The sequence below is a fragment of the Somniosus microcephalus genome, unplaced genomic scaffold, assembly GCF_052327205.1.
Source record: "Somniosus microcephalus isolate GS21.2 unplaced genomic scaffold, FLI_Smic_1.0 unresolved_chr1, whole genome shotgun sequence".
NCBI lineage: Eukaryota > Metazoa > Chordata > Chondrichthyes > Squaliformes > Somniosidae > Somniosus > Somniosus microcephalus.
Genome location: NW_028225179.1, coordinates 58229753 through 58301841, shown reverse-complemented (window position 1 = coordinate 58301841; position 72089 = coordinate 58229753). Strand labels below are relative to the sequence as shown.

General features: G+C 46.4%; 1 non-coding gene and 2 pseudogenes across 1 annotated transcript; 1 reads left to right on the top strand and 2 right to left on the bottom strand.

Moving 5' to 3' along the window:
* Positions 1-11397: 11397 nt before the first annotated feature.
* trnat-agu (transfer RNA threonine (anticodon AGU)) lies at positions 11398-11471 on the bottom strand. Its single transcript has one exon. It is a non-coding gene; the product is annotated as a tRNA-Thr (tRNA).
* A 29628-nt stretch (positions 11472-41099) lies between these two features.
* Positions 41100-71447, bottom strand: LOC147095344 (uncharacterized; annotated as a pseudogene).
* Positions 43759-44707, top strand: LOC147095345 (uncharacterized; annotated as a pseudogene).
* Positions 71448-72089: the final 642 nt, after the last annotated feature.

The following is a 72089-nucleotide window of genomic DNA, read 5'->3' as shown; positions in this document are numbered from 1 at the left end:
GTTTATCACCGCCAAGGTGCTCTCCCTGCACCTCGGTGTGGATTTCCTGTATGCCCACGGCCTGTTGGTCGACATGCCTCGGCGCCACCTCGTGGACATGACCACTGTGTCACCTATCCCGGGCACCATGGCCGCCCCCCCAACCCGCCGAAATGGTGTGGCAGTGCCGCGCCCGCTCAACAGACGACTACTCAGCACTCCTGGCTAAGTGCCCAGCCCTCACCAACCCGACCTTCTCCGCGAAGGTTGCTAAGCACGGGGTAGAACACTTCATCCCCAGCACAGGCGCACCAGTGTATGCCCACGCCCACAGGCTGGACCCGGCCAAGCTGGAAATCGCACGGGCCGAGTTCACCACAATGGAACAGCTCGGCATCATCCGCCGCTCCAACAGCCCCTGGGCCTCCCCACTCCACATGGTCACCAAACCCGACGGGGGATGGCGCCACTGCGGGGAATACCGGCGCCTGAACGATGCCACCACACCAGATCAGTACCACATACCGCACATTCAAGACTTCTCGGCTAGACTGGCCGGCCACTCAGTCTTCTCCAAAGTCGACCTGGTGCGCAGTTATCATCAGGTGCCAGTCCACCCCACGGACGTTCCCAAGACGGCCATAATCACCCCTTTTGGGCTATTCGAGTTCCTCCGAATGCCCTTCGGCCTCAAAAACGTGGCCCAGGCCTTCCAGCGGCTCATGGACTCGGTCCTCCGGGACCTGAAGTTCCTCTTTGTCTACCTGGATGACGTCCTGGTAGCTAATTCCTCCAAGCAGGAACACATCGAGCACCTCCGCACCCTGTTCCAGCAGCTCAGTGAGCATGGGCTCATCATCAGCCCAGCCAAGTGTCAATTCGACCTCAGTAGGATCGAATTCCTCGGCCACCACAAAGGCCTCCAGGAGTTCTTGGGGATGATCAACTTTTCCAACCGCTTCATTCCCAGAGCGGCCTCCCTCATGTGGCCCCTATATGAAGCCCTCCGGTGTAAGAAAGACAGAATGGCGATCGAGTGGTCGGCGGACATGTTGACCGCTTTCGACTCGACCAAAAAGGTGCTCGCCGACGCCACCATGCTCGCTCACCCACAGCCCAACGCCAGGGTGGCCCTCACCACGAACGCTGCCGACCACATGGTCGGCGCCATGTACGAACAGTGGGTCGACGGGGCCTGGCAACCGCTGGCCTTTTTCAGCCGCCAACTGCGCCCCCCAGAGGCAAAATACAGCACCTTTGACCGCGAGCACCTCGCACTGTACCTGGCAGTCCACCATTTTAGATTTCTTCTGGAAGGCCGCCCCTTCACCACGTTTGTCGACCACAAACCACTGACATTCGCGATGGCGAAATCTGCGGACCTGTGGTCAGCCAGGTAACAGCGCCAGCTCGCCGCAGTGTCCGAGTTCACCACGGACATCCGGCACATCTCTGGTCGAGACAACGTGGTGGCCGACTGCCTATCCTGCCCCACCATCCACGGCGCCCACCTGGCAGTGGACTATGCTCAACTGGCAGCGGAGCAACGCACCGACCCCGATCTGCTCTCCGCGCCCACAACCCTCCCAGGGCTGTGACTGACCGATGTTGCCTGCGGCCCATCCGCCATCACAGTCAAATGCGACACCTCCTTGGTGCAACCCCGCCCCATAGTCCCGGCATCCTGGCGACAACGGGTGTTTGACATCATCCACGGCCTTTCACACCCCAGCACCCGCGCGTCCATTAGACTGGTGGCCAACCAATTTGTCTGGCGCGGCCTGCGCAAAGATGTGCGCGTCTGGTCCAGATCCTGCATAGCTTGCCAGCATGCCAATATCCACCAGCACGTCAAAGCCCCACTCGAGGAGTTCACCGTGCCAGAAAGAAGGTTTGACCACGTCCACATCGACCTCGTCAGCCCCCTGCCACCATCACAAGGTCACACGCACCTGCTGACAATCGTGGACCGCACCACCCGCTGGCCCAATGCCATTCCACTGAGGTCCACCACCACCGCCGACATCGCGAGGGCATTCATCGGTAACTGGGTCGCTCGGTTCAGCGTCCCCTCTGACATAACGTCGAATAGAGGCCCGCAGTTCACCTCTGATCTGTGGGCCGCCAGTGCCCGAAACGTCGAGGTGGCCATTCACCGCACCACGGCTTACCACCCCCAAGCCAATGGACTGTGCGAGCAATTCCACAGGTCCATGAAGGCATCCCTCCGTGCCAGCCTCAAGGACGAGGCTTGGATCGACCGCCTCCCGTGGGTGCTACTCGGCCTATGCTCCGCGGTCAAGGAAGACCTGCAGGCCTTGGCAGCGGAACTCATGTACGGCCAGCCTCTGTGCGTACCTGGAGAGTTCCTGCCCACCACCACGACCCCCTGGTCGGCTGACCAGCAACGCCGTGCTTTCGCCAACCGAGCACAAAAGTTCACTCTGGTACCCACCGGCTGGCATGGCGAACCAGCAACCCGCGTACCACCTAGCATGCACATGGCCAAATTTGTTTTCGTGCGCCATGACGCCCACTGAGGACCTCTACGGCCCCCATACAACGGACCCTACAAGGTACTCCAGATGGGGAACAAGTTCTTCCTCCTTGAAGTGGGCGGCAGAATTGACAAGGCGTCGGTCGACCGGCTCAAGCTGGCGCACCTAGAGCCCGATGAACCCGTTCAATTGGGCCAACCCCCACCGCGGGGCAGACCGCCTAAGAGCCCGACGCGTCTGACCACCCCGCTCCCGACACCAACCGCCAAGAGCCGTTCTGGCCATGCCATCAAGCCACCACGCTGATTCGTACACTCCCTACTAGCAGATTCTGGGGGGAGCTGTGTGGCATACCAATCACAGAAAGGACACAATCCGCTTTCCGGTCCGTAGACTATAAATCAGGGGTCATGCCTTTAAGAAGGATCACACCTTTAAGAAACTCGATCTGTAACATATTTAAGCCCAGAGCGGGGGAGGAGCAGTCAAAGCTGTGCACTGATGAAAGGCAGTCGTACTTTGTGTAGTCTCTGACTCCATTTTGTGTTCAGCATGCAGCCTCAACAAGTAAGCCTTTTCTGTTGAACCTCTCCGAGTTCAGTATGTTTTTGCTAGCAGTACATAGACTCCTACAATATCACTGAAGCAGTGGAGTGCAGAGATTTGCATCGGTAGCGTGTAGGTGAGGATGGTCGAGGTTGATATCATTCGTCTCATTGTTGTTGGAACCGCTGAAATTGAATATTTCTCCTGTAGCAGATGTTATAGGTTTACATATGAAAAATGCCCTCGAGGTGCAATCGAAAAATTTGGAGATGCGGTGTATTGGGACAAGTTAAAGGATCAGCACAGTTAATGCCAAGAAAAAAATTAAACAGTAGCTCAAGCTGATGAACCTCGAACTGGTGAAAATTCTGGATGGAGATTTAGAGGAAGCGACAGTGGGAAGGGCTGTACTGTGATTCTAACACTTCTCCAAGCATATTCCAGGCAAGTCATCAACCGTAAAAATAGGAATTGGAACAGGAATTGAACCGCGGGCACACGTGACAGAGCATTGTTATTGGGAATGTAAAACTGATGTCTGCAATACTCTGCTTACCTGAATCAGTCAAAATGCAATGGGCAATACATGACAAATCCATTTTATTTTATTTTTGATAACCAGTTGATTGGGCCTGCATTCTAGACAGAATGACTCTTACGTCTAGAGCTATGACTCTCGCCTTGGGGATTGCAGATTGAAATTTGCGAACGGTCCCACGTGAGCCCCTTTTTAACATCGACTTGTAATATAGGACTTGTGCTCAAAACTTGTGCCAATCGGCCTAACAAATAATCGACTGGGACCCAAATCATTCTCCAACAATCTCCACTGGCTTTGGGGGAAGGTCAATGCAAACTGCCATGTAAATATCATGGCTTTAAAGACAAAAAATTAAAGTATTTTTTTGGCAATCAATCACCTGTGAATATTGTAAGCATATTTGGGTCTGTCCATGTTGGAAAAAAATGTACTTGTGAGTTCCTATTTTGTTAGAAGTAAGTGCTTTTGCCACTCTGTTAGTTATAAATATAATTATAATTATTTGTATTGTTTATTAATGTATTGGGTGGGGGAATCTGTGACAGTTATAAATGTATTTCTGAGCGCTGCCAAATGTCCAGTCCGACCCCATTCTACCTTCTCATTTTCCCCACGTGGCATTTAGCATAACATCTGTTACATCCGGATACAACTTTTGCTTTTATTGATATTTAGCAGATGTGAGGTTTAGAAAGTAATAACTCTGCATCCATCAGCCTCTCTGATACATCCTCAGCACCCCTTACCCTGTCTGCTACATCCGGTGAATCACTTACCCTGCCTGGTATATCTGGAGCATCCCGTACCCTGTCTGCTAAATCCAGAGGGCCCATACGCTGTCTGGTGTATCTGAAGCGTCCCTTACCCTGTCTGGTATATTCGGAGCGTCCCTTACCCTATCTGGTAACTCCAGAGCTTCCCTTACCCTTCTGATGTATCCAAAGCATTCCTTACCATGTCTGGTACATCCAGAGTGTCCCTTACCCTGTATGATGCATCCGGAGCGTCGCCTATCCTGTCTGGTATACCCGGACCATCCATTACCCTGTCTGGTATATCCAGAAAGTCCCTTACCCTGTTTGTTAGTTCCTGAGCGCCCCTTATCCTGCCTGTTCCATCCCGAGCGTCCCTTACCTTGTCTGATACATGCAGAACGTCCCTTACCCTGACTAGTACATCCCTAGCGTCCCTTACCCTGTCTGGAACATCCGGATCGACCCTTACCCTATCTTGTACTTCCGGAGCGTCCCTTTCCCTGTCTGGAACACCCGGAGTGTCCCTTACCATGTCTGCTAGATCCGGAGTGTCGGTTACCCTGTCTGCTACATCCGGAGCGTCCCTTACCCTGTCTCATCCATCCGGAGCGTCCCTTACCCTGTCTGCTACATCCGGAGCGTCCCTTACCCTGTCTGCTACCACCGGATCGTCCCTTACCCTGTCTGCTATATCCGGAGCGTCCCTTACCCTGTCTGATCCACCCAGAACGTCCCTTACCCTGTCTGATCCTCCCAGAACGTCCCTTACCCTGTCTGATCCATCCAGAGTATCCCTTACCCTGTCTGATCCATCCAGAGCGTCCCTTCCCCTGTCTGCCAGATCCGGAGCGTCCCTTAAACTGTCAGATCCATCCGGAGCGTCCCTTACTCTGTCTGCTTCATCCGGAGCGTCCCTTACCCTGTCAGATCCATGCGGAGGGTCACTTACTCTCTTTGTTCTCTCCTGAGAGTCCATTATCCTGTTTGACGTCCAGTTTGCCAAAATTCCATATTTCTCCCCTCATTTGCAGCTATGAACCGCTTCCTGTCATTCACACCCACCAACTGCTTAGGGAAAAGCGCCAACTACCAGGTAAACAAAACTCAGTTCTTCAGTTAGCCTCCCCAGTTCGCTTGATTTCCCAAGGAAATTTCGTGTAAAGTCGAGCTGCTTTGGTTCCAAACGTCGGCCCTACTTTCGCAGCGCTTGTCTGTCGAGCGCTCTCGCAGGTCTCAATGTATCGACTAGTTTCAAAGCACCAATTCAATTTGGTGCGAATGGGACATGTAACAGGTTTTTGGCTCCAACATCCCTTTTGTCTCTTAATCCCTCCTGCCTTCAATCCTATCACAGACCTTCCCTTATGTTCTTTCCTCTCCTCCCACCTTTCCCTGCCCCTACACTTGCTTAATAACCTGTTACATCTCCAGTTTTTTCCAGTTCTGACGAAGGGTAATCGACCTGAAACATTAACTCTGTTTCTCTCTCCACAGCTGCTCCCTGAACTGCAAAGTATATCGCGTTGCACTTCTAGTTATGGGTTGAAAACGTCATTCAAAGTTTTTGGGTTCCATTCCCACCAGAGTCGCTGTTCAGTCCGATTTCGGTGATGAACATTTGCAGCAAAACCACAACTCGTTCATTTACGTCCTTCAAGGAATGGGGAATCGCCAGCGAGTTTGCTTGAATTGTGAATAATTAAAACGTCAGTTTCAATCTGCTCACCTCCTTGAAATATGTGCTTTATTCCACGTGTGTTGTGTCGAAAACGCTGTGCATTATGTCCTCTGGCGCTCAAATATTCTCTGGAGAAAAGCCAAACGTGCCTTTTGTAAATAAATCATTTGAACCGGGGAACCTCTTCCATATCAATCAATGAAATCCTCTAACTGCAGAGCCTGTGTCCAGGAGAACAAGGGGTTGACCATTTAGGACTGAGATGAGGAGAAATGTCTTCACTCAGAGGGTGGTGAATCTTTGGAATTCTCTGCCCCAGAGGGCTGTGGAGGCTCAGTCTTTGAGTCTGTTCAAGACAGAGATCAATTGATCTTGGGATTGTGCAGGAAAGTGGAGATGAGGTAGAAGATCAGCCATGATCTTATTGAATTACGGAGCAGGCTCACGGGGCCAAATGGCCTACTCCTGCTCCTATTTCTGATCTTCTTATGTACTTAAGTGAGAATCAAAATCCCAAGACCAACGAGCCGCTGGAAACGAAGCCATAAGATTTTGCCACCACTCACAGCCGATCAGTCATCCTATCAGACCGCTTCTGTCCATCCAATCCCGCTTTCTAATACAATGTTCAACAATATCAAGAGATACACGAAATATTTCAAGTCAATAATATTAGCCTCACTTCACCAGGGTCATCTTGAAAGTCCATATTTTACTGTACTGAATTACTTTCCCTGCCGTCTCAGTCATTATTTCTTTCTTTACCCTTTTCTGCTGGTGTTGCAGGTTAGATCAGCCTCGGCCGTTCAAGGAAGCCTGAGAAATCCATCAGGGTGAAACACAGAGCGTCTAAGAGACCGAGATAGGGAGAGAGATGGTATCTACGGGTACGATTCTCGTGCAAAAATTTCGCTGCTTTAAATGCGATGGGCGAAGTTTCAAATCCCGAATGAGCTCCTCGCTTTTAATTAAAAATCAACAATTCCCTCGGCTTGGTGATATTGCAGAAAACTTAAAATACAAACGGCCACAAATACTGTGCAGAGCCTGTGTCCAGTGTATATCAAGAAACCTGCGATTTTATTATTAAAAGCGGGAATTCAGTCCCAAATGTGCCGAAACTATGAGGTAAATATATAAAACCATTTATTTCCAGAAGCCTGCTCCACATTGTCAATCTGGGAGTGCGGGCAGGATTTCTCTTCAAGCCTGCCGCTCACCCACAAAGCAGCACAAACTCACGGATTCAGAAATCACCTTATTTTAGTCTCTTTACCAAAAATCCACCGTTTCTAAGCAGTGCCGTGTGTGACTTTACTGTGGTCAAGTCAGTATTGCAGCAGCTAATATGTGTCGCCGTGATCGTATAGTGGTTAGTACTCTCCGTTGTGGCCGCAGCAACCTCGGCTCTGAATTCAAATCATAGCACAGCTTGATTTATATCTCTTGTTCTCTGTGGCACCTGCTGATGGAACACTATCCCTTAATCAGAACGTTAACTTATACTAAATGGAGAAAATATTTACTGATAGGGTTACGCACAACACGTGGGATGTGGGACAGAATAAACAGCACAAGCACGGCCGACCAAATGGTTTCGTTATGTACTGTAAGTTTCTACGTAGTTTTTGATGAGGTAACAGAGAAGGTTGATGAGGGCAATGAGGTTAACGTGTGTACATGGACTTCCAAAAGGCGTTTGACAAAGTGCCACATAATAGGCTTGCCAGCAAAGTTAAAGACAATGGAATAAAAGGGTCAGTGGCTGCATGGATACGGAATTGGCTAAGTGACAGTGAAACAGGGAGTAATGGTGAATGGCTGTTTTGCAGACTGGAGGAAGGTATAGAGTTGTGTTCGCCAGTGGTCGGGACTAGGACCACTGATTTTCTTGATATATAGTAGTGACTTGGACTTGGGTGTACAGGGCACAATTTCAAAATTTGCAAATTACCTTCCCTTAGGGAATTCGACTGACTGAAATGCGAGAGATCCCGGACGAGCTTCTTGCTTTTTGGTCAAACATCACCAATTCCTTCAGCTTGGTGACATTGGAGGAGACTTGAAATAATAACTGCCCCAAAATACTGTGCAGAGCCTGTGTCTAGACTATAGCAAGAAACCCGCGATTTTATTATTAAAAGCGGGAATTCAGTCCCGGATGTGCCAAAACTGTGAGGTAAATATGTAAATCCGATTGTTTCCAGAAACCTGCTCCAAATTTTCCACATTGTCAATCTGGGAGAGCGAGCAGGACATCTCTTCAAGTCTGCCGCTCACCCACAAAGCAGAACAACCTCATGGATTCAGAAACAATGCATAGATAGAGAATCAAAGATAAGTGAGACCAGAGGGACTGGCAATTCCTGTAATCCTGGGGAAATGCTTTCGCTCCGTGGGTTAGTTGGTTAAAGTGCCTGTTTAGTAATCAGACGTTTCTGGCGTGGACTCCCAGCTTTGTTGTATAATTTGTGATATTAAGCAACAAAATAATACTGTTTCTGGAAACCACACGCACCAGAGCATGGACATATCAATTTTAATAAAATTACCATCATTTTATTGAAATGATTGGTGTAAATCTTCGAACTGAGGAGAGCTCATCGACCTGAAACGTTAACCCAGTGTTTCCCTCTCCAATGATGATCCCGGACCTGCGGAGTGTTTGCAGCATTTTCTGAATAATTTCATTTCCAGACACTGTAGTATTTTGCATTGTCTTTTATCCTTTCATTAACAGAAACAAGAATGTGACTGGACAATTGAAGCTTCACATCTGGTAAGAGTTGGTGGTTCAGGGGCAAATTTCGCGCCTATATCGCAGGAAGCATGGGTTCGATACCCGGCTAATGCAAGGGTGAGCGTCTTGCTGAAATACAAAAGCAAAATACTGCGGATGCAAGAATTCATAATAAAGTTTTTAAGTTAAAGAAGTTTCATGAAACGCAGCATAAAAAAGACATTTAATCAAACTTTCCATCATTCTGCTTTCAAGGAATTAAGCAATAATTTGAGTTAAGGAAGGTAATTCCATTCCATCACATCTGTGGGACAAATGTCAGGAAACAGCCCAGAGCTTCCACAAGGAGGGAGGCGCTGAGACCCGAGCGAGAAAGGAGAAGGATTGGGAGGAAGGATTTGGTTAAAGGCGGTTAGAGCCATAAGCTGCAGTAATATTTTGAGATTTGAGGTCGGTTTGCATGGTTATTTGAATTCGGCACCCGTGGGACCATTTCAAAAGCCAGCTTCTCACATCCATTCAGCGCTAGCCAAAGCAGCACTGTCTAATATAGAGGGCAGAGGGTGTTTCAAGAAGATTGACGCTGAATGTAAGTGTATCCCAATTCAGGCAAGCTCATGGGTGCAGCAAGCAAAATGTAATGGTCCTGCATTGGCCAGAATTGAGCACGGGTGTAAGACATCCAGTGAAACACAGAGCCGGACCCTTTAACTTTACTCAGTTGGTTGGTTTTCAGTTGCTCCTGTGAAGCTCTGGGATTTAGAAAGATAGGGTAAAAACGACGCGAAATCACATGTTTTTAATGGAAAATATTTATGTTTTCTACAATGTCGATTGGCTGTAAGAAGCTGAGCTTTGGCTAAAATCTAGTGGGGTTCGAACAGAATTAGAAGCTAGGATCTATCGCAATTCAGCTGTGAAATACCTAGAGTGATAATTATATCCTTAGACCAACGAGCCGCCAACATATAAGGGCGAAACTCATTAAGTATTGGAATCTCAGATTATGACAGTACTGAAGTAAGCTGTCTCTGAGAGTGCTATCTAATTAGTCCCACTCTCCATAGACCTACAAGTGTTTTCCCTTTAAAGTATATATTGGTAACTTGAGATATGACATAAGCTAAATTAAGCAGGATTGGGAGCAAAAGGTGAATTTGGAGATGACGTTACAGGCGAATGTCAAAAGAACCGAAGGTGTTAAACATTTAAGACAAACGACAAAGATGGGATTCGAATGGGATGCGTGCAGAGACACAATAGATTAGCAGGCCATCGCCTTAACCGTTCGACCACCTCATCTCCCGTCAACTCTTCCGTTTACTGTTTTTTGTATCCAATCTGAACTACTCTGCAAGAAAGTCATCTTCACCATTTGTCCTGCCCGTGCACCCAGATTGACAATGTTGAAAATGTACAATCAGCACTGTAAGCAAAAGTCCTTCCGTTATTTCAGGTGAGGGCCTGTCAAAAATGGTCGATTTGATGTCAAATTCAGAACAGAAAAGAAAAAGTTTGCCGTCGTCAAGAAGTTGTTGGGAGGATTGTGAGCAAATCCAGCGCAACACCACATATAAAGGAGTGGATTTAGGAAAAGTTAGATATATTTCGAATTAAGCGAGCTGGGTTCGCAGCTGCGCAGGGAAACCCGATGAAACTTCGAACACAACACCTTAACAACTCGGTCATTGCAGCTGAAATTGCATTCATTTAAAAAAGACTAACACACAGAATGATCCGGGACTGTGAGCTCACCCATTTTAAATAGGCACAGAATGATCCGTGATTGACGACAATCCCGATTACGATTAGCAGTGACGTCAGACGCTTTGTCCATTAGGCCAAGGAAATTCCGTGAGCAATCCGGCTATTTTGCTTCTGAAAGCCGGCCCTGCTTTAGCAATGCTTGTCTGTTGAGCGGTCCCGCAGGTCTGAATGTATTGACTGGTTTCAAAGCACCAATTGAGATTGATGCGATTGGGACACGTTCCCCCAGGAACAACGATGGTTGCAGAGCAAACTTAAGTTTGATAATGTTAAGCAGTTGAAAGTGAATGTTAGATTAAGGTAATACCTCAGGAAAGTGGTAAAGAAATGGAAGGAGGAAAGAAAAGGAGGGCTATTGCTTGTGGACAGAAGAAAAAGCTGGGAGAAGAGGTGGTTTGAAATATCGAGCATCAAGCTCAGGCATGTGCGAGCTCGGGTTTTTGAAGGAGTAAATAGGTTTTCACCGCCAACAAATAATATTTGCTTCATGTGGTCATGATTAATTTCTTGTTGTGTTCTATCAGCAGGTGCCACAGAGAACAAAATATATAAAGCGAGTTATACCCTGACTGGGATTCCAACCGAGATTACTGCAGGCACAACGCAGAGTACTGACCACTATCCGATCATGGTGCCACACACTAGCTGCTGTTCTTCTCCTCTGTCTACAGCAAAGTAACGCACAGCACCGCTTACAAAAGATGGATTTTTGGAGAAGGCCAAAATTAGCACCGCCAGAAATCATGACAGCGGTGGAAATCGACCCATGTCCCACAGCGACTGGAGCCTTAATCCAGAATGGGAACTAATGCAGCCGCAGTCACATTTAAGAGGATTGTAGTCCTTTCACACGAGAAGAAACTCACCCCTGGAGAGTCATAAAGTAGAAAAAAAAACCCCGCTGGGAGTCGAACCCAGGATCTCCTGTTTACTAGACAGGCGCTTTGACCAGTTAAGCCACGGAGCCAAATTAAGCCTCCGCTGCTCGCTTCTACTCACTGATATCTATCAGCTACCGGTCACTGACTGCTGGAGTCTGAGACCGTTTTGTATTTATCCCTCTCTCTTGTCCACCTTGTGTCCCGATGCTGTCTGTATCTCTCACTGCGTTTATGTCAATGTCAATCTGTGAGTTGATTCTTAATGAATACCTGTGTTTGCGTCTTACATTAAATAAATGAGGGGTTCAGACAATTCTTCCTCTGACACTGGGCAACTAATGAGCTAACATTCATAATAAAATATTGTATATTGTGATGCAGCAAATACAATATTCCATCTTGAATGATTTAGGTTCAATTCTGTGCAAAAATAAACTTTGACCCCAACATGTTTCCAATGGGCCGCCTTTTAATTTGACGTCACAAAAGCCACCATTGCGCCTCAAGGTGATTCATAACTAATAAACAGAGAAGTCAAGCAGTGAAAGGGTATTTGTAGAAAGGGTTGTGAGACTGTGGAATGCACTGGCCCAGAGCAGCAGATTTAAAACAATGTATAAAAACCTGCAGCTTATGGGAGGAAGGCGAGAGAGGCAAGAGAACCACAGGTCACGTTGGAAGTCATTGGCCCCGAATCTGCATTAAATCCCCCCACTATAGTTAAACACATTTAATGTCATATTCATACATTGATGCCTTTGAGCAATATATAATTTGTAACGAGGTCGCTGGTCTAAAATAAATGCTTTATATATTTGGAGCCAGCCGCTGTATTTAGGCTCTACCCTGAATACTTATCTCCAAACTAGAATCTGCTTATAATCTAGAAACAAGGACTCAGCAGCCAGCGGGCAGGGAGCAGAGGTTGAGGCTGATCTTAGTCATGTGGGAGCAGAAAACAATATTCCTGCTGTTTATTTTCATTATCCTGCACAATATTCGATACTGTTCTCAACATCTTACACTCCTCTTAAATATTGGAGGGTTTTGTAATGTATGTACCTTTAAGGGAGAGAACTACTTTTTACAGCTCCTGTATGCTGTAGTACCGGCAGTGACCACACCTGTATATAAACCCTGAGTAGTGATCTGTACAGTTAGTTCTAGAGTAACCCTCATTCAGTAAACACCTGTTGATCGTTCCCTGCAGTGTTTTGTCTGATTATTGAAGGACACAACATTAAGATACACGGATCTAACATTGGCGACAACACAGGTTCGAACCTACATGCAACTCTGCATCACCTCCCAGGGATTCGCTCCTGGAGAACAGTGGAAGGAGGTCGAGTACAGAAGCACGGGCATCGACCACGGGCAACCACCCAATCATCCAGCAGAGATTTGAGCATCGCAGGAGAGGCTGTCGAGAGCCAGGCTTGGCTTTCCAGTCACGGTGGTCCAGCGAAATGGGCTGGCAACAGCTACTGCGCAGACACTTCCCGGACAGCGGCGGCTACAGCCGACCGAACGGCACAGAAAAAGGCCGAGCAGCGTTGACGGGGGAGAGAGATTGGGCAGAGCACTCAGGGCGCAGCCGGTGTTCAGGACCGAGCGGTGTCAACGGGGAGAGAGGTGAGAGAGAGCAGAGCGCAGCCGGTGTTCAAGGGCCGAGCAGTGTCAACGGGGGAGAGAGGTGCGCAGGAAAACACGAGGCGCTGCCATTGCCACGAGGACTGCAGAGAGCAGCATTGGCAGCAGTGCAGGAGCAGCGCACGAAACCCACAGGGCATCGCCATTTGCCACGAGGACCACCGAGAGCAGCGTTGGCAGCAGCGCGGGAGACGCCATTTTAAGTCGCAGCAGGGAAGAAAAAAAAGCGCGGGTGACGCCATTTTAAGCCGCAGCGGGGAAGAAAGGAAAGCGCGGGAGACGCCATTTTAAGCCAGTCTAACCAAACCCAAAAATGCCGAAGAGTGGCAGTATCACAGCGTTCGACAATGCAGTTGAAGATTGGACGACATATGTCGAACGCATAGAAGTGTACTGCAAGGTGAATGAAGTGCCAGATGACATGAAAGCGCTGGTATTGTTGAATTCAATGGGTGCAAAAACGTATGGCTTACTACGAAACCTAGTAACCCCAGAGAAGCCAGTGGAAAAGGATTTTGAAAACAGAGTGTCAATTCTACAGGACCACTTAAACCCACACCGCTGCTGATAGCAGAAAGATTTAAGTTTCACAAAAGTAACCAGCATAAAGATGAAAGTAATGCTGAGTATTTAACGGAGATGCGCAAGCTATTGAAACACTGCCAGTTTGGAATGGGACTAGCAGATACTTTAAGGGACAAGTTTGTGTGTGGGCTTCAAAGTGAAGGAACCCAGAAACGGCTTCGATCAGAAAAGGATCTTACGCTGGACAAGGCTTTCAGCATTGCAGTATCACATGAAGCAGCCGCACGGGGCGTTGCAGAGATACAATGGAGACCGCAAAAATATGGCGCAAATGAAATGTCACACGGAACAGTGAAGTGCTATCGCTGCGGCAGAACAACACACGACCAAAATGGTTGCTGGTTCATGGACAAATTGGTCAGACAATGTGGAAAAGTAGGACACATAGCAAGAGTCTGCAGGTCGGGAAAGAAAACCAGCAGCAAGAAATCTCCACAGGAGAAGTACAAGAAGGTACATAAGGTGACGGAGAGTAGTTCAGACGAACAGAAGAGTGATACAGTCTCCGGAAGCAAGGAGCTGGGTTGTCTGAAACTACATAATGTGATCAAAATGGAGGATCACCAAACTATCTGCGTCACGCTCAAGATAGCAGGAGTCCAAGTGAAAATGGAATTGGACACAGGACCAGCCCTAACAGTCATAAACCGAAGGGACTACAAGCGGCTATTCTCACATATACCCTTGAGAGGTACAAAGATTGTCTTGAAGACGTACACGGGGCAAATAGTCTACCCCAAAGGAAAAATAAGGGTGAACGTTATATATAACGGCAAGGAAACACCAAAAATGGACCTATATGTATTGCCAGATGGAGGACCACCACTACTAGGACGTGAATGGATCCGGAAGACACAGCTAGATTGGCATTCCATACAAGCACTGGCTGTAGATGACAAAACGGATGACGATGTCACACCTGGTGACTGTCAAAAATGCTAACTGATGCACAAGAAGTGTTCCAGCAGGGACTCGGAACACTAAAAGGCATAACAGCGATGATCAAAATAGAGGAAAATGCAAGCCCAAAGTTTGTTAATGCCAGACCGGTACCTTATGCGATCCGCCCAGCCGTCGAAGCAGAGCTGGAAGGTTTGGAACGTTCAGGAGTACTGTCCAAAGTGGACTGGAGCGAGTGGGCTACACTCATCGTTCCTGTAATGAAGAGGTCATTGAGTAATACGCCTGGGGAACCAAAGAAGGTTTGCATCTGTGGGGACTTTAAGGTGACAGTGAACCCAGTCCTTCACACTGTACAATATCTGCTTCCGTGGATTGAAGATATTTTCGCCTCGCTATCTGGAGGGAAACGCTTCACTAAAATTGATCTGGCCCAGGCATACCTGCAAATGGAGGTAGAAGAAGCCTCGAAACAATACCTCATGATCAACACTCATAAAAGTCTCTAGCAATACAACCGGCTGGTGTTCGGGGTAGCATTAGCTCCGGCTCTTTGGCAAAGGGCAATGGAACAAGTCCTGCAAGGGATTCCAGGGACCCAGTGTTATTTGGACGACATCATGGTCACGGGCGAAAATGATAGTGATCACCTCGCCAACCTGGAGCAGGTGCTCACTAGATTGAAGGAATATGAGCACCGAGCTAATCGCCACAAATGCGAGTTTTTCCAGAAGCAGATCTCGTATTGTGGCCACGTTATTGATAAAGAGGGGTTACATAAGTCCCCTGAAAAGATTGAGGCAGTTGTCAAGGCTCCAGCACCAGAAAATGTGTCACAACTGAGGTCGTTCCTCGGGCTGGTGAACTACTACCATAAGTTCTTGCCGAATTTGTCTACCGTACTACACCCACTGAACACCCTACTGCAAACGGGGGTACCATGGAAGTGGAGTGACGAATGTAAACGAGCTTTCCAGAAGAGCAAAGCATTGATCACATCAAAAGAGGAGTTGGCTCATTTCAACACAGTACTACCAATTCGGTTGGCGTGTGATGCATCACCCTATGGCATTGGAGCGGTGCTGTCACACAAATTCCCGGATGGCTCGGAGAGGCCAGTAGCCTTTGCGTCTCGGTAACTAACCTCAGCCGAGCGTATCTACGCCCAGATTGATAGGGAGGCCCTCAGCCTAGTGTGGGGATTGAAAAACTTCAATCACTATCTGCATGGGCAGAAGTTTACCTTGCTGACTGACCACCAACCACTTGTCTCCATCTTTAATCCAAAGAAAGGCATTCCGGTAATGACTGCGCAACAGCTACAAAGCTGGTCCCTTTTTCTAGGGGAGCACCAATATGAAATCGAGCATAAGGGCACGTAACAGCATGGAAACGCTGATGGGCTATCATGCCTGCCACTGCCTACTGCGGAGGAAGCACCAGCAGTGGATCCTGTTGAAATATTTCATTCGACTATAATTGAATGTTTGCCAGTAACTAACGCTGGTGTAGAGAAGGAAACCCGAAATGACCCGACGCTGTCTCGGGTATATGATTTGATGGTGAAGGGATGGCTAGCACATGATGACTCACTGTTGCCAGCATTCTCATCCAGAAGAGAACAGCTGTCAGTATGCCAGGGGACCTTGATGTGTGGATCCAGAGTGGTAATTCCACCCAAATTAAGGGACAGAGTGCTCAATGAGCTTCACGAAGGTCATCTGGGAAGGGTGAAAATGAAAAGCCTTGCTAGGCTTATGTGTGGTGGCCGGGGATCGATCAGCAAATCGAGGACCTGACAAAGAGCTGCTCAGGATGCCAGAAGGTCCAAAATGCACCACCACATGCCCCTCTACACCCATGGGAGTGGCCCTCATCGCCATGGCAACGGGTGCATCTTGATTTTGCTGGTCCATTCATGGACTCAATATTTTTAATAGCCGTGCATGCGCACTCGAAATGGCCTGAGGTGATCAAAATGTTCTCCACCACCACGGAGAAAACTATTGCAGTCCTACGGACCATTTTTGCCAGGAACGGCTTGCCAGAGCAGATTTGCTCTGTTAATGGACCACAGTTTGTGTCCGAAGAGTTTCGAAGATTTACGAAAAGGAATGGGGTAAGGCATTATACATCTGCCCCGTATCATCCAGCCACAAATGGATTGGCTGAGAGGTTCATATAAACCTTTAAAAAAGCAGTAAATGCCATGTGTGATGACGACATTCCACTGCAGCATAAGGTGGACAATTTCCTGTTAGCCTACAGAAAGGCGACACATGCAGTCACCAACCAGGCCCCGGCCATGATGTTCTTTAACCGAAGGTTGAGATCTCGTCTGGATTTGCTCAGACGAAATGTACGAAGAGATTTTGAGAGTAAGCAATTCCAGCACATCAATGAGAAGCCGACAAGGAGCTTCAATGTAGGGCAACCAGTCTTGGCCCGCGACTACCGAACAAAGAAATGGCAACCAGGAACGATATGCACACGGCAGGGGCCACTAATGTACACAGTGGATGTTGGGGAGAACATTGTGAGACGCCATGCTGACCAGATCCTAGAGTCACAGGAACAAGCCAACCCCATGTCTCGGCCATACGTACCTGGTGAGCAACCCGACGTACAGGTCGCATCTACCTCAGAAACAGCAGCATCGAAAGCTGATGAACCAACCGACGACAGTGGGCCAGAATCACCTCCGCACCAAGAGCAAGACACTCGGGAAAGGCGATATCCAGAAAGGATCAGGAAGCGTCCCCAAAGACTGAATTTATAAATAGACTATTTTCAGCTAATGTTGCATGTTAAAAGTGTTCACTGTAATTAGTTTGATATTTAATTGTTAAATGAGTGTTATGGTACTGTTAATCTAAAAGGGGAGGAATTGTAATGTATGTACCTTTAAGGGGAGAACTACTTTTTACAGCTCCTGTATACTGTAGTACCGGCAGTGACCACACCTGTATATAAACCCTGAGTAGTGATCTGTAAAGTTAGTTCTAGAGTAATCCTCATTCAGTAAACACCTGTTGATCGTTCCCTGCAGTCTCTTGTCTGATTATTGAAGGACACAACATTAAGATACACGGATCTAACAGGTCTAGTTTATTGTAACGATCGCTGCGGCTCTTTTCAATTTCATGAATTCGTTGAAAATTACATATATCCAAGCCAGTGAAATCGTCATTGCCGAGATTAAACACTCAGAGCAGGGTCAGCGGCTCTTTGGTCTAGGGCTGTGATTCTCGCTTAGGGAATTTATATCAATTAATGCGAGACATTTAATAGAACCAGTTTCCTCGGCCTGGAGACATTCCACAAGTCTTCAAATAATAACTGACAGAAAATCAGTGCAGAGCCTGTGCTCAGTATATCGCAAGAAAATGGCAATTGTATTAATAAAAGCGGGAATTCAATCCCAGATGTGCCGAAACTGCGAGGTAAATATGTAAATCCGTTTCTTTCCAGAAGCCTACTACACATTTTCCACATTGTCAATCTGGGAGCACGGGCAGGACATGCAGTAAAGGGACTTTATTAAAGATTGTTTCGAGAGTTTGGAAACAGAAATACTGAAATATAAGGGATTTTTGGATGATTCCTTTTGGATAATAAAGGTAGATCGAGGTTAGTGAGAGGTTAAGGCGAGGGATTGCTAATCTCGTTGGGAGATACGTGGCCTGAAAATGTTACAGTCCCCAAGTTAGACAATCTTTTCTCTCCCTGTTTGGTAAAAATTCTCCTACTTTCTCAATCTAATATTTCACCCAGCTGCTATGGAATGAAGATCGAATCGAGATCTCCTTCCTCCCTTCCGTTCCTCAATCTTACATTCCCTTCCAACTTGTTCGCAATTTCCTGCCTCACTGGACAATGAGCCTGATTCTGATGTTAACTCTATGATCGATATCTTATCAGTTCCAGTCCTAACCTCGTCTTTTTGCAGAGTTATTCAAAGCTGTTTGATTGAAAGCTCTCCAACATGTTATAAAACCGTCCCTTTAAAGGCTGTGAGATATAACAAGCGTTTTAATGGTGAGGGGAATCTTTAGAGGAAGAGAACATCTCCTGCAGCAATATAAACAGAATCGGTGCCCAGCTCTGCTGTTCGGGGCAATCCTCGTCTCCTCCTTTTTCATTTTCAAATCGATGGGAGAAGCTGAGAGTGAACTTCAATCTACACGGGCTTTCCAGAGCTTGAAAGATTAACGGGAAAAGCAAATGATGAGGGAGCTGGAAAAAAGTGCTAACTTTATCCTTTGAAAATTAATTTAATTTCAAACTTTTTGTCGACCTTAGACCAGCGCAGTTTTCTGATTGGCACCAAGTCTGTACATTTTATTTCTGTTAAACTTTATTCTGCTCCTGCTCTTCTTAAATAACACAGCATCCCGCGCCACGTGCATTCAAAGACATTTCAATTATGGCCAACCTCCTGTAATTGCGGCTTTCACCCACTAGCGCTCTTATCACTTACCCTTTATTTGTTTCAATTGCACACGTCAACAGACCTGTTAAGATTAAAGCGGAACGCTTTCGATCTTACTGCACCGCACCAATGGGCCAATACTTCACACTTAAACCCTCGATCGCAGCTAGGTAGCGCTGCCCGTCGTTCACGCACCTCAACAGTTTTAGGAAAAGCGCCAACCAGCATAAAAAAAAACCAGTTCTTCAGTTAACAGGCACTCTATCACAAGATTCTCCCAGGAAATTTCGTGAACAATCGGGCCCCTGTCCTTCCAAAGGCCCTGCTTTCGCAGTGCTTATCTGTTGAGCAGTCCCACAGATTTAAATGTATCGACTGGTTTCAAGGTACTAATGTGCATTGGTGCGAATGGGACATGTGCCCTCAGGAACAGCTGTGGTAGCAGAGAAAACTTAACGTCGTAAGTAAAGGAAATACTTACATTTTTATAGCGCCTTTCACGACCACCGGACGTCTCAAAGCGCTTTACAGCCAATGAAGTACCTTTGGAGTGTAGTCACTGTTGTAAGGTGGGAAACGTCTCAGCCATATTGCGCACAGCAAGCTCCCACAAACAGCAATGTGATAATGACCAGATAAACTGTTTTTGTTATGTTGATTGAGGGATAAATATTGGACAGGACACCGGGAATAACTCCCCTGCTCTTACTTCGAAATAATGCCATGGGATCTTATACGTCCACCAGAGAGAGCAGGTGGGGCCTGGATTTAACGTCACATCCAAAAGACGGCACCTCCGACAGTGCAGCACTCGCTCAGTACTGCACTGGAGGGGCAGCCTGGATTTATATACTCTAGTCCCTGCAGGAGCAATCTGATCCCACGGCCACCTTCCTCAGAGGCCAGTGTGCTTCTCACTGAGCCACAGCTGACACAATGTAGGTAAAAGTGAATGTCAGATTAAGGGAAAGCTGCAGGAAAGTGACAATGACATGAAAGGAGGAAAGTGAAGAAGGGCTAGTGGTTGTGGAAGGATGAAAAAGCTGGAAGAGGCGAGTGTGAATTATGGAGAATAAGGCACAGGTATATGAGAATGTGGGGTTTTGAAGGAATAAATAGGTTTCACCACAAACAAGATAGATTTCTTCTTTTAAAAAATAAAGATGATTCTCTGAGTTTTATTAGCAGGTGCCTCAAGGGACAGAAGATGTAAAGCAAGTTGTGCCGTGAATCGGATTCCAACCGAGGTTGCTGCAAACACAACGCAGAGTACTGACCACTGTACGATCACGGCGCCACAGATCATCCTTCTACCAATTACTGTAAATCTGTGCCCCCTGGTTATTGACCCCTCTGCTAAGGGAAATAGGTCCTTCCTATCCACTCTATCTGGGCCCCCCATTATTTTATACCCCTCAATTAAGTCTCCCATCAGCCTCCTCTGTTCCAAAAAATCAACTCCGCCTATCCAATATTTCCTCATTGGCAAAAGAACCAGAGGGGAGATGGGGAGATTTTGTTTTATGTTGCGAGTTGTTATGATCTGTAATGCTCTGCCTGAAAGGGCGGTGGAAGCAGATTCAATAGTAACTTTGAAAAGGGGATTGGATAAATACTTGAAGAGGAAATGTTTGCAGGGTATGGGGAAAGAGCTGGGACTAATTGGATAGCACTTTGAAGAGCACGATGGGCCAAATGGCCTCCTTCTGTGATGTATGATTCAATGTTTCTGTGAAATGTTTTATGGAAGTATTCATGCGAATGAGGCGGATCAGATGCCCGCTCCACTATCCTGCTTTATTTTTGTGTATTTGTGCCTGTGCTATTTCAACCTATTTGAAACGATTCAGAATTCGCTACCCAGGAAGCTCGAAGGCGGAGACTACTGACGACGCAGTGGCCAAGTGGTAAGGCGTCGGTTTCATAAAATGACGATCATGGGTTCGACCCCCATCTGTGCCCAAAGAGGTTTTATCACCATAAATGTGACTCTTCTCTTGATGAACTCTATCAAAATCGTTAATAATTTTGAACATTACTATCAAATCTCTTCTTGGCATTCTCTGCTCTAAAGAGCAAAATCCCAGCTGCTCCAGTCTCTTCACATAAATGAAGTCCCTCACCCCTGGTACCATTCTAGTAAATCTATTCTGCACTCTCTCCAAGGCCTTGACTTTCTTCCAAAAGCGTGGTGCTCAGAATTGAAGACAATACTCCAGCTGATGCCTCACCAGTGTTTTTAAAGTTTTAGCATAACTTCCTTGCTTTTGAAATCTATTAATAAAGCCAAGGATCCCACTTGCTTTTTTAACAGCCTTCTCAACGTGTCCTGACGGCTTCACAGATCTGTGTACGCACACCCCATGTCTCCCTGTTACTGCACCCACTTTATAATTGTACCATTTAGAGGTAGTTAATAGCTTTCTGACCAGTTTCGGGGCCAGTGATCTCCAGAGCGAGCCGATTAAAGTAAATAATTGTTCACGTTGAAATTGTACCATTTAATTCATTTTGCCTCTCCTCATTCTTCCTACCAAAATATATCACATCACACTTCTCTGCGTTAAATCTCATCTGTTTCGTTTATGCCCATTTAACCAGTCTGTATATGTCCTCCTGTAGTCTGTTACTAGCGTCTTCAATGTTTACTACATTACCGTCTTTCGTATTATTTGCAAAATTTGAAATTATGCCCTCTATACCCAAGTTCATTAATCTTCATCAAAAAGAGCAGCGGTCCTACTACCGACCCCTGGAGAGCACCACTCTAAACTTCCTTCCAGTCTGAGCATCGAAAACCTCTCCCTGCAAAAACGTCCTGACCTGCGGAGCAATTCAAATAGACAGAGCGAGAAGCGAAAGCAGAGAAATTTCAAAACTAAGATCGATAGATTGTTGTTAGGCAAGGTTATTAAAGGTTCAGGCAACAATGGAGTTAAGATACAGATCAGCCATGACCGAATTGAATGGCGGAACATGTCCGAGGGGCTGAATGGTCTACTCCTGTTCATGTGTACAGAGATCCACACACACAAATCCAAACACAGCTGCACATACACGCAGAGCTGAATAGATAGAGAAACAGAGATGGAGAGACTGGCACACAGACAGGGAATTAATCTGAGTCAGATAGAACGATAGTGAGAGAGAGAGAGAGCGAGACAGCAGGGAGAGAAAGAGAATGCATGGCAGAAATATGGACAGAGAGAGAGACAGAGAAGGAGGAACAGACAGAGAGGGAGAAACGAAGAAACAGGCGCAGAGATAGCGAGTCATTGGAGTGCACAGCATCTCAAATAGAACATTATAAAATGTTAGAAATAACTACGAATGAAGCTGCCATTATTCACCGTTTCCACATTGCGCGTGTCTGCCTCTCTCTCCGGGGAACCCATCTGAGGAGGAGACCTTACAGGGAGCCTGTGGTCCCAGTGATTCCCCATAATAGCTCACCCCGGGACAGGCTGCGATTACATGTCGCTGTTCAGTTATAAAGAAGGAGGGATAGCGTCTGATAGAGATTCAGACAGATCAAGAGAGAGAAACAGGCAGAGTCAGCGAGAGAGAGGGAGAGAGAAATAGAGAGAGAGAAATGGAGAGGGAGGGAGAGACAGAGAGAGAGAGAGAGAGAGAGAGAGAGGGGGAAAGAGAGGAAGAAGCTGTTGCGAATTTGCTGTAGTTTCCCAAGTCCAGGGCGGGAACACCAAGTTCTAACACAATTGGCGGTAAAGCGCTTTGGGACGTTCTGAAGTCGGGAAAACCGATAAAATACACATCCTTCCGTTGATCATCTTTACAAACTGCTGGGGATAACAATTAAATAGATTGACAAGGAGGACTACATCTCTCTCCCGGTCTGTCCCTCTCGCTCCCTCTCTCTCTCTGCCATACCCACAGAATAGCGAATCACAGGGTTAAAGATGGAAACAGATGTGTGTCTCTGTCCTGTTTCAAAACCGCAAAATGAAAGAATCCCGCGATGACGGCTCGGGCAGAATTGTTTCTGTGGGGAGTTTGACCTTCTGCCAGAGGTGGCGAGAGACAAGGACGCGAGGCTATTAAGAGGCTTCGCAAAAATAATTGCAGTTAAGTCTGGAGCCTAAAGCAGCTGTGGATCTATGAAACTATCAGACACTTTACATCGAATGTACAGCACAGGAAAAGGCCATTCGGCACAACTGGTCTCTGCTGGCGTTTATGCTGCACACGAGCCAACTCCCAACCCACATCTTCTAACTTTCAGCATATCCTTCTGTTGCTGTCTCCCTCATGTACTTATCTAACTCCGCCTGAAATGCATCAATGCTATTTACCTCAACTATTCCTTGTGGTAGCACGTACTTTGAGTAAATAACTATCTCATGAACTCCATATTGGATTTTTTGGTGACTATCTTATATTGATGACTTCAAGCTTTACTTAGTATGACACAAGAGCTTTCCAAAACCCGCCAGCGCCTGGAGACCGGGAAATCCGTCAGGAACAGCATTCACCACCAGGGATGAAATCTTGCTCGGTTCAACTGCCTGTTGTCAGCGGACTGCAACACATCCAATGGTGAAAATGAGCGACAATATCTGGAAACAGTTAACAGGTCAGTGTGTTACAGAGTGGAACCGACAGTAGCTTAACTATCTTAATTATATCACATCTTTATCTTCTAAATCCAAAAGAATACAAGCCTAGTCTGTGTCGCTGTTCTTGATAATCTAAACCTATCAGCCCCGGTATCATTCTGGTCAATCTGCGTTGCACCCGCTCCAAGGCCAATATATCATTCCTAAGGTGCGGTACCCGGAACTGGACGCAGTACTCCAGATGTGGTCTAAGCAGAACCTTATACAACATAGGAACATAGGAACAGGAGTGGGCCATTTAGCCCCTCCAGCCTGTTCCACCATTCAATGGGAGCATGGCTGATCTGCGACCTAACTCCATATACCCGCCTTTGGCCCATATCCATTAATACCATTGGTGAACAAAAATCTATCAATCTCAGATGTAAAATTAACATTTGATCCAGCATCAATTGTCGTTTGTGGAAGAGAGTTCCAAACTTCTACCACCCATTGCGTGTAGAAGTGTTTCCTAATTTCACTCCTGAAAGACCTGGCTCTAATTTTTAGACTATACCCCCTAGTCCTGGACTCCCCAACCAGTGGAAATAGTTTCTCTCTATCTCTACTATCTGTTCCCCTTAATATCTTGAAAACTTCGATCAAATCTCGCCTTAACCGTTAAATTATCGGGAATACAACCGTAATTCGTGTAATCTCCCCTTCTAATTTAACCCTTGGAGTCCGGTTTTCAATCTGGTAAACCTACATTGCACTCCCTCCAAGGCCAATATATGTGTAGCTTTCAAAAGCTCTTCTAATAATTTGCCCGTGACTACACAAGCCATGCTGGGTACAGGTATATTGTGTATAATAAAACAGGTTTATTAAGCATTAAACTTCCAGTAGAAAGAAGTAATACTGAACAAGAAGATAGTCACAGTCTGTTCGTTGAACGCTGGTGTTCCTTCCGAGTGACTGTTTAGCAATCTCCTGATGTATCTTGCTGTGTTCTGTTGACTGAAGCTCCTATCAATTTCTGGTTATGCGGTGGGCGCTACTTTCGGTGTTCAAAACCTGTATCTTTATACCCTTTTTCCTCTCGTTTTCCCTACGGGTTTGTAATTACGACGATAATGTATCCCAATAAGTTGATCCTAATTCAGCCGAACTCAGGGGTGCATAAAGCAAAGTGTGAAGGTCCTGCATTGGCTGGAATCGAACCCGGGTCTAACACGGCAGGCAAAAAGCTTCACCAGAACCAGGCAATGACCGCACAGACCCGCGCTGCAGGTGCCCAGTTAGGAATGTGTCTGAAAGGACATGCAGTCTGACAGGGCTCCTGTGATGACCCGACCCAGTCTGATCTATAGCCGCAGCACCGGCCGCTTGCGGCTGCGATCACCAAATGTTTAATCGACGTGAATTTGAGCGGGATATTTCTGCGCAGATGCGAATCCTGTCCCCAACGCTGCTGGTTCAAGCTGTCTTCCTGAACTGGTCTGAAAGGATAGCTGGTCAGCTGTGGGAGGCGGTGCGGTGCTGTGCTGCCCGTCACTACTGTCAGATGTGTCCAGTATGAAACCTGTCTAAGTGCCCAGCAGACTGACTTTAGTTTGACCATCTTTTTAATTTGTTTTCCAAGAGTTGCCCTGAGCAGGTGATGCGTTTCTTTCTGGAGAGCAGTTCGCCAATCCAGCTCCGAGGGAAAGTGGGTTTTGATTGGATTCACTTGTGTAACAGGGAGTGTCGGGGCGGCAGTTTCCCTTCCTGAAGGACATTCATCAACAACTTGAGGTTTTGCTGTAAAATCTCCCTGTCGACCCCCGGAACCCAGGAGCCCTGACCTGAAACACGACTTGAACCAACAACCTCTCAATGCTGCATCTTGATTCATTCAGTCATTATTCACAGAATCCAATGAGATCTCCAGTGCGCCACAGAGCCGATTACATCACAAAACCTTTTCAGTTACCCGGCTGGTTAGTTTTCACGTTGCTCCCGTGAAGCTCGTACAATGTGGGGAAATCATGGCAAAATTTGCTTTTTTCCTATTTAAAGGAATGTTGTTTTCTACAGTGTCCATAAGCTGTGAGAAGGTGAGTTTTTAATAACAATAAATGGGGCTCATAAGAACATAAGAACATAAGAAATAGGATCAGGAGTAGGCCAATCGGCCCCTCGAGCCTGCTCCGCCATTCAATAAGTTCATGGCTGATCTGATCCTAACCGCCAATCTACTATCACAGAACCATCTCCTGAATCTAACAGAATTAGACACACGAAATAGGAGCAGGATCAGGCTACACGGCCCCTGGGCCCGCTCCACTACCCACAGGGCCATATCCGATCCGAACCTAGACTCATGTCCAAATTCCTGCCCACTCCCCGTAACCCTTAATTCGCTTTACTTCAAGGAAACTGTCAACTTCTGTTTTAAATTTATGTAATGATGTAGCTTCTACAGCTTTTTGGGGCAGCTTATTCCATAGACCTACCACCCTCTGAGTGAAGTAGTTCCTCCTCATCTCAATTTTGAAAGAGCAGCCCCTTATTCTAAGACTATGACCCCTAGTTCTAGTTTCACCCATCGTCGGGAACATCCTCCCCGTATCCACCCGATCCAACCCCTTCACAATCTTATATGTTTCAATAAGATCGCCTCTCATTCTTCTGAACTCCAATGAGTAGAGTCCCAATCTACTCAGTCTCTCCTCATACGTCCATCCCCTCATCCCCGGGATTAACCGAGTGAACCTTCTTTGTACTGACTCGAGAGCAAGTATGTATTTTCTTAAGTATGGACACCAAAACTGTATGCAGTATTCCAGGTGCAGTCTCACCAATACCTTGTACAACTGAAGCAATACCTCCCTATTTTTATATTCTATCCCCCTAGCAGTGAAAGCCAACATTCCATTGGCCTTCTTAATCACTTGCTGCACCTGCATACTAACCTTTTGAGTTTCGTGCACCAGGACCCCCAGATCCCTTTGTACTTCAGTACTTTCCAGTTTCTTGCCATTAAGATAATGACTTGCTCTACGATTTTTCCTGCCAAAGTGCATAACCTCACACTTTCCAGTATTGTATTCCATCTGCAAAATCTCTGCCCACTTACTTAGCCTGTCTATGCCCCCTTGCAGGTTTTTTATGTCCTCCTCACTCACTACTTTCCCCCCCAACTTAGTATCATCTGCAAACTTTGATATGTTACACTCGGTCCCCTCCTCCAAATCGTTAATATAGATTGTGAAGAGTTGGGGACCCAGCACTGACCCCTGCGGAACACCACTAGTTACTGATTGCCAGCCTGAGAATGAACCATTTATCCCAACTCTCTGCCTTCTGTTAGATAGCCAATCCTCTATCCATGCCAGAATATTACCCCCAATCCGTGATTTTTTTTCTTAAGCAATAATCTATTGTGTGGCACCTTGTCAAATGCCTTTTGGAAGTCTAAATACACTACGTCCACTGGTTCCCCTTTATCCACCCTATATGTTACTTCCTGAAAGAACTCAGCAAATTTGTCAAACATGACTTCCCCTTCATAAAACCATGCTGATTTTGTCCTATTAAATTATGATTATCCAAATGTCTTGTTACTGTCTCCTTAATAATGGACTCCAACATTTTACCTACCACAGATGTTAGGCTAACCGCTCTATAGTTTCCAGCCTTCTGTCTACTGCCCTTTTTAAATAAGGGTGTTATATTAGCAGTTTTCCAGTCTGCCGGGACCTTTGCCGAGTCCAGGGAGTTTTGGAAAATTATTAGCAATGCATCCACAATCCCTACCGCCTCTTCCCTCAAGACCGTAGGATGTAAGCCATCCGGGCCAGGAGATTTATCCGCCTTGAGTCCCATTATTTTACCGAGTACCACTTCCTTAGTGATTTTGATCGTGTTTAGCTCTTACCCCCCTATAGCCCCCTGTTTGTCCAGTGTTGGGATATTCTTAGTGTCCTCTACTGTAAAGACTGATACAAAATATTCATTCAGTGTTTTTGCCATCTCCATATTTCCCACCATTAATTTCCCGGTCTCATGCTCTAAGGGACCAATATTTACTTTACCCAACCTTTTTCTTTTTATATAACTAAAAAACTCTTACTATCTGTTTTTATATGTTTTGCTAATTTACTTTCATAATCTATCTTCCCTTTCTTAATCAATCTTTTTGTTATTTTTTGCTGTCTTTAAAGGCTTTCCCAATCCTCTATCCTCCCACTAGATTTGGCAACCTTATATGCCCTTGTTATTAGTCGAATACTATCCTTAATTTCTTTACTTAGCCACGGATGGCTGTCTTTTCTTTTACACCCTTTTCTTCTCAGTGGAATATATATGTTTTGGAAGTTGTAAAATAACTCCTTAAATATACACCACCGATCATGTATCGTCTTACCCTTTAATCTATTTTCCCAATCCATTCTACTCAATTCCGCTCTCATACATTCATAGTCTCCTTTATTCAAGCTTAGCACGCTTGTTTGAGATCCAACCTTCACACCCTCTAATTGAATATGGAATTCAACCATGTTATGGTCACTCATTCAAAGTCGATCCTTTACTAGGACATTTTTAATTCATCCTGTCTCGTTACACTGGTCCAGATCTAAGGTTGCTTACCCCCTGGTTGGTTCAGTTACATACTGCTCAAGAAACCCATCCCTAATATACTCATTGAACTCATCCTCAAGGCAGCACTGCCCAATTTGATTTGTCCAATTAATATGATAGTTAAAACCTCCCATAATTATAGATGTTCCCTTATTACAAGCCTCAACTATTTCCTGATTGATACTCCGTCCAACAGAGTTGCAACTGTTCGGAGGCCTATAGACTACGCCCACTAGTGTTTTTTTCCCTTATTATTCCTTATCTCCACCCAAACTGTTTCATTATCCTGATCTTTTGGCCCAATATCATTTCTCTGTATTACAGTGATTCCTTCCTTTATTAACATAGCCACCCCAACTTCCCTTCCTTCCTGCCTGTCCTTCCTGATCGTTAAGTAGCCTGGTATGTTTAAATCCCAGGCATTGTCACCCTGCAGCCATGTTTCTGTAATGACCACAAAATCATACCCATATGTAGTTATTTCTGCCATTAACTCGTCTATTTTGTTACGAATGCTATGTGCATTCAGATAGAGAACTTTCAAGTATGTTTTGTGACACTTAGTTCCTGCTTTTGCCCTTTTTATTACTTTACCTTTTACTCCAGACCTTCTGCCCCTTCCTGACACGCTCTGGTTTTTAATTTCCCCACTGCTACCTAAGTCTATGACCTTCTCTGTTGTTATTTTTATTAGTTGCACTCTAGGAATCTCCCCCCCACTAGTTAGTTTAAAGCCCCCTCTACAGACCTAGTTATATGATCCGCCAGGACTCTAGTCCCAGCACTGGCCAAGTGAAGCCCGTCCCAATAGAACAGCTCCCTCCTGCCCCAGTACTGGTGCCAGTGTCCCAGGAAGCAAAACCCATTTCTCCCACACCAGTCTTTGAGCCACGCATTTAGCTCTCTAATTTTATTTGTCCTACCCAAATTCGCTCGTGGCTCAGGTAATAGTTTATTACCCTTGAGGTTCTGTTTTTTTATTTGACACCTCGCTGCTCATATTCCTTTAACAGAAGCGGCTTCCTAGTCCTATCTACTTCGTTTGTACCAACATGGACCACGACAACTGGATCCACCCCCTCCCACTGCAAGTTTGTTTCCAGCCCAGAGGAAATGTCCTTAACCCTGGCATCGGGTAGGCAACACAGCCTTTGGGACTCTCGCTCTCGGCTGCAGAGAACTCTATCTATCCCCCTAATAATACTATCCCCTACCACTACAACATTTCTATTTACTCCCCCCTCTTGAATGGCCCCCCATTCCACGGTGCTGTGGGCAGGTTGCTAATCCTCCCTGCAGTCCCTGCTCCTGTCCTCGCAGGGAGTAAGTACCTCGAACTGTTGGTCAAGTGCAAGGGCTGCGGCTCCTCCAGCTCTACCTCCTGGATCACCGTACCTGCCTCACTCGTAGTCACACCGTCCTGTCCCTGACCATGGGCTACATCTGAGTTACTTAACATCATAGGTGTGACCACTTCCTGATACACAGTTTCCAGATACTTCTCCCCCTCCCTGATGTGTCGCAGTGTCTGAAGCTCAGACTCCAGCTCATCAACACGGAGCTGGAGTTCCTGTAGCAGCAGACACTTGTCACAGACGTAATCACCGTGAGCCTCAATGGGGTTCACCGGCTCCCACATCTCGCAACAGTTGCACATCACCTTTGAACCCGAAACCTCCCGCATTTACAACTATTAAAAATCCCAAAGCGAGAGTCACACCCCTAAACCAACGAGCCGCCAACAAAGCCCCTGGCCCCTCATGAAGCATTACAATCTCAGAATCTGTCATTCATGAAGAAAGCCATTCAACCCATCGTGCATGTGGCTCTCTGAAAGAGCTGTCTAATTAGTCCCACACCCCATAGTAGTACAAATGTTTCCCTTTTGAAGTATATATCAGTAATTTGAGACATGACATGAGCAGAGTGCAGCATATTTCGGAGCAAAAGGTGAAATTGGACCTGATGATTCAGATGATTGATATCAGACCAGAGGCGACAGGAGGAAACTCTGCGAGTTGTTGTGACCTGCAATGCGCTGCCTGAAAGGGTGGTTGAAGCAGATTCAGTAGCAGCTTTAAGAAGAGCATTGGCTAAATACCCGATGGGAAATCATTTACAGAGCTACGTGGAAAGAGCAGATGAGAGGGAATAATTGTACAGGTCTTTCATAGACCAATAAAGGCACGATGGACCGAATGACCTCCTTCTGTGCTGTATTCCTGGCCCGCCTCACCTCTTCCACCCTCGGTAAACTTCAGGTCATCCCAAACTGCAACTCGCACCTAGTCCCCTTCACACATCACCCCTGAGCTCGCTGACTTACATTGGCTTCCGGTTAAGCGATGCCTCGATTTTAAAATGTTCATCCTTGTTTTGAAATCCCTCCACAGCCTCGCCCCTCCCTATCTCTGTAACCACTTCCAGCCCGACAAACCTCCGAGATCTCTGCGCTCCTCCAATTCTCGCCTCTTGCGCCTCCCCCATTTAATCGCTCCACCATTGGCGGCCGTGCCTTCAGCTGCCTCGGCCCTAAGATCTGGAAATCCCTCCCTAAACATCTCCGCCTCTCCACCTCTCTGTCCTCCTTCAAGACGCTCCTTAAAACCCTCCTCTTTGACCAACCTTTTGGCCATCTGCCCGAATATCTCCTTATGTGGCTCGGTATCAAATGTTGTTTGAAAACGCTCCTGTGAAGCGACTTGTGTCATTTTACTCAGTTAAAGGCTCTAAATTAATGCAAAATAACAACAGAAAATGCTGGAAAACCTCAGCAGGTCAGGCAACATCCGTGGAGAGAAATTTGAGTTGACGTTTCGGGTTGGACCCTTCTTCAAAACTGGAAAGAAAAGTAACTAGATCGAAGTCAGGGCTGCGATCGGACAAAAGAATAAAAGAAACAAAAGAAGTAAAAGAGATTAGAAGCTAGACGAGATGGTAATAGGCTGGGATTGGGTGTAAAGTGTACTGGCAGGGCAAAAGATAGCTGCCAGGTGTGAGAGAGAAACAAGAGGAAAGGGGGGGGGGAAAGGAGTGGAACAATTACAAGAGAAAATGAAATGGGGGCCGAGATTATGATCTGAAATTGTTGAACTCGATATTGAGTCCGGAAGGCTGCAGACTGCCTAATCGGAAGATGAGGTGCTGTTCCTCGAGTTTACGTTGAGCTTCCGTGGAAAAATACAAGAGGCCAAGGACGGTGAGGTCCGAGTGGGAATGGAGCGGTGAATTAAAATGACAGGCGACCGGAAGCTCGGGGTCACCCTTACGGACTGAACGGAGGTGTTCCGCAAAGCGGTCACCCAATCTGCGTTTGGTCTCCCCAATGTAGAGGAGACCGCATCGTGAGCAGCGAATACAGTATACTAGATTGCGAGAAGTACAAGTAAATCGCTGTTTCACCTGGAAGGAGTGTTTGGGGCCCTGAACAGTGGGAAGGGGGGAGGTATAGGGGCAGGTGTTACATCTCCTCCGCTTGCACGGGAAGGTGCCAGGCGAAGAGGAAAGGCTGTTTGGGGTGATAGAGGAGTGGACTAGGGTGTCTCGGAGGGAGCGGTCCCTGCGGAATGCTGAAAGGGGAGGGGAGGGGAAGATGCGTTTGGTGGTGGGATCACCTTGGAGGTAGCGGAAATGCCGAAGGATGATCCGTTGAATGTGGAGGCTGGTGGGGTGAAAGGTGAGGACAAGGGGAACCCAGCCTATTACCATCTCGTCTAGCTTCTAATCTCTTTTACTTCTTTTGTTTCTTTTATTCTTTTGTCCGATCGCAGCCCTGCCTTCGATCTAGTTTCTTTTCTTTCCAGTTTTGAAGAAGGGTCCAACCCGAAACATCAACTCAAATTTCTCTCCACGGATGTTGCCTGACCTGCTGAGTTTTTCCAGCATTTTCTGTTGTTTTTTCGGATTTCCAACATCTGCAGTATTTTGCTATCGTACATTAATGCAAGTTGTTGTTATTGCATTATTGTATGATTCTAAGACGAGGCTCTGTGCGGTTTGTCTTTTAATCTCTTTACTCTTAAGGGTAATCAGAGTCAAGGTGAACCAAACCTTTCTAATAATTGGTTTGATGAACATTATTAAACAACTTTTACAGACAGAGATTCGGACAATATTTGAGTCAGTTTCGCAACTCGAAACTCAGAACGAACAATGTTTCTGCTTCGGGAGACGGAGAGGTTAATTATTTATAAAAACTGAAAATACTGTAAATGCTCAGCAGGTCAGGCAGCATCTGTGGAGAGAGAAACAGAGTTAACGATTTAGGTCCATGACCTTTCGTCAGAACACATTTCCTGAGCTGCTGAGAGTTTCCAGCATTTTTTGTTTTTATTTCCGATTTCCCTCATCCGCAGTATTTTGCTTTTGTCTGAGGTTAGTTATTTGTCAAACGTTTCAGCGGCTCAGGAAAGTGTCCCTGGAGCAGATTGAGCAGCATTCCCTGCGTCTCTGTGTTTCAGAGACGGATTCTAACGTGAAAAAAAACAAAATGCTTGTAATACTCAGCAGGTCTGTCCATCACAGTACTGATCGGAACTCGATTCCCGATACTAACGTTGAATCATCTTTTAGAGACATCGAGAGAGAACAGGAACAGAGGATGGAACAAACAGCGGTCTGGATTCCAAATCCACTCCCGCAAGTTATTACTAACAAAAAACAACAGGAAATGGGAACAACAGACGGATTTCTCCGGATTTAAATGTTCGGGATTTAAACCAAGGTTTTCTCCCCTGTCCCCAAATACCCCTAGAACAATTGGTAAATTTTAAAATGCGTGAAATACAGGAGGGACAGGATTGCTGCAATCTCTGTGGCAGTTGCTGAGCCCTGGGTGGGATTATTTTCCAGCCCGAGAGATTGTTAACAGTGAAAGAGATCGTGGGCTGGAAACAGGACAGGAGATCTTTTAAGTTCCTCCACTTTAAGCTGCCGCCTAACACTGATCCACAACCGCTGGCTCGCTGACAATCCCCGCCCTCTGAGGCGGCTTTGCGGCCAATCGGAGCAGCCGATATGTGAATGACAGCTGTCTCAGCCAATCAGAGCGCAACGTGAAACGTGATGGACCAATCACAGTGGAGTTTTGCACAGCGCAACTGCCCAAAGATATTGGGATGGACCGTTCTCTTAAATAACAACAGACATTGCTGGAAAAACTCAGCAGGCCAGGCAACATCCGTGGAGAGAAAATAGAATATATGTTTCGGGTCTAACCCTTTTTCAAAACTGGAAAGGAAATGAAATAGATCGAAAGGCAGGGCTGGGAGAGAACAAAAGAAGTGAAGAGACATTAAGAGGTATTCAAAATGAGATGAGATGGCAATAGGACTAGTGGAGACAAAAGACGGCTCTAGATTAGGTGTGAAATGTTCTGGCAGAATGAGAGACAGCTGCCATGTGGGAGAGAAAAAAAAAGAAAAAGGTGAGGTGGAAATGGGCCAAAACAAAGATGTGGATAAAATATAAGCAAAAATGTAATGGGGGCTGAGGTTATGAACTGAAGTTGTTGAACTCGAAGTTGAGTCCGGAAGGCTTTAAAGTGCCTAATCGGAAGATGATGTGCTGTTCCTCGAGTTTACGTTGAGCTTCCGTGGAGCAATGCAAGAGCCCGAGTACAGGGAGGTCTGAGTGGGAATGGGGCGGTGTCTAGGAATTGATTGTGGATGGGGTTATTGCCTCTAGCCTGTCTGAAGTCTCTGAACTGCTCCAGAGCCCCATGCAGTTTCGAAGCACTCTCCTTTCCTGGTTCTGACCGCCGGACTGATTCAGCAGCGATGTAGACAAAATGAGACTCGAGGTTGGGTGCGAAGCAGACCAGTATTTATTGAAATAAAAATAAATAAGTTGAAAAAAATCAATACTGCACTCCTATGCTTAATACAGCACTTTTACTTAACACAGTACACATATTGTCTACTACAGCAATCTTTTGCTTAGTGCAACACTCTTTTATTAAAATACAGCACTTTTAACTAGTGCAGCACACTTTTAATACAGTACACTTTGCTTACTACAGCACCTTTGCTTAGTACAACATGCTTTTACTTAAATACTGCACTTTTAGTCTACTACAGCACTCTTTTGCTTAGTGCAACACTCTTTTACTTGAAGACAGCACTTATGACTAGTGCAGCACACTTTTAATACAGTACTTTGCTTACTGCAGCACCTTGCTTAGTACAACACTCTTACATAAATACAGCACTTTTAACTAGTGCAGCACACTTTTAATACAGTACACTTTGCTTACTACAGAACCTTTGCTTAGTACGACACTCTTTTACTTAAATACTGCACTTTTCACTGGTGCAGCACACTTTAATACAGTACACTTTGCTTACTACAGCACCTTTGCTTAGTACAACACTCTTACTGAAATACTGCACTTTTAACTACTGCAGCACACTTTTGATACAGTACACTTTGCTTACTAAAGCACCATTGCTTAGTACAACAATCTTACTTAATAGGGGAGGAGAGAATGGACACAAGGAGGGAAAATTTACTAAAATTACAATTTAACAAAAATTCCCCTAAATTCCCACCCCGAATACTTATTTAGGTTGCCTTGTGATGGGCCAGAAAAACTATGCTCACCAGAGAACGCCTGCTCCGTGCCCATGCGATCTTAGATTCTTCACCACCCCGAAATGGAGATACCCAGTATTTAAAAGTAACTGCTGGCATTCCACTCCTTTGGGCGGGCTTGTTGAGTTGTTCTTCTGTAGGCAGAGCATAGAGGCGAGGCGGCAGAGAGAGAGAGAGAGAGAGATGGCTTCCTGAGAAGCTATCTTTATACCCCATTTGGAGCCAAAATCTTTGCGCCCAAATCCGGATGTATCTGGGCTATACAAAAGGGAATCGATCTGTCCCCATTCATTGTGATTGGTTTTTCAATGTATCCCCATTCATTGTGATGGTTTAAATAAAGCTGTCTCAGTTTGAAAAAAACATGTCTGTTTCATTAAGTGTTGGGTAAGCAGGCCTTGGATGTTAGTGCAAACATCCAGTTGTCCTGTGGTCACGCCCAACTGCAATTGATTGACAGCTTTAAGTGTTTAAGCCTTTGAGTAAACAAACATCCATTGTCCTGTGGTGAAACTGCCTAAACGGCAATTGATTGACAGTTTTATGTACTTCATGCATTCACACAGGCTGGTGATTTCAAATCCTTTTTGTCAGCCCGTGCTTGAAGAGATATAGGCAGATTATCTTTTGTCTTCTGACACGAGGTCTGATGGCCATTTTATCCCTGGATTTTTAAAGGTATATTCTACCCAGGTTTTTCTTCAATCAAAAATAGTCTTCGGAGCTGTAGAGATTTTCGAAATTCTTGCGAAACCCTACAGTCCCCCATCGGATACTAAAACTTGCTTGTGGTACCCTGTCCAAAGGTGAGCAATAATTTCTGACCCCCCACAAACAACCTTCCCTTATACTTATCTAGATCTATCTTTGATTCCCCGACACCTCCATCTCCCCTACCCAGAGAGAATCACAGTACACGGTAGGTATCTATCGACAGAAAATCAAGATTAGTTAAATAATCAATACACGGAGGGGGCCAATGCCCCTGCACCACTTGTATTCACAATAATTCAAGCATGGAGGGGGTCCAATGCCCGTGCACCACTTGTATTCACAATAATTCAAGCATGGAGGGGTCCAATGCCCCTGCACCACTTGCAACTGAGTTCTTAACATGATACGACATCTTCAATAGGATTACCACCAAGCCAAAACATATCTGTTAAAAAGATAAATGGAAGAAAACGAGCTGCCCCCTTTTTTTAAATTAAAATGCAATTGCCTGACACTTTATTAAATGGCACTATTCTTCAGCCATAAATGTATTTAATTTTTCACAATCTGCAAACACAACAATTCAGAGGCATATGCAATTTGTTCCAAATTAACTCCAAAAAAGTAGTACAATCTCACAGTTAGGAACTAAATTCACACATTATATCCTTTGGAGTTGGGACCAGTACATAATACAAGATATAAAATAATTAACAAGCTTTTTGTAAACTCTTAATCTTAATCGAATTTCCAATAACAGTTTAAATGTTGTGGGCATCTGCCTCCTGCAGACCCCTTCCTTCGTGTGCTAGGGGTGCTTCCTTTCCCGAATCACCCAAAAACACGATGGTCCTCTGTACCTTCCGGAACACTGAAAAAGACAAAAAAAAAATCTAGCCAGGTCCCCTGGCTCAGAGGATTGTGATCAGGTCCCGCGACCTCAACTCAGATAGACACTGTGGAACAGTTCCATACTATAACTTATACATTAATAATTACCACTACTGAAATGCAATAAAAATTTAAATGAACACATTCTACCTTAATCCTTTATACACATTACTTGAACAAAGCTATATACAAGTGCCACCTGTCTCCGGGCGGCCAGCTTAATCCCTGTTTGGGCTGCTACAGGCTGCTCCCTGTGGCGTGGCTGGACTGATTCCAAATTCGGGTCCATCGCAGCTTATGGCTGCTGGTTGGGGACTTCTGCCTTTTGGCTTCTCCCTGACTCGGGAGTCTGCCCTATTCCACTGGAAAGTGGGGGACCATACTTTCTTGGGATGGGGTTTGTGAAGATATCTCTTAGGGAGTGTCGCTTGTGGGGCTACCCCGGCGAGCAGACCCTTAGCTTGGGTTACACTCCTTGCTGGCTGGGGACCTCCTCCTTCGGGTCCCTCCCTTCCCAAACCTGGGCTGGGGACAGGCAATCACTTGCCACCAGCTGCCAGTGGCTGAGAGCCTTCCCCGTCAGGCCAAAACCTGGTTTAGGCTCCCTCCCTGGAGTCCCACAAGAGAGGGGGAATCGCTCGGGCCAAGTGCTGGGGAACTTCTCCTCGCACGTACGTGACTGTGCCTGCGTGTGCAGCCTGTGTCTGTGTACACGCCACAGGCTGAGGCTTTCTAATCTCAGGCACAACCCCAGCTGCCTGTTTCCCTGCCACCGGCTCAAACAACCTGCATTGCTTAATATAACTGGCAGCCTGCCAGTAATCCTGTTCAAAATCCTTTTCCCTCACCAGGGCGGCCTTAAATGTGCAATCTTGGGCCTGGACCTGCTTTTGGTCCGGGGCCAAAGCTATCCCCTGTGTGCCTCCCTTGTCCCGGATTGTTGCTACTGGGCCTGCTCTACAGGGGTCCCAGAACTCTCATTCCCGGTACCCTGCTTGAACAACTTACACTGGTCATGAATGGCTCCTCCCCTAGCACAAGCCACTGCGCCTGCCTGTGCAGCCTGCGATCTTGTACCCACTGCAGACTGGGGATTTCTGACCTCAGGTTCACTCCCAGCTGCCTGTTTCCCTGTGGGTCCCATTAAGCTAAATGGGGCCTTGTAATACCGAGGGGATTTGGTCAGGTCTTCCGAGTGGACCACGGTGCTGGAAGCTCCAGTGTCCACCGAATATCTCCCCCGCCCCATCTTCATCCCCATCTTAACATAGGGCCTGCTCCCCTCAGCATTTTCGCGGGGACACAGGTCAACAGGTTGTGCTGGCTCTAGTCACTGCAGGGAGAGAGGTGGGGCAGATGGTGTCAAAGCACCGGTGGTGGTTGCTATTCCCCCCTGGTCAGTCAGTAGAGACCGTAGGGATTGTAAAAATGATTCAATCGCTGCGGGAGGGATGTCTTGCCCTGCCTTTTGGGCTGGGGCTGTGGGATCCTTTCCCTATCCCAACTCTCTGCTCTAGATTCCCTAAGCCTGCAGGTAACTTCCCCAAGCCTGCGGGCACCTAACCACAAACAGATCAGTGGGGTGATAAATGAAAAACCATAACTGCTGCTCTGTCCAGACCCAAACCACCGTCTGCTACATCGCATAACATTGCTGACGGTCCTGCCGCGATCGCCATTTTGTAGGAATTGATTGGGGATGGGGTTATTGCCTCTAGCCAGTCAGAAGTCTCTGAACTGCTCCAGATCTGCATGCGGTTTCGAATCGCTCCTCTTTCCTGTTTCTGACCACTGGCCTTATTCAGCAGCGATGTAGACAAAATGAGACACGTGGTTGGGTGCAAAACAGACCAGTATTTATTGAAATAAAAGGAAATAAGTTGAAAATAATCAATACAGCACTCCTATGCTTAATACAACACTTTTACTTAACACAGTACACTTATTGTCTACTACAGCAATCTTTTGCTTAGTGCAACACTCTTTTCCTTAAATACAGCAATTTTAACTAGTGCAGCACACTTTTAATACAGTACACTTTGCTTACTGCAGCACCTTTGCTTAGTACAACACTCTTTTACTTAAATACTGCACTTTTAGTCTACTACAGTACTCTTTTGCTTAGTGCAACACTCTTTTACTTGAAGACAGCAATTATAACTAGTGCAGCACACTTTTAATAGAGTATACTTTGCTTACTACAGCACCTTGCTTAGTACAACACTCTTACTTAAATACAGCACTTTTAACTAGTGCAGGACACTTTTAATACAGTACACTTTGCTTACTACAGCACCTTTGCTTAGTACAACACTCTTTTACTTAAATACTGCACCTTTAACTAGTGCAGCACAATTTTAATACAGTAAATTTTGCTTACTACAGCACCATTGCTTAGTACAACACTCTTACTTAATAGGGGAGGAGAGAACGGACACAACGAGGGAAAATTGACTATAATTTAAATTTAACAAAAATTCCCCTAAACTCCCACCCCTAATACCTTTTTAGGTTGCCTTGTGATGGGCCAGAAACACTATGCTCACCAGAGAATGCCTTCTCCGTGCCCATGCGGTCTTAGATTCTTCACCGCCCCAAAATGGAGATACCCCAGTATTTAAAAGTAACTGCTGGTATTCCACTCCTTTGGGCGAGCTTGTTGCGCTGTTCTTCTGTAGGCAGAGCATGGAGGTGAGGCGGCAGAGAGAGAGAGAGAGATGGCTTCCTGAGAAGCTATCTTTATACCCCATTTGGAGCTGAAATCTTCACGCCCAAATCCGGAAGTACTTAGGCTATACAAAGGGAATCGATCTGTCACCATTCATTGTGATGGGTTTTTGAATGTATCCCCATTCATTGTGATGGGTTTTTGAATGTATCCCCATTCATTGTGATGGGTTAAATAAAGCTGTGTCAGTTTGAAAAAAACATGTTTGTTTCATTAAGTGCTGTGTAAACAGCCCTTGGACGTTAGTGTAAACATCCGATTGTCCTGCGGTCCTGCCCAACCGCAATTGATTCGCAGCTTTAAGTGTTTAAGCCTTTGAGTAAACAGACAACCATTGTCCTGTGGTGAATCTGCTTAAACTGCAATTGATTGACAGTTTAAAATACTTCATGCATTCACACAGGCTGCTGATTTCAAGTCCATTTTCTCAGCCCATGCTTGAAGAGATACAGGCAGACTGTGTTTTGTCTTCTGCCACGAGGTCTGACGACCATTTCGATCCCTGGATTTTTAAAGGTATATTCTACCCAGGTTTTTCTTTAATCAAAAATAGTCTTCAGAGCTGTAGAGAGTTTCGAATTTCTTGTGAAACCCTACAGGTGAATTAATGTGACAGGTGACCAGAAGATCCGGGTCCCGCTTACGGACTGAACAGAGGTGTTCCACAAAGCAGTCACACAATCTGCGTTTGGTCTCCGCAATGTAGAGGAGACCAGATCGTGAGCAGCGAATACAGTATAGTAGATTGCAAGAAGTACAAGTAAATCGCTGTTTCACCTGGAAAGCGTGTTTGTGGCCCCGGACAGTGGGAAGGGAGAAGGTATAAGGGCAGGTATTGCATCTCCTGCGCTTGCACGGGAAGGTGCCGGGCAAAGGGGAAGGGGTGCTGGGCATGATAGAGGAGTGGACTAGGGTGTCTCGGAGGGAGCGGTCCCTATGGAATGCTGAAAGGGGAGGGGAGGGGAAGATGCATTTGGTGATGGGATCACTTTGGAGGTGGCGGAAATGGCAGAGGATGATCCATTGAATGTGGAGGTTGGTGGGGTGAAAGGTGAGGACAAGGGGAACCCTATCATGGTTCTCGGAAGGAGGGGCAGGGGTGAGGGCAGAAGTGCGGCAGATAGAACGGACATGGTCGAGGGCTGTGTCAACCACAGTAGAGGGGAATCCTCGTTTGCGGAAAAAGGAAGACACGTCGGAAGCACTGGTGTGGAAGGTGGCATTTTCGGAGCAGATGCGGCGGAGACGGAGAAATTGGGAGAATGGAATAGAGTCCTCACAGGAGGCGGGTTGGGAGGAAGTGTAGTCCAGGTATCTGTGGGAGTCAGTGGGCTTGTAGTGAATGTTGGTCAATAACCAATCCCCAGAGATGGAGACGGAGAAGTCGAGGAAGGGAAGAGTCAGAGATTGATCATGTGAAGTTGAGGGAAGGGTGGAAATTGGAGGCAAAGTAAATGAAATTCTCCAGTTCAGGGCGAGAGCAGGAAACGGCACCGATACAGTCATCAATGTTCTGGAAGAAAAGGTGAGGGAAGGGACCCGAGTAGGACTGGAACAAAGAGTGTTCAACATATCCCACAAAAGATAGGCATTGCTAGGACCCATGCTGGTACCCATAGCAATACCTTTGATTTGGAGGAAATGAGTGGAGTCAAAGGAGAAGTTGTTCAATGTGAGCACAAGTTCAACCAGGTGGAGGAGGGTAGTGGTGGATGGGGACTGGTCAGGCCTCTGTTCAAGGAAGAAGTGGAGTGCCTTCAGGCCATCCTGGTGAGGGATGGATGTGTAGAGGGATTGTACGTCCATGGTGAAAAGGAGGCAGTTGGGGACAGGAAACTGGAAACTGTAAAAGTGGCTGAGGGCATCCGAAGAGTCGCGGATGTAGGTGGGTAGAGACTGGACAAGGGGAGAAAAGATAGTGTCGAGATAGGAAGAGATAAGTTCGGTGGGGAAGAACAGGCTGCAACGATGGGTCTACCAGGGCAGTCCTGTTTGTGGATCTTGGGAAGGAGGTAGAAGCGGGCTGTGCGGGGTTGGAGAACTATGAGGTTGGTGGCCGTGGGGGAAGATCACCAGAGGAGATGAGGTCAGTGACAGTCTTTGAAACGATAGTTTGATGTTCGCTAGTAGGGCCATGGTCCAAGTGGAGGTAGGAGGAGGTGTCGGAGAGTCGGCCTTCAGCTTCCGCTAGGTAGAGGTCAGTGCGCTAAACAACAACAGCACCACCCTTGTCAACAGGTTTAATAACAATGTCAGGGTTGGATCTAAGTGAATGGTGTGCTGCAATTTCAGAGGGAGGTAGGTTGGAGTGAGTGAGGGGCGCAGAGAAATTGAGACGGCCGATGTCACAGCGGCAGTTAGCGATAAAATGATCGAGAGAGGATAAGAGGCCTTGGGGAGGGGTCGAGGTAGAACGGGAATTCTGGAAGCGGGAGAAAGGGTCAGCCATGTGGGGGGAAGACTCCTGGCCAGTGTAGTGGGTACGGAGATGAAGACGGTGGAAAAAGAGCTCAACATCATGCCGAGCCCGAAATTCATTTAGGTGGGGGCGTAAGGGGATGAAGCTTAGGCCTTTGCTGAGGACTGATCGTTCAGGGTCAGAGAGGGGAAGGTCAGAATGGATAGTGAAAATGCAGCAGGTGGTAAGATTGGGAGAAGGGAGATCAGAGGAACGTGAAGGAGAAGAAGGTTCCAGAGGGACGTTGGTGTTCAAGAGTTGCTGAAGCTTGCGATCCTTGACATCGGAAAGGAAGAAAATAAGTTTTTTGTTGAAGCATCGTATGAGTCAAAGGATGTGATGGAACTGTGTACCCGGACAGCTTTGAGATAGAGTGCGTTGGTGCTGCTGAAGAGAGAGGTCGAGAGTGTTCATGTGGCGCCGCATGGCATTGAGCGTGGATCTCAAAATGCAGCGAGAGCAGTAGTTCGAGGAACGACGAATATCTTGGAGATATTTGTAACCATGGGTGGATCCGAAACATGAAGGGTGGAAGTTTAATTGGAATCCACGTGGAATAAGTCGGAATCGGAGACATTTGCTGAGGGAAATGATGTGGCTGTGAAACCGAGTCTTGGCAGATACCTGATCAAACACGAGGAGGGAAACTGAAAGTAATGAAGATGAACAAGGTTGGAGAGACAAACGGAGATCCCGTCGAAGAGAAGGGCAGAACTTCTTCAAGGTAGGCATTCCTAGAAGAGGTGTGGCAGTGAACCAAACACTAGTACAGTAGCAAAATACTGCAGATGCTGGAAATCTGAAATAACAACAGAAAATGCTGGAAAAACTCAGCAGGCCAGACAACATTTGTGGAGAGAAAATAGAGTCGACGTTTCGGGTCTAACCCTTTTTCAAGTTCAGAGGGAGGTAGGTTTGAGTGAGTGAGGGGAGCAGAGACATTAAGAGGTAGTCAAAACGAGACGAGATGGTGATAGGACGAGTGGAGACAAAAGATGGCTCTAGATTAGGTGTGAAAAGTTCTGGCAGAATGTGAGACAGCTGCCTTGTCGGAGAGAAAAAAATCTGCATTTGGTGTCCTCTACATTGGGGAGACCAAACGCAGATTGGTTGACCGCTTTGCGGAACACCTCCGTTCAGTCCGTAAGGAGAACCCCGAGCTTCCGGACGCCTGTCACTTTAATTAACTGCCCCATTCCCACTCAGACCTTACTGTACTCGGGCTCTTGCATTGTTCCATGGAAGCTCAATGAAAACTCGAGCAACAGCACCTCATCTTCCGATTAGGCACTTTACAGCCTTCCGGAGTCAACATCGAGTTCAAAAATTTCACATCATAACCTCGGCCCCCATTACATTTTTGCTTATATTTTATCCACATCTTTTTTTTGGCCCTTTCCTCCCCCTTTATTTTTCTCTCCCACATGGCGGCTCTCTCTCATTCTGCCAGAACATTTCACACCTAATCTAGAGCCATCTCCACTAGCCCTATCACCATCTCGTCTCGTTTTGAATACCTCTTAATGTCTCTTCACATCTTTTGTTCTCTGCCAGCCCTGCTTTTCGATCGATATCCTTTCTTTTCCAGTTTTGAAAAAGGGTTAGAACCGAAACGTCGACTCAATTTTCTCTCCACGGATGTTGTCTGGCCTGCTGAGTTTTTCCAGCATTTTCTGTTGTTATTGCAGATTTCCAGCATCTGCAGTATTTTGCTATCAAACTAGTGTTTGGATCACTGCCACACCTCTTCTAGGAATGCCTACCTTGAAGAAGTTCTGCTCTTCTCTTCGACGTGATCTCCATTTGGCTCTTCAACCTTGTTCTTCTTCATAACTTTCAGTTTCCCTCCTCGTGTTTGATCAGGTATCTGCCAAGACTCGGTTTCACAGCCACATCATTTTCCTGAGCAATTGTCTCCAGTTCCGAATTATTCCACGTGGATTCCAACTAAACTTCCACCCTTCGTGTTTCGGATCCACCCAGGATTACAAATATCTCCAAGATATTCATTGTTCCTTGAACTACTGCTCTCGCCGCATCTTGAGATCCACGCTCAACACCATGCGACGCCACATGAACACTCTCGACCTCTCTCTTCAGCAGCACCGACGCACTCTATTTCAAAGCTGTCCGGGTCCACAGTTCCATTTCATCCTTCGACTCATCCGACGCTTCAACAAAAAACTTTTTTCCTTCCTTTCCGATGTCAAGGATCGCAAGCTTCAGCAACTCTTGAACAAAAATGCCCCTCCGGAACGTTCTTCTCCATCACTTTCCTCTACACTCCCCTTCCCCCAATCTTACCACCAGCCGCATTTTCACTATCCCTTCTGACCTTCCCCTCTCTGACCCTGAACGATCAGTCCTCAGCAAAGGCCTGAGCTTCATCCTCTTACGTCCCCAGCTCAATTAATTTCGAGCTCGGCGCGTTGTTGATCTCTTTTTCTGACGCGTTCATCTCCGTGCCCACTTCTCTGGCCAGGAGTCTTCCGCCCGCATGGCTGACCGTTTCTCCCACTTTCCGAATTCCCGTTCTACCTGGACCTCTCCCCCTGGCCTCTTACCCTCTCTAGATCAATTCAATGCTAACTGCCGCCATGACATCAGCCGTCTCAATTTCTCTGCTCCCCTCACTCACTCCAACCTACCTCCCTCTGAACTTACAGCACTCCATTCTCTTAGATCCAACCCTGACATTGTCATTAAACCTGCTGACAAGGGTGTTGCTGTTGTTGTTTGGTGCACCGACCTCTACCTAGCGGAAGCTGAACGCCAACTCTCCGACACCTCCTCCTACCTCCACCTGGACCATGGCCCCACTACCGAACATCAAACCACCGTTTCCAAGACTGTCACTGAACTCATCTCCTCTGGCGATCTTCCCCCCGTGGCCACCAACCTCATAGTTCCCCAACCCCGCACAGCCCGCTTGTACCTCCTTCCCAAGATCCACAAACAGGATTGCTCTGGTAGACCCATTGTTTCAGACTTTTATTGCCTCACCGAACTTATCTCTTCCTATCTCGACTCTATCTTTTCTCCCCTTGTCCAGTCTCTTCCCACCTACATCCGCGAATCTTCAGATGCACTCAGCCACTTTAACATTTTCCAGTTTCCTGGCCCCAACCGCCTCCTTTTCACCATGGACGTACAATCCCTCTACACCTCCATCCCCCACCAGGATGGCCTGAAGGCGCTCCGCTTCTTCCTTGAATAGAGGCCTAACGAGTCCCCATCCCCCACTACCCTCCTCCGCCTGGCTGGACTTGTTCTCACATTGAACAACTTGTCCTTTGAATCAACTAATTTCCTCCACATCAAAGGTGTTGCTATGGGTACCCGCATGGGTCCTAGCTATGCCTGCCTTTTTGTGGGATATGTTGAACACTCTTTGTTCCAGTCCTACCCGGGTCCCCTTCCTCACCTCTTCTTCCGGTACATTGATAACTGTATCGGTGCCGTTTCCTGCTCTCGCCCTGAACTAGAGAATTTCAATCACTTTGCTTCCAATTTCCACCCTTCCCTCACCTTCACATGGTCTGTCTCCGACTCTTCCCTTCCCTTCCTCGACTTCTCCATCTCCATCTCTGGGGATAGGTTATTGACCAACATTCACTACAAGCCCACTGACTCCCACAGATACCTGGACCACACTTCCTCCCACCCCGCCTCCTGTAAGGACTCTATTCCATTCTCCCAGTTTCTCCATCTCTGCCACATCTGCTCCATGATGCCACCTTCCACAACACTGTTTCCAACATGTCTTCCTTTTTCTGCTACCGAGGATTCCCCTCTACTGTGGTTGACACAGCCCTCGACAGTGTTAGTTCTATCTCCTGCACTTCTGCCCTCAACCCTGCCCCTCCCTCCCAGAACCACAATATGGTTCCCCTTGTCCTCACCTTTCACCCCACCAGCCTCCACATTCAACGGATCATCCTCCACCATTTCCACCACATCCAAATTATTCCCACCACCAAATGCATCTTCCCCTCCCCTCCCCTTTCAGCATTCCTTAGGGACCGCTCCCTCCGAGACACCCTAGTCCACTCCTCTATCATGCCCAGCACCCCTTCCCCTTCGCCCGGCACCTTCACGTGCAAGCGCAGGAGAGGCATCACCTGCCCTTTTACCTCCCCCCTTCCCACTGTCCAGGGCCCCAAACACCCCGTCCAGGTGAAACAGCGATTTACTTATACTTATACTGAAATCTGGTATGCTGTATTCGCTGCTCACGATGTGGCCTCCTCTCCATTGGGGAGACCAACCGCATATTGGGTGACCGCTTTGTGGAACACCTCCATTCAATCTGTAAGGGGACCCTGGGCTTCCGGTCACCTGTCATTTTAATTCTCCACCCCATTCCCACTCAGACCTCACTGAACTCGGGCTCTTGCATTGTTCCATGGAAGCTCAATGTAAGCTCGAGGAACAGCACCTCATCTTCTGATTAGACACTTTACAGCCTGCCGAACTCAACACTGAGTTCAACAATTTCAGGTCATAACCTCGGGCCCCATTACATTTTTGCTTATGTTTTAACCACATCTTTGTTTTGGCCCTTCCCCCGCCTTTAATTTTTCTTTCCCACATGGCAGCTGTCTCTCATTCTGCCACAACATTTCACACCTAATCTAGAGCCGGCTTTTGTCTCCACTAGTCCTATCACCATCTTGCCTCGTTTTGACTACCTCTTAGCGGCATAGTGGTTAGCACTGTTGCCTCACAGTGCCATGGACCCGGATTCAAATCCGGCCTCGGGCGACTGTCTGCGTGGAGTTTGCACATTCTCCCCGTGTTTGCGTGGGTTTTCTCTGGGTGCTCCGGTTTCCTCCCACAGTCCAAAGTTGTGCGGGTTAGGTTGATTGACCATGATTAAAATTGGCCCTTAGTTTTAGGGGGGATTAAATACGTGGGGTTACGGGGTTACGGCTTGGGTGGGATGGCTGTCGGTGTAGGGACCGTGTGCTAGGGTTTGGATGATCAGCAATGATCTCATTGAATGGCGGAGCAGGCTCGAAGGGCCGAATGGCCGACTCCTGCTCCTATCTTCTATGTTTCTATGTTCCCTCCCAGCCCTGCCTTTCGATCTATTTCAATTCCTTTCCAGTTTTGAAAAAGGGTTAGACCCGAAACGTCAACTCTATTTTATCTCCACGGATGTTGCCTGGCCTGCTGAGTTTTTCCAGCATTTTCTGTTGTTATTTCGGTTTTCCAGCATCTGCAGTATTCTGCTACCACTCTCTTAAACATTTGCTGAGCACCGCGCTATGAACAATCAGAGCACAGACGAGTTATTTCTCTCCACCCAGTGATGTTGTGTCATTCTGCTCCCAGCGTCATTGCAGCATTCCGCTGTGTCGGATAGTGGAGTTGGCTGCGACTGGGTGCCAGAACCAATGAGAGAGCGGAGGTGGGACAGCGCTCTTAATGCCACCGTTTCCAAGACTGTCACTGACCTCGTCTCCTCTGGAGAACTTCCCCCCACGGTGGCCAACCTCATAGTTACCCAACCCCGCACAGCCTGCTTCTAACTCCTTCCCAAGATCCACAAACAGGACTGTCCTGGTAGACCCATCGTTTCTAGCCTGTTCTTGCTCCACGGAACTTATCTCGACTCTATTTCTTTCTCCCCTTGTCCAGTCTCTTCTCACCTACATCCGCAACTCTTTGGACGCCCTCTGCCACTTTAATAGTTTCCAGTTTCCCAGCCCCAACCACCTCCTTTTCACTATGGACGTCAATCCCTCTGCACCTCCATCACCCAACAGGGTGGCTTGAGTGTGCATCGCTTCTTCCCTGAACAGAGGCCCAACCAGTCCCCATCCACCACCACCCTCCTCCGCCTGGCTGAATTTGTTCTCATATTGAACATCTTCTCCTTTGACTCCACTCATTTCCTCCAAATCATAGGTATTGCTATGGGTACCCGCATAGATCCGAGCTATGCCTGCCTTTTCGTGGGATATGTGGAACACTCTTTGTTCCAATCCTACACGGGTCCCCTCCCTCACCTCTTTTTCTGGTACATTGATGAGTGTATCAGTGCCACCTCCTGCTCTCGCCCTGAACTAGAACATGTCATTCAGTTTGCTTCCAATTTCCACACTCCCCTCACCTTCACATGTTCCATCTCTGACACTTCCCTTCCTCGAATTCTCCATCTCCATTTCTGGGGATAGATTATTGACTAACATTCACTATAAGCCCACTTACTCCCACAGCTATCTGGACTACACTTCCTCCCACCCCGCCTCCTGTAAGGATTCTATTCCATTCTCCCAGTTTCTCCATCTCCGCTGCATCAATGCCACCTTCCATACCAATGCTTCCGACATGTCTTCCTTTTTCCTCAACCGAGGATTCCCCTCTATTATGGTTGACACGGCCCGCGTCCATGTCCATTCTAACTCCCATATTTCTGCACTCAGCCCTGCCCCTCCCTCCCAGAAACACGATAGAGTTCCCCTTGTCCTCACGCTTCACCCCGCCAGTCACCACATTCAACAGATCATCATCCACCATTTCTGCCACCTCCAGCTTAAACCCACCACCAAATGCATCTTCCCCTCACTTCCGCTTTCAGCATTCCGTAGGGACCGCTCCATCCGTGACTCCCTAGTCCACTTCTCTACCACCCCCAGCACCCCTTCCCCTTCGCCTGGCACCTTCCCATGCAAGCGCTGGAGATGCAACACATGCAACACTGGAACATTCGCAATGCTGAGGAATTCGTGGATAACATGTTTAAGCAGTTGGTCACACCGCAGGCAAATATTGGACAGGCAGAAAGGGAAGGGGTGACCAACAGACAGATTACTAGGCGCAGGCAGGTAGTACAGGGGTCCCCTGTGGCAAACCCCATCTCAAACAGATACACCACTTTGAGTACAGTTGGGGGGGATGGCTTATCAGAGGAAGGCAGCAGCAGCCAAATTCCTGGCACCAGGGGTGGCTCTGCTGCACAGGACGGGAGGAACAAGAGCGGGAGAGCTATTGTAATAGGGGATTCTATTGTAAGGGGAATAGATAGGCGTTTCTGCGGCCGCAAACGAGACTCCAGGATGGTGTGTTGCCTCCCTGGTGCAAGGATCAACGATGACTCAGAGCGGCTTCAGAACATTTTGGAAGAGGAGGGTGAACAGCCAGTTGTCGTGGTGCATATATGCACTAACGATATAGGTAAAAAACGGGATGAGGTCCTAAAAGCTGAATGGGGAGTCAGCAGGTAAATTAAAAAATAGGACCTCAAAGGTGGTAATCTCAAGATTGCTACCACTGCCGCGTGCTAGTCAAAGTAGCAATAGAAGGATATTTCAGATGAATACGTGGCTAGAGCAATGGTGCAAGGGGGAGCGATTCAAATTCCTGGGAAATTGGAACCGGTTCTGGGGGAGGTGGGACCAGTTCAAACCTTACAGTTTGCACCTGGGCAGGGCCGGGACCGATGTCCTAGAGTCAGAGTTTACTGGTGCTCTGGGGTAGGGTTTAAACTAAAATGGCAGGGGGTTGGGAACCTGAACAGTGGGACAGAGGAAAGGGAAACAAGGATAAAAGCAAAAGATAGGAAGGAGACAAACAAGAGTGGCAGTCAGAGAAATCAACGGTTTAAATCAAACATGGCCACAGTAAATAATAATTCTATTAGGTCTAAGAGCGTTAAAACAACAAGCCTGAAGGCTTTGTGTCTTAATGTGAGGAACATTCAGAAAAAGGTGGATAACTTCGTTGCGCAAATAGAGGTAAACGAATATGATTTGATTGGGATTATGGAAACATGGCTCCAGGGTGGCCAAGGCTGGGAACTCAACATCCAGGGGTATTCAATATTCTGGAAAGATAGGCAAAAAGCAAAGGGAGGTTGGGTAGCATTGCTGGTTAAATGAGGGATTAACACAATTGTAAGGAAGGATATTAGCTCTGATGATATGAATCTGTATGGGTAGAACTGAGAACTATCAAGGGGCATAAAACGTTAGTGGAAATGGTATATAGAACTCCAAACAGTAATGTGGAAGTTGGGGATGGCATTATAAGGGAAATTAGAAAAGCGTGCAATAAGGGCACAGAAGTCATCATGGGTGACTTAAATCTACATATAGATTGGGCTAACCAAATTAGTAACAATACTGTGGAGGAGGAATTCCTTGAGTGTTTATGGGATGGTTTCCTGGACCAATATGTCGAGGAACCAACCAGAGATCAGGCCATCTTAGACTGGGTATTATGTAACGGGAAATGACTAATTAGCAAACTTTTTGTATGAGGCCCCTTGGGTCGGAGCGATCATAATATGATAGAATTCTTCATTAAGATGGAGAATGAAGCAGTTGACTCAGAGACTCGGGTACTGAATTTAAATAAAGGAAGCTATGATGGTCTGAGGTGCGGGTTGGGTAGGATTGATCGGGGAATGTCACTCAAAGGGTTGACGGTGGATAGGCAATGGCAAGCATTCAAAGACCACATGGATGAACTACAGAATTTGTTCATCCCAGTTTGGCATAAAAATAAAACAAAAAGGTGACTCAACCGTGGCTTACAAGTGAAATTAGGGATAGCATAAGATCCAAGGAGAGGACATATAAATTGGCCAGAAAGAGCAGTAAACCTGATGATTGGGAGCACTTTAGGATTCAACAAAGAGGACAAAGGGATTAATTAAGAAGGGGAAAATAAAAAATGAGAGTAAGCTTTCAGGGAACTTAAAAACTGACTGTAAAAACTTTTGTAGATATGTGAAGAGAAAAAGATTGGTGAAGTCAAGCGTAGGTCCCTTGCAGTCAGAATCAGGGGAATTTATAATGGGGAACAAAGAAATGGCAGCCCAATTAAATACATACTTTGGTTCTGTCTTCACAAAGGAGGACACAATAACCTCCCAGAGATGTTGGGGATCAAGAGGGTCTCATGAAGGGGAGGAACTGAAAGAAATCAGTATTTGTAAGGAAATAGTGTTAAAGAAACTGATTGGACTGAAGGCCAATAAATCCCCAGGGCCTGATAAGCTACATCCTAGGGTACTTAAGGAAGTGGCCCTAGAAATAGTAGATGCACTTCTGATCATCTTCCAACATTCGATGGAATTTGGAACTGTACCCATGGATTGGAGGGTAGCTAATGTTACCCCACAATTCAAAAAAGGTAGTAGGGAAAAACGGGGGGTAAATCGTACTTGACAAATCTACTGGAATTTGTTGAGGATGTAACTGCTAAAATAGATAAGCGAGAACCAGTGGATGTGGTAAATTTGGACTTTCAGAAGGCTTTCGATAAGGTCCCGCATAAGAGATTAGCATGTAAAGTTAAGGCACATGGGATTGGGGGCAAGGTATTGACTTGGATAGAAAACTGGTTGGCAGACAGAAAGCAAAGACTTGTAATAAACGGGTCTTTTTTTCTGAGTGGCAGGCAGTGAATAGTGGGGTACCGCAGGGATCAGTTCTTGGACCCCAGCATTCACCATATATATTAATGATCTAGACAAGGGAACTAGGTGTAATATCTTCAAATTTGCAGACGACACAAAGCTTGGTGGGCGTGTGTGCTACGAGGAGGATGCTGAGAAATGCCAGGATGATTTGGAGAGGTTGGATGACTGGGCAGAAGCATGGCAGATGCAATATAACATCGATAAATGTGAGGTTATCCACCTTGGTGGTAAAAACTGGAAGGCGGATTATTATCTGAATGGCAACAGATTGGGAGAAGGGGAAGTGCAACGAGACCGGGGTGTCCTTGTGCACCAGCCGCTGAAGGGAAGCATGCAGGTGCAGCAGGCGGTTAAGAAGGCAAATGGTATGTTGGCCTTCGTAGCTGGAGGGTTGAGTACAGGAAGAAGGATATCTTGCTGCAGTTGTACAGGGCCTTGGCGAGACCACATCTTGTGTATTCTGTGCAGTTTTGGTCGCCTTATCTGAGGAAGGATTCTCGCCATGGAAGGAGTTCAGCGAAGATTCACCAAGCTGATACCTGGGATGGCAGGAATGACATATCAGGAGAGATTGGGTCGATTGGGCTTGTACTCGCTGGCGTTTAGAAGAATGAGAGGGGATCTCATTGAAACTAATAAAATTCTGACAGGACTGGACAGACTAGATGCAGGAAGGATGTTCCCGATGGTCAGGGAGTCCAGGACCAGGGGTTCACTGTCTAAGGATAAGGGGAATGCCATTTAGGACAGAAATTAGGAGGTTTTTCTTCACCCAGAGAGTGGTGAACCTGTGGAATTCTCCACCACAGAAGGCAGTAGATGCCAATTCATTAAATATATTCAAGAAGGAGTTGGATATATTTCTTAAGGCTAAAGGGTTCAAGGGATATGGGGAGAAAGCGGGGACTGGGTACTGAATTTGGATGATCAGCCATGATCACATTAAATGGCGGAGGAGGCTCGAGGGGCCGAATGGCCTACTCCTCCTCTATCTTCTATGTTTCTATGTTTCTACTTAAGCGCTTGAGATGCAACACATGCCCTTATACCTCCCCCCTTCCCACTGTCCACGGCCCCAAACACCCCATCCAGGTGCAACAGCGAATTACTTGTACTTCTTGTATACTGTATTCACCGCTCACGATATGGGCTCCTCTACATTGGGGAGACCAAATGCAGATTGGGTGACTGCTTTGCGGATCACCTCCATTCAGTCTGTAAAGGTGACCCCGAGCTCCCGGTGGCCGGTCAATTTAATTCACCACTCCTTTCATACGCAGACGTCACTGTCCTCGGCCTCTTGCATTGTTCAATGGAAGGTCAGCATAAGCTCGAGGAACAGCACCTCATCTTTCGATTAGGCAATCTACAGCCCTCTGGACTGTAGGGGTTCACAAAATCCCTCAGTCCCGAAGATACTGGAGATATTAATCTACATCATGGATGATGACAAGTGGAATTTAAATTGTCTCTGGGTGGGACAATGCTTTAAAACATAACCAGAACTGAAGAAAAGGCTGCATTGAAAAGCTCGTTGGCAGGGCACCACGTGGACAACACCGGAATCGAGGAACTTCGTGGAAAAATTCGCAAACTTTAAGCCAGTACATTTTATTAATATAATTGTTCCCTTGAGTTTGGTAAATTGCAAGGGATTTAAAAATGGCCGTCAGAAAGCATGTCCAAGGACAAAAGCAGCTCGTGGATGGCTGTGAAAGTGGGAGGATCAAGCAGTGGCAGTCAGATTCTGTCAATCAAAACCAGGGAGTTTCCCTTCCCTACAGAGGCAACATTTGTTTACAGGAAACTGCAGGTTGTTGACATAAGGGATTAAGCCACTTGAGACTGCGGTTTCAGTGACCACAATGAATGGGTTTCCGTTTACATAATAATCCAGCTCCATTCAAAGCCCAGCACACAATGAGAACACACTGAAACTACGGAAAAGACACCCAGCCTTTGAAAGGGAACAGTTGAGAATTGAATGGGCTTGAATCACCCATTACTCAGACGTAGGGCAGTTGTATCTCTTTAGTTTTAGCCAGAGGAACTTGGATGTGGGCAGGAACATTTCGACCTCAGAATGAAGACACATTCAAACCACTCCAAGTTTTATTTGACGCAGCCAATCATGGCTTTTCTCTTATGTTAACGAACTTTTCGGAGTGAATTTGCACACAGACCTTTTCAGCGCCAAACAGCAGGAGCTCACAGGATATAAAGATAGCTTCTCAGAAGCTCTCTCTCTCTCTTATTTTTTCCTTGGACAGCAGGTGAGCTCTTCTCTCTTTGGACCATAGGTAAGCAGGTTCCTGACTCCTCAGCAAGGCAATCAAGTAAGGAGTTAAAGGGGTGAGAATTTAAGGGAAATTGCTAAGATTGTTTAATTAACATTGTAGCCATTTATCCCTCGTTTTTGCCGTCTGCCTTCCCCCATTTAAGCAATTTTACAGTGATTACTGTAATCGTATGGTGTAGTTTTCTTTAGTTTAATAAATTTTGCCTTTCTCACATACAGACCAGTTGTCTCTTTTTAATATATCATTAATTATAAGTTCCTCCAGTTAGAACTGGAAGGTGGGGTTTAGTGATTCGAAACCACTGTTTGGGATTGGTCAGAGGTGCAGTGGCAAAAGGCTGCCTGACCAGGTGAATTACCACAAACCAGGTAATAGATTGGAATTGGTCACAGTGCATGCAAAGGCTGCTGACCAGTTAAATTACCGTAAACCCCGAAAAAGATGCATCCTACAAATTGGCGACCGCGGCAGGACAGGAGGCAGTTTTTGATATGATATGTGGTCTGGATCTGGGAAAAGCATCAGCTTTTGCCTTTCTTGCTCTCAGTCTGTGGGCAGTCCTGCGGAAGGTAGCGGCAGTGTGTAATCTGACCTATTATAGTATAGGTGGCCAGGTTAAGGAGGAGGGTAAAGAGGCCAAGACTCGACAGTCAGAGTTGAAAAAATGGCAGGCGGAGGTAGAACACCTCATAAGAGAGGTGAGTGAGGCCAGAGATACTGGGAAGAGGGTGCGGGAACAAGGTGCATGCCTCACACTAGAGGTCACAAAATGCCAGGCAGAGATAGAGCGCCTTGTGCAGGAGGTCACAGACGCTAGGGACAGTGAGATGAGGCTACAGGAGGAAAACTCACACCTCACCCAAGAAGCTAGCGAGGGCAAAAGCCATGCGAGGCACAAGATAGAGTTCCTAAAGTGCCAGTTTACAGAAGCAAGGAGTAACGAGATGAGGCTGCGGGAAGAGAATGCCCGCCTCACCTCAGAAGTAACAGAGCAGGAGGAAATGGTTAAGGAGTTAAAGGCAGCTTATAAGCTGGCCTGCGACCAAAGGTTTAGTGGAGCAGATCATACCCCATGTAACCGAAAGATAGAGCGCTTGGGTATGGAGTTAGGGAGGACTAAAGGGTTGGTATGTCTCAAAAGTTCGAAGGGAAGTCCGTCGGAAAGTACCAGCAGCCCAAATCAAACCAGCCCACAGGCAAAACCCAGGGAAGGGCTGGCTAGGGAATTAGAAATCCCAAGACAGCAGCCCACAGCTCCAAGTTTTGAGGAGCTCTGGCAGCAAGAAAGGGTGGACAATGGGGGGGTAGGAGAATGCCAGCAGGTCCCGCTAGTCAGGCCGGGACCAGAACTTGTGTACCCCCTCTGACAACGGAGGTACGGTCAGCCCATGAACGATAATGACCCAGGGGCTGTTCAGCATACCTATCTGGTGGCCTATTATGCCCAACAGCTCAGAGGCCTGGTGAAACATATTCCCCTGCTCTCTGAAAAGGGAGACCCCTCAGTGTACTTCCAGGGTTTGAACAGGCAGCCTGTGTTAACGGCTGTGATGAGGAAGAGAAAGCCAAAATGTTGCTTTTCTCTGTGGATAGTAAGATCTATCAGCCCCTTTCAGATGAGGCTAAGAGAGGGCAGAAGGGTTTTGAGGACCAAACGGAGGAAATACTGGAAGCCATGGGTGCGACGATGGCAATCCGTTCGATCACATATGGAAAACACTGCAGAAGGAAGGGGAGACCCCACAGGCATTTGCAGACAGGCTGTGGCCAGTCTACAACAGTGCGTGTACAGGGGGACAAAATAGGGCACAACTGAACCAGCAGCAGTGGACCCAATGGCTTAATTGCCTGGTGTACAATTGCCTGCCCCAGATAAAAGCAAAGGCTGATACTTGGTTTGACCCCCGAGAACCCCTAGCAACCGAAGAGACTGTAATCCGGCACCTTATGGTAGCATATAGGAACGGTAGGAATAGTGGGGGCCCCCAGCAACAGGGTAAGGTCCACGAGGTCAAAACTGGGGCTCAATATAAGAAAGAATGGCGCCAGGAGGGAAGCCATCCTTCCCAGAACAAGGTTTACTTGTTACAGTGCGGGGAGGAGGGCCACTGGCGCAGGGATTGTAAAAAGCCTGGGAGAGATGATAAAGCCAGGACTCCGCAGGCCCAACTCAGAAGGCAGAGACAGAAACTCCTCCCGCTACAGTCGAGTCCATCATGGAGTTGATACAATCTTTCCTCAGGGCCAATCAGGGAAAAGCAGCAGCCATCAGTGGTGCTGCACCCCCTCGCCCACCTCTGCCTCCCCACAATGACTGGCCGATATGCTGGCCAGGAAGGGTGCACGTGCAGGCACTTTCTGGGACCTATATGGGTCCGGGCCAGTGGCAGCGATTCCAGGCAGGGATGGGACACAGGGTAAATCAGGAAAATTGTATAAATCTGACATTACAGTGCAGGTTCACAGGCTGTAAAGACAGGCACTGTGGCTTGTTCCAGGGGAAAGGTTGCCTGGCCCAACAATTGGGACACTTCCCCGCCTCAGTGGGACCTAAGTTTTGGCCAAAGTTTAAATTTGAACCAGGTATTTGGCTCAGAAACAGAGAAACAGCAGCCTGAGAGTCGAAATCTGTAGGCTGCTGCAAGTCCATTCACAGAAAAGACTGCCACACATGCGCAGTCGCTGGTCTGGAGACAGGAATTCCCCAGTCTTTTGAACAAGAGGTTCACGCAGGTGCAGTTGCGCGCCTGAGGGGAGAGGTTTCTCAACACCAGGTTTGCGCAGGTGCAGTAGCGGATTTGGAACCGCCAGTGGCACCTGTTCTCTGTGAGGCTGCGCGCGCAGGCGCAGTGGGCCGTTTAAATGTCCCTGCTTCCAAGTCTATACGTGTCGGCACAATAGCCTGCTTGGAAGACCCAGCGGTTCTTCCTACCCTTTGCAGTGAAATCGAACGTGCAGGCGTGGTTACCTGTGATAGCGTAGCTGTTCCCCAGCCCTGTGAAAAGATTGTTCGCACAGGTGCAGTTGCCTGCGGGACCACAGCGGCTCTTTCTCAGTTTCCCTGCGCAGGCGCAGTCGCGTGTTTGTCGACAGAGGCTTCACAGCCTCTGCCATGGGACTCCGGGGAGGAGATTTGCACAGGCGCTGTTGCCTGTTTGAATACAGAGGCTTCACAGCCTCTGCTGGGTGACTCTGGGGAGAAGGTTCACGCAGGCACAGTCGCCTGTTTAAAGGGACAAGCTTCCCAGCCCGCTTCTAGAGTGGGTCCCCCTATGGTGTGGGGCTCTGAGGAGGAAGGGATAGCAATTCCTCTTGCAGGGGAGCTGGTAACAGGTTTTGGACCTGGGGAGGAAGATTTTCAGCCAGCTGCAGCGGGTGGTGAGGGGATACCTGCCCACTGTACAGGAGTGGGTAGGGATAAGGTGACAAACCCGGAGTACCGGCAGGGTGCCAGGTATATTATACAGTGTGGGCTGTTGGCACCAGGGAGAGAAGGTTCCCAGCCAGCTAGGGCTGTAACCCAGGCTCAGGGTCCGTCAGCCAAAGTTACCCCCACAGAGATGCTCCTCAGAAGGTCTCAGCCGGTCCGCAAGCCCGAGATAAGATGGTCACCCACTTTGCAGTGGAGTAGGGTAGTCTCCCGAACCAGGGAGTAGCCAAAGCACAGAGGTCCCCAACTAGCAGCCATAAGCTGCCAGGGACAGGAAGCAGGAGGAAGTCCAGCTTCGCTGCAAGCAGCAGTAATCTGCGACAGTGACACCAGAGATTAGCCTGGCCATCTAGATGTGCGGCACTTGCAATATAGCTTTGTGTTAAGTAACCAATGTTATAGCTTGTTTTTAAGGTGTTTGAATTTTAAGTTTTGATATAACTAGTAGTTTTGAGTTTAAGTTTGTAAGTGTGCCCAAATGCTTTTATTTTGGTCCAAGGTCGAGGGACCCGACCATGTCTCCACCTAAGGCAGCAGGTCCATGAGAGACCTGGCTGCATGTCCTTTTAAGTTCTTTTACAGGAGAGTGGACCAAGGAGCAGCCCTGTTCGCCCAGCCTGAGCTGGGCATCGAATGAAAATATGGATACAGAATGTTGGGGATCACCTCGCCACTGGACGAATCCAGGAGGAGACCGCGCAGCGACCTTCGGGAGAAACCGGTCGTGGTTCGGAGGAACTTGCCGACTCATCCTACATTGAAGAGATGGCCCCAGCTGGGTGGGACATGGCCCCAAGCCAGCACTATCCTGACCGAATTTTGCTTGCGGGAGACCTCGCTATTGAGGAGTCATGGTGGGGAAGCACGGGTGCCTGGTCAGGTAGGGATGCGTTCCCCACGAGTGGATGTTGATGGCCTGGGAATGATTGTAAAGGGGAGGGGGAGACCTAAGAGTCACGTGGATGCGTTCGGGGAAAGGAGGAACTCACCCGGAGCCCACGGGCAAAGTTGAAGCGTAAGTGTGGCTGGGAAGGATGACTGGGTGGCTGGATCTGGGATCCAAGTTTGAGTGTGGGGCCAGTGAGAGCTGTCACACAGGCACCCATCATTCTCTCCAGCCAGTCGAGGGAAGATGGGAGGGGGAGGGACTGGGAGTCACGATCCCATACTCTCTGGTCTCGGTCTATGAAACATGCGGGGTACCTCGCCTTCACAAAGGGACAAGGGAACAGCTCGGAGCTGGCAGATCAGACTGTTCTGTAAAATACATTCTGCATGGTTTAAAAGTTTAAGACCATTCAAAGGGGTGGGGGTGAAATAAAGAATAGATTTGCCTTTCTAATCTAGGCTTTATTAAATTAAAAATCCTGTAGCACATCTTTCAACACCCAGTCCCAACTAAAGGCTGGAAAGAACTGAATTTAAGATGGTCACCACAAATCACATGACATCAACTACCAATGAGATGACAGCATATATCCCAAGGCAGGAAACAAACAACCAATCACAATACTTCTTACTAAACATAAAAAATAATCACCACATTCACCCCTCCTTTTAAAATATACTCCAACCTAAATAACCTTTACAATATATAATTAATTATTTACAACTAAAACTATGCACAGACAAAATAAAACTATTCAACATGACACAATACTAAGTGAGCAACAACAAATAGTAACATTGCATATACGTATTAAGTATCTCTCAACTAAAACAATATAATATAATATTTCAACAATTTTAAAACATTACTATCAATTTAAAAGTCCATTTTCAATCGGTCGACCGGATATCTTGTTCGTGTCGACCTTCTTAACATTGGTGAAATTCCTTGCCCTCCCACACCAGGAGACACAGAAGTATCTTCTGCAGGAAGGCTATCCATATCCCGATTTTCAACGGTTACCGGATTAGAAATCCCATCAGGGGGTAAACTGGGATGGTCATGAACATCCATCGAGGGCTGACGAATAGAAGTATAATTATCTGCAGTCGGATTGGAAATATTCGTAGTATCTGTAACAGCATCCACATTATCTGAATCATGACTATTGTTAATATCCTCAGAAGAGGGCTGGCCACCACAAGGAGCCAAGTCTTTAATTGAAACGGTACTTTCTTTCCCATCTTGGAATCGAATATGAGCATATTGGGAATTTGCCTCCAACAGCTCCACCTCCTCCACTAAAGGATCATATTTTGACAAACTAACATGGCGTCGAAGCAGCACAGATCCCTGCATAGTAAGCCATGAAGGTACCGAATATCCCGTAGTAGATCTCCGTGGATAGTTAAAGAGCCTTTCATGGGGGGTCACATTAGTAGCCGTTGAAAGCAATGATCTAATGGAATGCAGGGCATCAGGCAGTATCATTTCCCATTGTGTATTCTTAAGGTTCCGAGATGTCAAAGCCAACATAACTGCCTTCCAGATCACCCCATTGTATCGTTCGCACTGTCAATTACCCTGGGGATTATATGGGGTAGTTCTGCTAGTAGAAATTCCTCGACTCTGAAGGTATTCCTTCAGCTGGGAAGACATAAAAGAACTTCCCTGATCCGAATGGATATACGCAGGCATCCCAAAGATGACAAAAAGTTGAGTCAGACATTTGATAACTGTAGCAGCTGATACATCAGCACAAGGAAAAGCAAAAGGGAACCTTGAAAACTCATCCACAACAGTAAATATATATCGGTTTTGAGTAGGTGAAGGAAGAGGCCCCTTAAAATCGACGCTCAAACGTTCAAAAGGAGAAGTAGCCTTTATAAGATGAGCTCGTTGAGGCTTAAAGAAATTCGGTTTACACCGAGCACAGATAGAACATGATGAAGTCATCCGCTTGACGTCTTCAACTGAAAAGGGCAAATTCTTACTGCGTACGAAGTGTATCATCCTCGTAACCCCAGGATGGCATAAGGCATTGTGAAGATTAATAAGCGTATCTCCGTGAATCACAGAACAATAAGCCCTCGACAGCGCATCAGCAGCAACATTATCCTTCCCCGGATGATAAACTATATCAAAATGGTAACATGCCAACTCAATCCTCCACCTCATTATTTTATCATTCTTAATCTTTCCAAAATGTTTGACATCAAACATAAAGGACACAGACTTTTGATCAGTTACCAACGTAAAATGTCGCCCTGATAAATAATGTCTCCATTTACGCAGTGCTTCTACTATTGCATACGCCTCTTTCTCTATTGAAGAATGCCTTTTTTCACTATTGTTCAAGATACGTGAGAAAAAGGCCACAGGTCTTCCATTTTGGTTCAGAGTAGCCCCAATTTCAAAATCAGAAGCGTCCATCTCAATCACAAAAGGAACCTGCTCATCAATAGAATGCACAACTGCTCCAAGGATATCCTTTTTAAAATGATCAAAACACGTCCTGGCCTCCCAAGATAGAGGATATGTCGTAACCCGAATAAGAGGCCGGATCTTCTGTGAAAAATTTGCAATCCAATTAGAATAGTAAGAAAACAGTCCAACAACTCGTTGCAAAGCCTTAGAATTAGTAGGACAAGGTAAATCAATCAATTGTCGCAGACGTTCTGGGTCTGGTTTAATCTTATTTCCTGAGATAATGTACCCCAGTAGATTTACCTCATTGGTCGAAAAGGTACACTTCTCTTTATTGAAAGTTAAACTAACTTTTTCCACAGCTTGAAGGAATCTTTCTAAATTAGAATCATGCTCCACCCTTGATTTGCCACACACCGTGATGTCATCTAAGTATGAAAAGGTGTCAGAGAGAGAGTTATCACTTATAAAAGCATCCATTGCCCGTTGAAAACAAGCAACACCATTAGTAACACCAAATGGTATTCGGCAAAACTGATACAGCTTTCCACCAGCCTCAAAGGGCGTATATGGTTGATCCTTCTTAACAATAGGAATCTGATGATAAGCACTCTTTAGGTCAATAGTGCTAAAAACCTTATACTGAGATACTTTATTGATAAGCTCATCAATCTTAGGCAAAGGGTACGTATCTAATTGAGTATACCTATTAATAGTTTGGGAATAGTCTATCACCATTCGTTTCTTATGTCTCTCATTAGTCGTGACAATTACCTGTGCCCGCCAAGGCGAACAACTAGGTTCAATGATTCCTTCCAATAAGAGATGTTGAACTTCAGAATTAATAAATTCTCTATCCTGACTGCTATAACTTCTTGACTTGGTAGCAATTGGCTTACAATCCGGCATCAAATTGGAAAAAAGTGATAATGGAGAAATGGATAAAGAGGTTAATCCACAAATAGATAAAGGTGACGTAGTCCCTCCAAATGAAAGACTGAGAGACTCGTGTAACTGAAGCACATCATGACCAATCAAAATATCCGCACAGAGATTAGGCAAAACAGATAGGCATATATCAGTATACGTATTACCTGGAAGAATCAATTTCACAAGGCAACAACCAACTACTTGTGAAGTGAGAGTCGTCTGAGCCATACACACCTGATAGGAAACAGGCGAAATTTTCAAGTGCTTCTCCTTTGCAAACTGAAGACTTATAAAACTCTCAGTACTGCCCGTATCTATAAGGGCCTTCACTTCCAACCCATTAACTTGGGCCGTAACTATAGCTTTGTTTAGGCCATGAGCAAATGCAGCAGAAATTGATGCAATAAACGCCCTATCTAAAGGCTGAATAGTCACAGAGGAGGTAATTGAACCTGATGATTTACACACACATGCATAATGACCTCTCTTGCCGCATTTACTACACACAGCCTCCCGAGCCGGACACTTCAGACGAGGGTGCCGGACGTTCCCACAAAAATAACACTTCTGAATCCTAGAGGCAACAGCTGCTGAAGTAGAAACTGTTTCAGAATCTAGTATACCACTCCTATTAAGTCCACATAACTCCTTTTCATCCGGAACTGCCGAAACCACAGTCACAGGCCGATTAAAAAGAGCATAAGAATCCGAACTTCTCTGAGCCACATCCAATGTAGAAGCTTGCTCAAAAGCACTCTTAAGATCCAAAGTCTTATTTTCTAACAACCGCTGATGAATTGATCTAGACAGTAATCCATTAATAAAAGCATCCCGTACCGATTCTTCCTTGTATTCTTCAGCCGTCATGGCCTTATAATTACAGTTAACACTAAGGCACTGAAGTGCTTGTAAATAAGTATCCAAAGATTCTCCCACCTGCTGCCTATGGGCAGATAGAAGGTGATGTGCAAATAGCTCATTCTTTGGTTTAACAAAAATCTTTTCCAATGTAGAAATAGCCACTTCGTAAGTTTTACAGTCCAAAATATACTTATACACATCCGGAGCAATGTAGTTGATCAGCATATTCAGCTTATTTGGAGACTCTTGATCCAACACGCCCAAAAAGATTTTAAATGTACAATACCAGTGTTTCCATTTATCATCCACTCCTGCAGAATTAGGTTCAGCATTAAATCATTCTGGTTGAGGATATCGCTCCATTCTGACATAAAGTTAATAAATAGAAATAAAGAATAGATTTGCCTTTCTAATCTAGGCTTTATTAACTTAAAAATCCTGTAGCACATCTTTCAACACCCAATCCCAACTAAAGGCTGGAAAGAACTGAATTTAAGATGGCCACCACAAATCACATGACATCAACTACCAATGAGATTACAGCATATATCCCAAGGCAGGAAACAAACAACCAATCACAATACTTCTTACTAAACATAAAGAATAATCACCACAGGGTGGAAGGAGCATTTACTGCCCGGGTGGGAGGAGCAATACCCACTCGAATTTTCACAACCCATCATTGGCACATGATGGTCGGGGTTTATTTCAGCATTTTGTTTCATATGTTTAATGGAGATTTTTGTATTTTGTTTTACAGTTCCAAGCTGTGCAGATGCATAGGACCTCTCCGTGCTTGGGATCATTTTCATTACATTGTATAACCAAGATTGCAACATTTTGTAATATGTTATAATGTAACAAGTGGTGCAGGGTTATGAGACCCCTTGTTGTAACATTTTGTAATTGATGTATCTGTAGCTGCCTGCCGTACCATGGTTTTTCTCGAATTTGAGGTGATTGGATGGGTCGGGGGATCAGTGGTAGGTAGCTATAGGCAAATACAGGGGATGGTAGTTTGTCGGGAGTGAGAAAGTTTTGCTCACTTTCCTCAAGTGGATACTGCAAGCAAGTTGGAAGTATCCAAAGTGTGGAATATAGGGGTTCGCAAAATCCCTCAGCCCCGAAGATGCTGGAGATATTAATCTATATCATGGATGAAGACTCGTGGAATTGAAATTGTCTCTGGGTTGGACAATGTTTTAAAACATACCCAGAACTGAAAAATGGCTGCATTGAAAAGCTCGTTGGCAGGGCAGCATGTGGACAACACCGGAATCGAGGAACTTCGTGGAAAAATTCGCACACTTTAAGTCGGTACATTTTATTAATAAAATTGTTCCCTTGAGTTTGGTAAATTGCAAGGGGTTTAAAAATGGCCGTCAGAAAGCATGGCCAAGGTCAAAAGCAGCTCGTGGATGGCTGTGAAAGTGGGAGGATCAAGCAGTGGCAGTCAGATTCTGTCAATCAAAACCAGGGAGTTTCCCTTCCCTACAGAGGCAATGTTTGTTTACAGGAAATTGCAGGATGTTGACATAAGGTATTAAACCACTTGAGACTGCAGTTTCAGTGACCACAATGAATGGGTTTATGTTTACATAATAATCCAACTCCATTCAAAGCCCAGCACACAATGAGAACGCACTGAAACTACGGAAAAGACACCCAGGGGTGAAAGGGAACAGTTTTGAATTGAATGGGTTTAAATCACCCATTACTCAGACAATAGGGCAGTTGTATTCCTTTTGTTTTCGCCAGAGGAACTTGGATGTGGGCGGGAACATTTCAGCCTCAGAATGAAGACACATTCAAACGACTCCAAGCTTTATTTGAATCAGCCAATCATGGCCTTTCTCTTGTGTATTCAAACTATTCAGTGCGAATTTGCACACAGACCTTTTCAGCACCAAACAGCAGGAGCTCACAGGATATAAAGATAGCTTCTCAGAAGCTCTCTCTCTCTCTTATTTTTTCCTTGGTTTCTGACTCCTCAGCAAGGCAATCTAGTAAGGAGTTAAAGGGGCGGCAATTTAAGGGAAATTGCTAAGAATGTTTAATTAACATTGTAGCCATTATCGCTCATTTTTGCCATCTGCATTCCCCCATTTAAGCAATTTTACAGTGATTACTGTAATCGTGTGGTGTAGTTTTCTTTAGTTTAATAAAGTTTGACTTTCTCACAGCCAGACCAGTTGTTCGTTTTTAATATATCATTAATTATAAATTCCTCCAGTTAGAACTGGAAGGTGGGGTTTAGCGATTCGAAACCGCTGTTTGGGATTGGTCAGAGGTGCTGTGGCAAAAGGCTGCCTGACCAGGTGAATTAATGTAAACCAGGTAAAAGATTGGAATTGGTCACAGTGCAGGCAAAGGCTGCTGACCAAGTAATTACCATAAACCCCGAAAAAGTTGCCCCCCTACAGGACTCAACATAGAGTTCAACAAGTTCAGATCATAACCTCGGCGGCCCCTAACACATATATATATTTTCTTCCTTTTTTTAACCACACTTTTTGTTTGGCACCACATTTCTTTCTCTTTTTTCCCCCCTCCCTTCAGCTGTCCTTCATTCTGCCAACGCAATTCGCACCTCATCTAGCGCCACTCTTTGTTCCTTAACCTGTCCCATTACCACCTCCCCTTGCCTTGAAAATCTCTTAATGTCTATCAATGTCTCTTAATCTATCCTGCTTCCTATCGTATCACTGACCTTCCCTTTTGTTCTGTCATCCCTTCCCCCTTTTCCCTGTCCCTATACCTACTTTACATTTCCTGCTTTTTTCCAGTTCTGACGAAAGGTCCTGACCTGAAACATTGATTATGTTTCGCTCTCCACCAATGCTGCCTGGCCTGCTGAGTTTTTCCAACGGTTTCTGTTGTCATTTCGGATATCCAGCATCCACAGTATTTTGCTATCGCTCTTAAAACAGAGCCGCGCTGAGAACTATACTTTTGCAACTATATTTCTGTGATGATTATTAAAGCGGGAACCGGAATGCGGAAAGTCAGAAGGTGAGAGATAGCACGAATGCAGGAGAGAGGAAGGGGTAAATAAATGGGGGAAAAGGGGAAGAAATAAAAAGACAGAGGTCTAGGGAGGGAATTCCAGAGCGTAGGGCCTCCGCAGATGTTGGTACAGCTGCCAATGGTGGACCGATGAAAATCAAGGATGTGCAAGGAGCCATAATTAGAGTAGCGCAGATATCTCGAAGTATTGTAGGTCTGGTGGAGGTTACAGAGATAGGAAGGGGCGAGGGCATGAAGAGGTTTGAAAACAAGGATGAGAATTTTAAAATGAAGGGACCTGGACCGGGATCCAATGTAATTCAGTGAGCGCAGGGATGATGGGAGAACGGGACTTGGTGTGAGTTAGGACACTGGCAGCAGAGTGTGGGGGCAGGAATAGAAGACATTGCAGGCAATTCTCTGGTTATGATTAGATAGATAAGAGTGGAACCAGGTGAGTGCAGCCACATTCGGCTGGATGACAGAGGAGAGGCTTTGGAGGAGGATGGAGTGGTCAACCATGCCAAAGGCTACAGACAGGTCGAGAAAGATGAGGAGGGGCAGTTTTACATGCTCACAGTCACATTGGATGTAATTTGTGACTTTGACATCGGACATTTCAGGACTGTGGCAGGGGTTGAAGCCTGATTGGAGTATTTCAAACATGGAGTTGCAGGAAAGATGGGCATGGATTTGGGAGGCGACCACACTCAAGGATTTTGGAAAGGAAACAGAGGTTGGGGATGGGGCCATAGTTTGCAGGAACAGAGGGCTCAAGAATGGATTATTTGAAAAGGGGGAGATGACAGCACGTTTGAATGTGAGGGGAACAGTACCTCCTTTAAGGTGCTCCTTAAAACCTGCCTCTTTGAACAAGCTTCCGATCACCTGTCCTAATATCTCAGTATGTGGCTTGGTGTTAAATTTTGTTTTATAATCGCTCCCGTGATGTGCTTTGTGATGTTTTACTGCATTACAGGTGATGTATAAATGTAAGCTGATGTTGTTGATAGGTGTGTATACCAATGAGAGAGTTCAATTAAGTATCCACAGCATAATATTTTATGTGTACACTTCAAATCAGCATTTAAACAACTTAAAACATTAAGTATGAATACATTGGCTTATCTGTAACTCACAAGATTAGAAATATAAATTCCAGCTACATGCATATAACTTAAGGCAACATGTGTACAATGCAACCGGCTATACATATCTCTCAACATAGAAACATAGAAACATAGAAGATAGGAGCAGGAGTAGGACATTCGGCCCCTCGAGCCTGCTCCGCCAATCAATGTGATCATGGCTGATCATCCAAATAAAGTACCCTGTTCCTGCCTTCTCTCCATATCCCTCAATCCATTTAGCCTTAAGAAATATATCCAACTCCTTCTTGAATGTATTTATTACGTTGGCCTCTACTGCCGTCTTTGCCAGAGAATTCCACAGGTTCACCACTCTCTGGGTGAAGAAATTCCTCCTCATCTCTGTCCTAAATGGCTTACCACTTATCCTTAGACTGTGACCCCTGGTTCTGGACTCCCCGACCATCGGGAACATCCTTCCTGCATCTAGTCTGTCCAGGCATGACAGAATTTTGTAAGTTTCGATGAGATCCCCTCTCATTCTTCTAAACTCCAGCGAGTACAAGCCCAATCGAAGCAATCTCTCCTCATACATCATTCCTGCCATCACAGGTATCAGTCTGGTGAATCTTCGCTGCACTCCCTCCATGGCAAGAACATCCATCCTCAGATAAGGCGACCAAAACTGCACACAATACTCAAGATGTGGCCTCACGAAGGCCCTGTACAACTACAGCAAGACATCCTTGTTCCTGTACTCAAAACCTTTCGCTACAAAGGCCAACATACCATTTGCCTTCGTAGCCGACTGCTGCACCTGCATGCTTACTTTCAGCGACTGGTGCACAAGACGCCCAGGTCTCATTGCACTTCCCCTTCTCCCAATCTATTGACATTTAGATAATAATCTGCCTTCTTGTTTTTGACACCAAAGTGGATAACCTCGCATTTATCCACGTTATATTGCATCTGCCATGCTTCTGCCCAATCACCCAACCTGTCCAAATCATACTGGAGTTTCTCGGCATCCTCCTCACAGCACACACGCCCACCCAGCTCTGTGTTGTCTGCAAACTTGGAGATATTACATCTAGTTCCCTCGTCCAGGTCATTAATATATATGGTGAATAGTTGGGGTCCAAGGGCAGATCCCTGCGGTACCCCACTAGTCACTGCCTGCCACTCAGAAAAAGAGCCGTTTATTCCAACTCTTTGCTTTCTGTCTGCCAACCAGTTGTCTATCCAAGTCAATACCTTGCCCCCAATCCCATGTGCCTTTTGAAAATCCTAATACACCACATCCACTGCTTCTCCCTTATCTATTTTACCAGTTACATCCTCAAAAAATTCCAGTAGATTAGTCAAGCACGATTTAACTTTTGTAAAGCCATGTTGACTTTGTCCGATCCGGTCACCTTTTTCCAAGTGCCCTGCTGTTACATCCTTTACAATGGATTCCAGCATTTTCCCCACTATCGATGTCAGGCTTACCGTTTTCTCTCTACCACCCTTTTTGAACAGTGGGTTAACATTAGCTACCCGCCAATCCATGGGTACTGTTCCAGATTCTATCGAATTTTGGAAGATGACCAGCAATACATCTACTATTTCTAGGGCCACTTCCTTAAGTACACTAGGATGTAGATTATCAGGCCCTGGGGATTTATCGGCCCTCAATCCCATCAATTTATAATAGCATATTCCTGCAATATTGTATTTAAATGCTAACATTATTAGTGGAACATATATATATTTTTGTGTGTACTTTAATGCAATATATCTATGTATTGAAATGGTATATTTAAAATTTCAGAAAACAAGTGTAACTTTAAACAGTGGATGAATAATTTTAAACCGTGGATCTATTAAAGTTTTGTGCCTATTTAAAGTAGCTTTCATGCAATTGAAAGCTGCCACATTTACACAACATATTCATCATTTAAACCAGCATGTGCCTATCAATCGATATCATCTCATTTCAAAATACTTGTTCCAGGACTTTGAAGAAATAACAGGGGAGTGGGACTAATTGGGTAGCGCTTTCAAAGAGCCGGCACATGCATGATGGGCCGAATAGCCGCCTGCTCCTGTGCTGTATCATTCTAGGAATACTGAGGTGTAATACTCTCTGCTACCAGGAGGTGGCGCCATTGCCTAAAACTTCCCCTCTCCCCCTGGAGGCCTGTTGGTGAAATACAGCCAGCATTGACCCTCCCCTTTTAACAGTAACTCTGGAAACATCAGTGATTAATTTACATTGCTCTCTCCTTTCTGTCTCCCCCCTCACCCTCCACAGGTCTGTCGCTGAGGGTCGGGATTCAGAGAACCTAGCTGCATCACTGGAACCTCACCCCAAGGGTCTGATCTCCTGTGTCAGCCCAGGCACTCAGTGTCAGCACCTACCAGCAGGGAGCACTGCTGACCAGGAGTGATAGAAAGAGACAGAGAGGGAGACAGAGTGAGAGAAAGTGAGAGAGACAGAAAAACACAGAAACTGAGAGAGAGTGAAGGAGTGAGAGACATAAAAACAGAGACAGATAGAGAAAGACAGAAAGAGACAGAGGAGAGATATGGAGAGACCGAGACAGTGAGTCAGAAAGAGAGAAATCAAGGCTGCGAGAGCGACAGAGAGTGAGACAGAGTGACATAAGGAGAGAGAAACAACGAGTTGGAGCAGAAATAGAATCAGAGAGCTGAGAGAGAAGAGGGAGAGATAGTGGTGGAGACTTAGAGAGAGTGACAGAGAGAGGGTGGCAAAGACAGACAGTGATAGAGTGACAGGGTGGGAACAAAATGAGAGATAATTACAGGGAGAGAGGTACAGAATTAAAGAGACTAAGGGAGGGTCAGAGGCAGAGGGAGAGAAAGGTAGACAAGTTGAAGGGACAGAGGGACATAGGGATAGTGAGAGAGAGACAGAGACAAGAGAGAGGGAGAGAGCAAGAGATGCACAGAGATAGAGAGCAGAGTGAGACGGAAGAGAGAGAGATGGGCAGAAAGAGAGAGCTCAGGTGAGACAAAAAGTGACAGTTAGAAAAAAACAGAGAGGCAGAGAAAGAATGCAAGTGAGGAAAATATAGAGAGGGGAGAGACAGAAAGGGGGAAAGAGAGAAAGACTGAGATAGAGACAGTGAGACTGAGAGAAAGAGACAGTGAGACTAAAGCAGAGAGACAGAGAATGAGAGGGTGAGGGAAATATAAAGAGAGATGAGAGTGAGGAAGAGACAGAGAGAGAGTGAGATAAAAGAGAGAGAAGGGGAGCGAGACAGAGAACAGAGGGAGAGAAAGAATCACACAGCAGAGAGAGAAAGGCAGGGAGAGATACAGAAAGAAAGACAGAAGGAGAAAGAGCGACAGACTGATGGGGTGAAAAATAGAGATAGGTAGAAAGACAGCGAAAGAGAGACAGAGACAAGCGAGAGAGAAAGATAAAGAAGATGGAAGGACAGAGGGATAGTGTCAGAGAGAGAGATGGGGATTAGAGAGGAGACAGAAAGAGAAACACAAAGACACAGAAAGACAGATAGAGGACAGAGAAAGAATGGGTGCGAGAGATGCGGGGCAGAGAGAGAGAGATAGAGATAAATGGAGATACAGAGAGGGAGGGGAAGGAAGAGAGGAAGTGAGACAGTGAGAGATAAGAGTGGTAAGAATGTGGAACTTGCTACCACAAGGATTGGTTGAATCGAATAATATCGGTGTATTTAAGCACAGGGTAGATAAGCCGATGAGGGAGAAGGGATTAGAGGGTTATGTTGATAGAGTTAGATGAGGAAAAGCGGGAGGAGGCTAGAGTGCAGCATAAATGCCAGCACAGCTGGTTGGGTCGAATGGCCTGTTTCTGTGCTGTATATCCTATGTAATCCTACGTAGAGAAAGGGGGCAGAGAGAGAGAGACAGATAGAGAGAAAGTGAGACAATGAGAGAGAAAAAGAGAGCGCGAGAGAAAGAGGGTTGTATAGATTGATGTCATTAGCCAGTCCCAGTAATAAATAGCACTCGGGGATGAAATGTACATTATAATGGTGCATTACTTGTGGCCATTCCCAAGTGAAAATCCACAAACTCTATCAGCGTCTTGGATTTTCTCAGGAGTGATCGCACGTTGACAATGAACAAGCCCAATTTGATGGCTGACCTGGGGCACAAATTGTGGATTAAATCATTTTCCGAGTCACCTAATTATTTCTCACTGATGTTTTCAAAAGCATCAAAGTAGCACGTTCATGTGCAATTTTTACAGGTTGTATCATTGACTTTATCGTTGATTCCGCCTTATACCATGGTTATAATCGCCTGTGGAAGCAGAGTCGATCTCTCATTTTTCACTATAAGAATGAATTGAAACCATTTGGAATAAACAGACCGAGCACTTTTCAAAGTGACTCGTGAACCTGCATCATGTTGGTTAGTCTGTTCATAAGTGTTGTTATTTTTAGTCAGTGTCGAAACAACATGGAGGATTCTTTATACAATAAGTGCCAGGAGGAATTTTAATGGCAGCTGTGGTGAACACAATTCATTTTGTTTGTGCGGCAAAGTTCTCTCTAATTATTTTTGTGCGCGGTCCCTATAAATTTGCAGTTTCTCTTCCAGCGGCAGGAGCTGGTTAGCAGCCTGCACATGACCTCGCCATTGGTCCGCGGCCACGCACCTTCAGGGGAACATTGGTGTGCGGCCCTCAACAGCTCAACAAAACCTGTTAACCGGCCCTCCAGCCCAAAGAATAGCCCACCCCTGCTCTGCACTGTCCCATCAAACATTCCCAGGGGTAGATATAGCATGGGTTAGACACAGAGTAAAGCTCCCTCTGCACTGTCCCATCAAACACTCCCAGGGGTAGATATAGCACAGGTTAGATACAGAGTAAAGCTCCCTCTACACTGTCCCATCAAACACTCCCAGGGGTAGATATAGTCCGGGTTAGATACAGTGTAAAGCTCCCTCTGCACTGTACCATCAAACACTCCCAGGGCAGGTACAGCGTGAGTTAGATACAGAATAAAGCTCCCTCTGCACTGTCCCCTCAGCCTGCGGTTCTGATGCAAAGTATGTCCGCTTCCAATCTGACTGAACAAACCCGTTCAACTGAGATATCCTGAACCCTGAATGGTCAGAGTGCTGACACTCTGGGACACCGGTCTTACCTCAGTACCTTTCTGAATGTGTTATTAGACACTCGCAGAGATTCCCTGCAGCGGTTTCCTCTTTCCTTTTCCTGAGAATTCCACCCCAGACCCCTTGCCCTCGGACACACTGATCATAAAGAGAAACAAGACACGGATGTGAAGCTGCGATCAATGCAGTAAGTTTTATTTCTGAGTACAGCCCATTATTCTGAGAGCAGTAATACAGGGTCAGGGGAGACAGGACCTAAACAATCAAACAGAGCCTGCTTCCTGCGAAGGAGGGGATCATTCAGTGAGAACGTGGTGAGCACGGGCTGGTGGGAATCAGTCACTGGACCTTTCACTGTTTCAGTCTGCAGCATTGGAACCCAGGGAGAGGGATTGCTGATGCAACAGATACCTCGTCTCTGTTGCAGTCGTCCTGACGATACACACCATCTTCACACCCGTAGAGTAACTCTAAAATGCAAAATGAAGAATGAATTGATTGATGGTTCTGTACACAGAGGGAAGGAGAACAATGAGAAAATTTGAAGCTGAATCTGTCTGTTTTACTGGGACTGACTCTGGACCATACATGAACATTAACTCTTTTATACTGAATGAAACTCCACACCGCTCCCACTTCCCCGACCTGTACAGACTCACTCTTTGTCCTGAAGGGCAGCCCAAGGGGTGTTCCTCAGAATGGAGCCCACCACACCCGCTATCTGAGACCAGAGACACAGAAAGGAAAGATCTGGCATTGATAGAGAGTCTTTCCCAGGTTGGGGTGATTGGGGAGAGAGAGAGGGTGGGGGAGGGGGGTGAGAGAGAGGGTGGGGAGGAGTGGGGTGAGAGAGAGGGTGGGGGAGGGGGGAGAGGGAAAGAGTGGGGGGAGGGGGGGAGAGAGAGGGTGTGGCAGAGGGGGGAGAAAGAGAGGGTGGGGGGAAGGGAGAGGGAGGGGGGAAGGGAGGGAGAGGTTGGGGGGAGGGGGAGATAGAGAGGGTGGCGGGAGGGGGAGAGAGAGACGGTGGGGGAGGGGGGAGAGAGAGAGGGTGGGGGAAGGGGGGAGAGAGAGAGGGTAGGGGGAGGGGGAGA